The sequence below is a fragment of the Apium graveolens genome, chromosome 5, assembly GCF_009905375.1.
Source record: "Apium graveolens cultivar Ventura chromosome 5, ASM990537v1, whole genome shotgun sequence".
Taxonomy (NCBI): Eukaryota; Viridiplantae; Streptophyta; class Magnoliopsida; order Apiales; family Apiaceae; genus Apium; species Apium graveolens.
In genome coordinates this window covers 125416311-125488399 of record NC_133651.1, presented here as the reverse complement: position 1 = coordinate 125488399, position 72089 = coordinate 125416311, and the positions used below count along the sequence as shown (strand labels likewise).

The following is a 72089-nucleotide window of genomic DNA, read 5'->3' as shown; positions in this document are numbered from 1 at the left end:
AACTAAAGCTTAGTTCTAAACTATTTTTTAAACAAGAATATCTAAATACAAGTGTAAAATTAAAGAAATTGTAAAATGAATGGAAATACAAAATAAAGAAAAAGAACTTTTCAACCAAAATTACAAATAAATAGTGGTACTAACATGGGTTTTTTACTCAACAGATTAATCAAAATGGATGGGGTACGTGAATATATATACGACCTGAATTCAAATTTTTGTATAATCTAAACACAAAAGGAAAATATATTTGTGACAATTCATGCACCATCTCATGCATGCTCTTTTCTTTTGGTAATTTGTTGAGGTCAAACGGGTGCATGTTCAAATCCAGTGGTGGTTTATGCTCTTTTTGTGTATCCTTGAAAGTATCCATAAATCTCTACTCTTGATTATCATCATCATGTAGTAAAAAAGAACATACACTAGGTATGTATATAGATGGCATAATTATTAGTTTTTCACAAATAGCTTTACCTGTAGAATTGTTTTTAGCTTCAATGGACATTCATTCTCTTCTCCGTCACAGTTATTCCTCCTTGCACTCATGGAGTTTTTATAAATAAAAATATATGTATATGTATGTATAGTATTTCTCCTCTCCTAATAGTCCTACATAAAGACTAAGGGTTATTGATAGTAATAAATCACCCAGACTTTTCACTTTTCTATGTTTATTGAAAATAGTATAAGCAGTAAATAAGGGTAGTAGTGGTAAAATATTATACAAATGTCCTTCAAAAGAGAGAACGTCATATATTTGTAAACAAGAAAGAAAACCTAAAACATCATATAAGAAAATAGAGAGAGTAGTTCTGAAGCTAGAAGAGTTCTTTTGCTTGCCGGTAGTTCTGAAGCTAGCAGAGTTCTTTTGCTTGCCAGTAGTAGTTCTGATAGTCATGCCCAAGTGACCCCTCTTAGATGAGTTTATACTTATGAGCTTTCATAGCGATGAATCCCTTTAAGAGCTTGGCCCGCTCATTTTCTACCATTACGAAGCACCCTCTTAAAAGCTTCGCCTGCGAGTCTCCATATTACTAGCCTCTCTAAGAAACCCTTCTGTATCACCCTCTCAAAAATTACTAGTATCTCCATATTACTAGCCTCTCCATATGCGATACTTAAGGACCTTGGTACGTGCAGCGATCTTATAGTCATGCCCAGGTGACCCTCTCTAAGAAACCCTTCTAAAAAATGAGAGAGAGAGCGCTCCGTCTCTCTCTCTTTTTCAAATCCAAGCTAAGGTCGCTTGCATTCCCTTCTGTATCACCCTTCCTTGAAACTCATCTTTCATTTATTCTAGTAGTAGTTTTTGTGATCCCATCAGACAAGTCAATCGAAGTGGTTACGGCCTTATGGGCCCATTCCCCTTTTTGCGCTCATAGCCTGATTATTGTTGAATCTTCGTCTCCGCTACTGACTTCTTCCACAATCCCTTCAGCTTAACTTGTAGACCAAAATTTTCAAAGTACCCTTCCGGGAGTTTTTCTTTGGAGATAATGTTTACAAGCCCTTTTCATTTTTTGGTTCCCTCTTCATCTTCCATTTCAACTTCAGTAATCTCGGGGCCGTGATTTTAGAAGGCCGCCCTCAAGGCTTTGTTGTAGTAGTCTCTAGAATCGTAAGGGAGTCCCTTGATATACCCTACCTCCTGAGGAGTCAGAAATTTCATAGTGAGGGCATGAATTGAAGTCACTATTCGGAACGTTCTCAGGATTGGTCTACCAATAATGGCGTTGTATGCACATGGCTCATCCACGACCGTGAACTCTGAAATATAAGTAACGACACACGACTCCTCTCCAAGAGTTAAGGGAAATTTAATTAGGACTTTTACATTAATTGAGTCCCCAGTTAAGCCATAGAGATGCCCCGTAGGCGGTGCGAGATTAGTGTCCAAAAAACCCATTTTCTTGTACACATCATAAGTGAGCACATTGGATGGCTGCCATTATCGACGAGGACCCTGTATATATATTTTGTTCCAATATTTACCTTTATCACCAGGGCATCAATGTGAGGATGATGAACCCCCAATCTGATATATAGGATAGCAGCGTCTTCTCCCTGAAAGTGTTGAGGGGGACGCTTATCCAAATTAAAAACATTAGTCAAAGGTAGACCCTTAGCTTATTGTGCATATTTCTCCATAGTCTTATTGTTGCTACCCCCAATGTGGGGTCCTCTAATAATAACATGTATGCTTCCCCCTCTTGTTTCCCTTGTAGGGTTGCATCGCTCATTGGCGCAGGACTTCATGATACCCGCCGTCGCCCGTCTTATACTTTTTTATTTCGCGGACAACCCATTATATTAACTTGCCCCAAAGAATAAGGTTTTCCATTTTCTCTTTCAACTATCGGCAGTCAGCCGTCTCATGTCCTATTTGCTCATGGAACTTATAATATTTTGAATTGTCCCTTCGTCTTGTGTGATTTAGAGCCGCTGGTTTTTTTGAAGAGGCTCTTATCACTAATCTCACAGATGTCCTCCACATATGCAATGAGGGGGTATAGTTAAAATCACTCTTATCACGTCCTTAATATCTTGGGGGAGAGCACCCTCTGGGAATGCGATCATGTCTAGGACTAGGTGAGTGATCCCTCTTGTTGTTATTTTTATTCTTTGCACTCAATTTCTTCAAACCTTGCATTGATTTTTCTAGCCATTAAAATGGCTCCGCCATGGCATAGAACTCGTTGATATTTGTGGGAGGCTTTTGAGCTTGCAAGTACTTTCAGAACTTTGTACCCTCTCTCAAGCCCACAATTAAAAAAATTTTAACGGCTTCGCTGTTTGCACCCTTCACCTTCGGGACTTCAGAGTTGAACCTGATGAAATATTCTTAGAGAGTCTCTCCCTCCATCTGTCTGATGTTTTCTAGTGTGGCCACCGGGGGCGCATAGAGCATGAAAGATTGAAACTGTTTGATGAATATATCTGCGAACTGTTCCCATGAGCATGAGCTAATGATGACATGCGCTCCCAATTTTGAGAACCACTATTGTGCGCTCCCCCTTAAAGACGCAACGAACAACCTATACATTGCCTTCAACGAAATGGATGAGGTATGCAGCAGGATCAGTGCCCTACTGAAAGTTAGGTAAGAGTTGCTTCTGAAACTGGGAGCAATAGGGTCGTCCTGATTAGAGCTTTTCGCGAACAAGCTCGAGCTCAGCTCGTTAAGGGCTCGGTTCGTTAAGGGCTCGAGCTCGAACACAAAAATGTGTTCGTTAAGGAAATGAGCTCGAGCCGAGATTTTGGCATGTTCGGCTCGAGCTCGGTCGAGCTCGGCTCGGCTCGGCTCGGTTCGAAAAAAAATTTAAAAAAATTATTTTTTATATATTTAATTATTATGAATTTTATTCATATTTTTTATAAATATTTTTAAATTATTGAATTATAGGAATGTCAAACTATATTTTGAAAAAATTCAGATATTAAAAATAATTTTTTTTTAATTTGATATTTTAATAATTAACAAGTGATTTAACTACTACTTGTAACTAGTATTTATCTCCTGATTGATGTTTCAATTTTTTATATATTTATGAACGATCCAACCGTACGGATGTTAATATATATATATTTTAGTGACATGATAAAAAATTTAGAAAAAATTAAATTTATTTTGTTTGTTATTTTGACAATCAACCAATTGTTTGAACACTACTTGTAACTAGTGTTTAGTCTCATATTAATGTTTTAATTTTTTAAAAAATATTCATGAATGATCCAACCGTACGGATGTTAATATCTATATATTTTAGTGACATGATAAAAATTTTAGAAAAAAAATAAATTTATTTTGTTTGTTATTTTGACAATCAACCAATTGTTTGAACACTACTTGTAACTAGTGTTTAATCTCATATTAATGTTTCAATTTTTAAAAAAAATATTTATGAATGATCCAACCATACGGATGTTAATATCTATATATTTTAGTGACATGATAAAATTTTTAGAAGAAAATAAATTTATTTTGTTTGTTATTTTGACAATCAACCAATTGTTTGGACACTACTTGCAACTAGTGTTTAGTCTCATATTAATGTTTCAATTTTTTTAAAAAAATTTATGAATGATCCAACCGTACGGATGTTAATATCTATATATTTTAGTGACATGATAAAAATTTTAGAAAAAAAATAAATTTATTTTGTTTATTATTTTTACAATCAACCAATTGTTTGAACACTACTTGTAACTAGTGTTTAGTCTCATATTAATGTTTCAATTTTTAAAAAAACTTTTATGAATAATCCACCGTACAGATGTTATATATATATATATTTCAGTGACATGAAATTGTTTTTAGAAAAAAATAAATATATATGATTTGTTATTTTAACAGTCAACCGGTGTTTTGACATATACTTGTAACTGGTGTTTAGTCTCGTATTCATGTTTTGATTTTATTAAAAATATTTATAGATGATTCAACCGTACAGATGTTAAAATCTATATATTTTAGTGATATGACAAAAAATTTAGAAAAAAATAAATGTATTTGATTTGTTATTTTAACAGTCAATCGGTGTTTTGACCTGTACTTGTAACTAGTGTTTAGTATCATATTAATGTTTTGATTTTTTTAAAAATATTTATGAATGATCCAACCGTACGGATGTTAAGATCAATATATTTTAGTGATATGACAAAAATTTTAGAAAAAAATAAAAGTATTTGGTTCGTTATTTTAACAGTCAACCGGTGTTTTGACCAGATTTTTTTAATTCAGCTCGGCTCGGCTCGGTTCGGATCGACTTGGCTCGTTTTGATGGAAAAAACTCGTGTTCGGCTCGGCTCAATTTTGTTCGATAAAATCTCGTGTTCAGCTCCTTCGTTAACGAGCTCGAGCTCGAACATGGGTTTTTGTTCATTAAAAAAGCTCAGCTCGGCTCGTCAGAAAAAAATGAAAGCTCAGGTCGGTTCGATCAAAACTCGGCTCGGCTCGGTTCGTGAACAGCTCTAGTCCTGATCGTGTGAGTGAACGGGGAGAAGGTGCTTATGGAACTGAGGGAATTTCTATCTTTATCAATCTTGTTAAGTAACTTCCTGAGGTATGAGATGTTCATATCTCCCACCTTAATAAATTTCTCTCCAGTTTGTGGCTCGTGTGGCTGAGTTGGGGCCGCGCTTGAATATTTGCCCTCATTTTGAGTTTGGGTCAGCTTTTTCTTTGAGGTGTTCCATGTTTTCCCTTCCCTGCTTTTCTATGTTAATTTGGTCCAGCTCCAGCCTTAGGTTATGGTGACTGAACTTATTTCACTTTCCGTAGAACACACTCACTGACCGAGCCTCAGAGGAGGCCTGCTTTTGTGACCCTTCCTGATTTTGGGGCTAGAGTGTTTCCTGAGTCTCCCCATCGGCTTCCCTGTCGAAATCTCCATTCATCTGTTTCTTCATGACATTACTTTTTGTGTATTTGGTAAGCCTCATTTTCCTATTCTTTTTTCTTTTGGAGTCGCCGTATCTCTACATCTCCATACGCTTTTCCATTTCTTCCAAGTGTGCCCCTTTACTCTCCAGGTAGCTCAAGACATTTTCCTCCCCTGTTGGAGGAGCATGGGGTGTCTCACCTTTTGATTCTTCTAAGTTTGCGGGACTTTTGAAGAATTGGGTACCGGAGGCCCCGTGATCTGAAGTACCTGGAAAAAAGAAGTTTTCGCGCCGCGGTTTTTCCTTGTAAGAGGCATTTGAAGCCCTCTTGCTGGATGTCCTTCTGGTAGGATTATTTCATCCAAAATTGTGCCTTTCTTTAAGTGCTTATTGTTGGTCATATTTCTCCTAATTAAATACATATCCCCTCCTTCTACTGCCAGTTGTAATATGAAGAATTTGGTATAATTTTTTTTTTGAATTTGATGTAATGCAAATTATTTAGATTGCCGTATATTCTCTCTAATGCAAACTGTTTCTCAACTCAAAAAAAGAGGCATATGTACCCTATTTATAAGGGTTCAAGCCACACATATTTCTTGAAGGACAAGTTATCTCTAAATGGGCTAGGGTTTTTTCTAGATGATAAGTGGAATTTATATCCACTTAGAATGCTTCGTAAATGCTCGAATTAGTGTTTTGTACTCAAGATGTTTGTGTTTTTGATGTATTTTCGTAGTGTTTTGCATTTCAGGGCATATTCGAAAGAAGGAATGGATATTACATATTTTATGCTTAAAATATTGTTAGGATGGAACCTCGGTCGATTGCGCACAAGAAACCAGCACGAGAAGGTCAAGAAAGCAGAAAAATTCAGATTTTCCAGAAGGTCAGGGCGACCGCGCTAGTCTTGGGAGCGGGCACGCCCATTTGTCAGAAACAGGGCGGTCGCGCTGGATTTAAGGGCGGTCCTGCTATGTCGAATTTCAGGAATCCTGATTGCAATATAATAATGATTTTTCAGACTCCAGATTGTATTGGGCTTATATATAAAGCCTTTTGAAGACATTTTTGATAACAAAGAGAAGAAGGAGAGAGTAGTAAAAAGACCTAATAGCATAATATAACAAAGGAGAAGAAGATCTTGTTTTTACTTGTGATTTCTTGCTTAAGTTGTAACGTTGGATGCTTGTTTTCTTATTCGTTTGAACCTTACGCTCTTGTTAACGTACTTTTTGAAAGGCATATGTCATAGCCTATTTGTTTATTCAAGAATTTAACTCAACTCAAATAAGAATGTAACAAGTAAATAGTGGATCTACCTTCAAAGAGATCTCACAAAGTAACATCTGTCAAAGGATTCAGAAACAATATTCATCTACAGACTTGAGGAATTAATTCACTGGAAGAAGCTCAAGAAATTGATCAAGCCTCAGTGATACAAATCAAGATTGTGGATTTAATCAAGTGACAGAGATCTCGTCAGGGTATCAGATAATTACAAGGATTTTATCTGAAGAAAATCAAGTTGTCAAAGTCAAGACATGAAGAAATGTCACGGAAGTTAGTCACTCATGAATCAGACAGTACATCGAGTGTCAACATTGAAGTAGTGGAATTGATTCATAATTCTCGGTGATTTTCAGAAGAATGGTTGCTGCTCAAGATTAGTATTAATTCTCTATTAATTAATTAAGTCATATAATTTAATTAAGAAAATAAATTATATCTGCAAAGATTAATTTATTGATTAATTAAATTAATTGATTAATTAATTCTGAATTAATATTAAGGATTTTCAGAATTTTAATTGGATTAAAATATGTTTTAAATCAGCAAGACAATTGAAAATGAACTAGCATGACAATCTGGATTGTCATGCCATGCCATTTTCAATAGTCTCACCGAAAGTTACACTGGGAGGAGGATTGTCTTGCCAGTTCATTCTGATAGTCTTGCTAGTTCATTCAATTGTCTCACCGAAAGTCTTGCTAGCTCAATGGATTGTCTTGCTAGCTCAATAGATTGTCTTGCTAGCTCAATGGATTGTCTTGCCAGCTCAATGGATTGTCTTGCCAGTTCAAGTAGGTCTATTAATTGAATTATAAAGATAGGAGAAGCAGAAGTCATTCTTTATCATCCAACAACTCAAGAACAAAAGAAAAGCAGCCGCAGAAAACATTTTGTTTTTCATCTGCCATATTCAAGATCACATTTCTAGTTATTAAAGTTAAATCCAAACAACTAGAAATCATTCTCTTGTTCTTATGTAACTATCTAGCGGATCAAAATCCCTAGAACTTAATCTCAAATTGCATTTAGCATTTGAATCTTTTTATTGCAAAAATAGAAAAAGTTCATGTCGAATTTATTGTAGATTTGTGATAATTAATTTGAGATTAATCCCTTGTAATCGATACCGTAATTGTAACACCTTTCAAGTTTAATAATATTTTTATTTAACTTGAATTTTGTTTCAATTTTTTATTCCGCACTAAATTCGATTATTCGGTATTGTTTGTATTCAACCCCCCCTTCTACAAACACATTGGGACCTAACAATTGGTATCAGAGCCTTCTGATTAACGAACAAATCAAGATCCTAGACTTTTGTGATTTTTCAACTCCTTGAATTTTTATTTATTCAAAAATTCATAATGACTTCACAAAAAGTTGGAACCATTAAAATTCCACTATTTGATAAAGAAAATTATATCATGTGGAAGAAGAAGATGCTCTTGTTTTTACAAGTTGCAAATCCCAAATATCTGAACATGTTAAAGAAGGGTCCAAAAACTCCGATGGTTATTGAACCAGAGGTGATAGTAGATGATGTTGTGATTACCAAAGCTAGAACCTATCCAAAAGAGCCTGAGGATTTTTCTCCTGCTGAAAAAGAAGAAGCCTCCTTGGATGCCAGCCTTCAGTTAATTTTAGTTGATTCCCTCGATCCCTTGATGAACAGACATGTGATGAACTGTAAAAATTCCAAACACATCTGGGAAACTATTGAGGTGATTAATGAAGGTACAGAGGAAGTTAGGGAGAACAAGTTGGAGATCCTAACCTCTGAGTATGAACATTTTAAATCCAATCCAGGAGAAGGAATTACTGAAGTGTTTGAGAGGTACAATGCATTGATCAACAACCTGAACATAAATGGAAAATATTATTCAATCAGGGAGGTCAACAAAAAGTTCCTTTTAACACTGCCAACTCATCTTGAACATAGAATCACTGCCATAAGAAAAGCTAGAGATCTGAGTGAGATTTCTTTGGATAGACTCTATGGTGTGTTAAAAACCTATGAGTTGGAGCAGATTCAGCAGAAGGAAGTCTACGGGAAAGATAGAATGGTCAGCACATCTACTGCTCTTGTAGCTGAAGGTCAACAACAACAACAATCTCAACAGTCAGAGAGAATGGTACAGTTTTCCAAGGCTGAGGAAAATGTGATAGTAGTAGAATATGATCCTCCTACTACAAATCAATCCAGTGATGATTTTTATTCCTTGGAAGAGCTGGAGCAATTGGAAGATGAGTCAATAGCCCAAATTGTCAAGAGATTCTCCAATGTCAGATTCAAGAGAAATCCCAAGTTCAAGTATAAGTCCAACTAAACAGATTCCAGACAGGTGGCTCTTCATCCTCTAACACCAGTAGTGGTGGATACAAAACAGGGATGGTTGATCGGAGCACCATTAGATGCTATAAATGCAATGAGTTGGGACACTTTGCCACAAAATGTAGGAAGCCAAAGCAAGTAAGGAAGAACTCTTATGATTCAAATCAGAAGAGTAACTATGAAAGGGCTTACCTGGCAAAGGGAAGAAGCTAGGATGATACTGATAGTGAAGATGAAGAAGATGAGAATCTTTCTCTTATGGCTATTGATAGAAAAGCTTCATCATCAAGAAAAGATGTAAAATTTACTGATGCTGAATTAGTTTATCATCTAGAAGGTTCCTTAGATTGTGCTCGTCGTGATAATGAACTGTTAAGTCAGCAGATCAAAGACCTTGAGAAAGAGGTCAATGAATTAAGACTTGTGCACATTAATCAAGACAAGTTAAAAGAACAAGTATCTTTTCTAGAGAATAGAGTTGACTGTTATAGACAACTCGAAACTATTCTCAAAGACAAGATCACCGGTCTTGAGACTAAGGTTAGAGCCTACTTTAATTCTTGTTCGAAGGCTAAAGAGTTCTACAGTAAGCAAGCTGTTAATCAAACATCTGGAATAGGTTATGATTACAATACTGCTATTGGAGAATTAGGCATAAACTCCCCTCCTCATGTCTGTGCTAAAGGTAGGGAAGTACCACATGTGCTTAAGGGTGTTGATGAACCCCTCTATAAAAGATCAATTACTGAACCATTTGATACGACCTCCTCTATTATTCAAGAAGAAATGTGTGTTGAAGATCTTGCTAATGAGAAGGTTATTTCCAAGTCAAGTGTGTCGAAAGTTCCAGTCAAAGTTGTGAAAGCAACTGAGACTAACTCAGACACACATGAGTTGGATAACAAAACTGCCATGTCTACCATGCATAATTTGCCTGTTGTTAATCTCTCTCATAAAGCATGTGGTGTTTCTAATTGTATGTCTTGTGCTTTTAATCTGATGTATGCTTATTTTAATGGTAAGCATGTTTCTAGTGATAAGCCTACTCCTCGTCAGCATGTGAGTAATAAGAAGCATGATAGGTTTAAGACTGCTAGCCCGTCTAAGGCTAGAAAGGAGACATTTGTGCCTAAGCCTAAACAGAAATTTGTTAAGGCTGTTTACAAGGTCAAATGTTCAGTCATTGAGGAAGTTGAGACCATTAAAGTTAAGAATGTTGTTTTTCCTGACAAAGGTCAGTTTTACAAGTATGTCGGGCCCAACCAAGTTTGGGTTCCGAAGAAGGTCTAATCCATTTGTAGTGCATGGCATTAAACAGGTGGAACCGGTAGTGTGGATTCTTGACAGTGGATCGTCAAGACATATGATCGGAGATAGAGCCCTGCTATCAAATGTGGTTGAGAAAGCTGGCCCACTGGTTACCTTTGGAGATAACAGCAAAGGTTTATCTGAGGGATATGGCTGTTTGTAAGCTGGTAATGTTATCATTGAACTCAAACTTCTTTCTACATTAGTGATTTCTTATTTCATGTAAAATCCTTTGAAATCACTATTGTACATCATTTCTCTCAAAAGATTAAATGTATAATTTTCATTCATTATATATCTTAAGTACATTTTATCTCTCTATTGCCATATGTTATGTGATACATGTTCAGTCTCCAATGACTTTCTTTCATTGACAGTCATAAGGTTGAAAACCCACAACTTCTATCCCAGACTGTAAAGACAAACACAGAAACAGAACCAACCAACACTCTCTTACCACTAAAATGAAGTATGAATGAGCGTGAGGGAGATAGTGCCTTAGTGCACCATATAAGGAAGGTTCTAAAGTCAACCCAGCAGCTCTGTCTCCTACATAGTTGAGTAGTATTTAAACCGAGACAACTGCTAGCCCCCATGCATCTTCTCAAAAAGATGTAATGGCTGAAAAGGCACAAAATAGTTACTAGATTCATTCTCTCAACAGGGTGCGTCTATTGAAATTTGCCTGTCGGCCAGGGTATCCGTTGTAGTGTCACCACCTCAAACATAAACAATTCTTGATGCACAAGGAAAGGTCACACACACAAAGGATGAGTTGACGGAAACAAGAGTTTTGACCATTTTAAGGTCAGATTCGATTGTTCAAGGTTCGTTAATGGACCAATTGCCTTTACAGGTGTTAGGAGAGGATACTGATCCAAAAGCCATATGTCATTGGTCAGTGTCTACCTCCCCAGGCTTAAATCCCCTGGATGCATCTGCGGATAGTGGATCTGACATAGGCGCAGATCGGCAACTTGTTGACAATGATTCAGATATTACCTGATGAGTCACAAGGAAATGTCTTCACAGACATTAGAAGGGAACTTTGATCTTTATGCTAAATTCTTTGGATCATTGTTTACCTTCCCAGAATTCAAATCTGGAACCCTAAAAGGGAAACTAGCAACTTGTAGATTATGACTCAGATTCATCTGACGATTTTAACAAGGATGGGGATTTGCGAACTCCCATTGCACCACCTGTGACCTCCTTAAGGATGGCTAAGGTGATTTTCCTTGCAGGTACAGCTGAATTTGGAGCTATGAGAGGAGTGATACACATGTGAGAATGAGTGTAAACAATAGTGGAGAGAAGAGTGAAACACATGTGAGGTACACTAAACAGAATCACACACTCACAGTGAGGAAGAAAGGGAAACTACTTGTTATTTCTTTTCCAACCAAGTGAAATATGAGAACTCCTTCAGTCAATGGCATACATTCCTTTTTTAAGGGGGAGATAAAAGCTTTAGTAATAGTTTGGAGGATTCCTCAACTAAGGGGGAGAAATAGCAGGGAGGAAGAAAAAGATCCTACATATGTACACTACACCACACCATTGTTGTTTGTAACTACGGATCCTATTGTACGGGAGAGGTGGTAAGCACAAGGTGATTTCCTAGTAAGAAGCTGTTTTCCAAAAGGGGAGTACCATTGGTTTTTATGTGCGGATCCTATTATACGGGAGATGTGGTAAACGAAGGTGATCTTCTTTAAGCAGTTGATTCTCATAGGGGGAGAAGCAAGAGAGATATGCGCTTCTCAACAGGAAATGTGGTTGTACAAAAGAAGATGAAACTACTTGAAGATATGTTCAGTCTAGAGGAACATCTATTTGAAATTTGGAAAATGTTAAATGTTATCCAGAACTTTTCTGCTATTTACTTTGCATTTCTGTTTATATCTTTTTCTTATTTGTTAGTTGAGTTATCCTCTAGGTATTTGTTGTTATTGTCTAACAAACAAATAGGGGGAGATTGAAAGACATATGTCATAGCCTATTTGTTTATTCGAGGATTTAACTCAACTCAAATAAGAATGTAACAAGTAAATAGTGGATCTACCGTCAAAGAGATCTCACAAAGTAACATCTGTCAAAGGATTCAGAAATAATGTTCATCTACAGACTTGAGGAATTAATTCACTGGAAGAAGCTCAAGAAATTGATCAAGCCTCAGTGATACAAATCAAGATTTTAAATTTAATCAAGTGACAGAGATCTCGTCAGGGTATCAGATAATTACAAGGATTTAATCTGAAGAAAATCAAGTTGTCAAAGTCAAGACATGAAGAAATGTCACGGAAGTTAGTCACTCATGAATCAGACAGTACATCGAGTGTCAACATTGAAGTGGTAGAATTGATTCATAATTCTAAGTGATTTTCAGAAGATTTTTAGAAGAATGGTTGCTGCTCAAGATTAGGATTAATTTTCTATTAATTAATTAAGTCATATAATTTAATTAAGAAAATAAATTATATCTGCAAAGATTAATTTATTGCTTAATTAAATTAATTGATTAATTAATTCTGAATTAATATTAAGGATTTTCAGAATTTTAATTGGATTAAAATATGTTTTAAATCAGCAAGACAATTGAAAATGAACTAGCATGACAATCTGGATTGTCATACCGATTGTCATGCTAGGCCATTTTCAATAGTCTCACCGAAAGTTACACTCGGAGGAGGATTGTCTTGCCAGTTCATTCTGATAGTCTTGCTAGTTCATTCAATTGTCTCACCGAAAGTCTTGCTAGCTCAATGGATTGTCTTGCTAGCTCAATGGATTGTCTTGCCAGTTCAAGTAGGTCTGTTAATTGAATTATAAAGATAGGAGCAGCAGAAGTCATTCTTTATCATCCAACAACTCAAGAACAAAAGAAAAGCAGCTGTAGAAAACATTTTATTTTTCATCTGCCAAATTCAAGATCACATTTCTAGTTATTAAAGTTAAATCCAAACAACTAGAAATCATTCTCTTGTTCTTGTGTAACTATCTAGCGGATCAAAATCCCTAGAACTTAATCTCAAATTGCATTTAGCATTTGAATCTTTTTATTGCAAAAATAGAAAAAGTTCATGTCAAATTTATTGTAGATTTGTGATAATTAATTTGAGATTAATCCCTTGTAATCGATACCGTTATTGTAACACCTTTCAAGTTTAATAATATTTTTATTTAACTTGAACTTTGTTTCAATTTTTTATTCCGCACTAAATTCGATTATTCGGTATTGTTTGTATTCAACCCCCCTTCTACAAACACATTGGGACCTAACAATAGCAGGGAGGAAGAAAAAGATCCTACATATGTACACTACACCACACCATTATTGTTTGTAACTATGGATCCTATTGTATGGGAGAGGTGGTAAGCACAAGGTGATTTCCTAGTAAGAAGCTGTTTTCCAAAAGGGGAGTACCATTGGTTTTTATCTGCGGATCCTATTGTACGGGAGATGTGGTAAATAAAGGTGATCTTCTTTAAGCAGTTGATTCTCATAGGGGGAGAAGCAAGAGAGATATGCGCTTCTCAACAGGAAATGTGGTTGTACAAAGGAAGATGAAACTACTTGAAGATATGTTCAGTCTAGAGGAACATCTATTTGGAATCTGGAAAATGTTAAATGTTATCCAAAACTTTTCTGCTATTTACTTTGCATTTCTGTTTATATCTTTTTCTTATTTGTTAGTTGAGTTATCCTCTAGGTATTTGTTGTTATTGTCTAACAAACAAATAGGGGGAGATTGAAAGGCATATGTCATAGCCTATTTGTTTATTCAAGGATTTAACTCAACTCAAATAAGAATATAACAAGTAAATAGTGGATCTACCGTCAAAGAGATCTCATAAAGTAACATCTGTCAAAGGATTCAGAAACAATGTTCATCTACAGACTTGAGGAATTAATTCACTGGAAGAAGCTCAAGAAATTGATCAAGCCTCAGTGATACAAATCAAGATTATGGATTTAATCAAGTGACAGAGATCTCGTCAGGGTATCAGATAATTACAAGGATTTAATCTGAAGAAAATCAAGTTGTCAAAGTCAAAACATGAAGAAATGTCACGGAAGTTAGTCACTCATGAATCAGACAGTACATCGAGTGTCAACATTGAAGTGGTGGAATTGATTCATAATTCTCAGTGATTTTCAGAAGATTTTCAGAAGAATTGTTGTTTCTCAAGATTAGTATTAATTCTCTATTAATTAATTAAGTCATATAATTTAATTAAGAAAATAAATTATATCTGCAAAGATTAATTTATTGATTAATTAAATTAATTGATTAATTAATTCTGAATTAATATTAAGGATTTTCAGAATTTTAATTAGATTAAAATATGTTTTAAATCAGCAAGACAATTGAAAATGAACTAGCATGACAATCTGGATTGTCATACCGATTGTCATGCCAGGCCATTTTCAATAGTCTCACCGAAAGTTATACTGGGAGGAGGATTGTCTTGCCAGTTCATTCTGATAGTCTTGCTAGTTCATTCAATTGTCTCACCGAAAGTCTTGCTAGCTCAATGGATTGTCTTGCTAGCTCAATGGATTGTCTTGCCAGTTCAAGGAGGTCTGTTAATTCAATTATAAAGACAGGAGCAGCAGAAGTCATTCTTTATCATCCAACAACTAAAGAACAAAAGAAAAGCAGCCGCAGAAAACATTTTATTTTTCATCTGCCAAATTCAAGATCACATTTCTAGTTATTAAAGTTAAATCCAAACAACTAGAAATCATTCTCTTGTTCTTGTGTAACTATCTAGCGGTTCAAAATCCCTAGAACTTAATCTCAAATTGCATTTAGCATTTGAATCTTTTTATTGCAAAAATAGAAAAAGTTCATGTCGAATTTATTATAAATTTGTGACAATTAATTTGAGATTAATCCCTTGTAATCGATACCGTTATTGTAACACCTTTCAAGTTTAATAATATTTTTATTTAACTTGAATTTTGTTTCAATTTTTTATTCCGCACTAAATTCGATTATTCGGTATTGTTTGTATTCAACCCCCCTTCTACAAACACATTGGGACCTAACACTTTTGATTATTATTCAGTTTATAAAGATCTAGTTGTTATACTATACTTTCATTGGAACCCATGGTGACGATGAGTTAAGTTAAGAACTAATCGTTATCGTGGGGTTCTAACGGATTTACTTATGGATTTCTATAGGTAATTTTTTCAATATCTTGGTGTGTGGTGATTGATTGATTACCTAGTATTGGTTTTGCTTATTCGTCTTATGTGTAGCTAACATATAAGATATCGTGTTAATCTCTATTGAAGCGACATTTAATATAGATGTTCAGAACTTGCCATGCTAGTATAGTTTCATGTATAATTGTTATGCATGATTCATAGGTAATTTTAATCATCTTACTTGCCCTATGTAATCACGATAGATAACTTGTTCATTAAACCTTTATGTTGTCAAATTCTATAGAGATATAGGGTCTCAACATAATTGGTGTCTACTTAGCTTCTATCACTTTTTTAGATGTCTAGTAGTAGAGTATTCATGTAATGAAAGTTGGCGTTTACTAGTTCTGTGTCATCTGATTAGCTGTCATCACCATTGCATGCTAAGGTTAAGAAAAATGACTTTGAATGAAGTAGTAATGAAGTTGGAATCCCATGTTTGTCTCATATAGTTAAGTCAATCACTTTTATTCTTAGTTAATTGCATGTTAGTTTAATCTTAATTATAAACATCTCAACATGTTATTGTCTTAGCATTGAGCGATAGCCATACCATTGTTGCATAGGTGCATAATCTTAAATTAAATAAAAAGAGTCTTTGTGGGTACGAATCTGATTTATATCTTATACTACTTGTAAACGCGTATACTTGCATATAATTTTAGCGCGTGTTTTCGCCCTAACAAGTTTTTGGCGCTGTAATACCCCCAAATCCGGGGTCGGGGATCCGGGTTGTCACGAGTTCCATTTCCCTTAATAACACTCAATCTTAATAAATAATCAACTACTCTGTACTGTGACCCCACAATAAACACACACACCACAAGTTATAGTCTCAGAGATGAATATCCAAAAATAATCACAAGTCGTTTTATTCCACAATTATAAGTCATTACACCTCAAAAGGGGTTTCTGAATACATTTACATATTCTTTGCCATTATTACAATTCATAATATACATAAGTCTGGTACATCATTAGTTGAAAACTTAGCCTATTGGTAATTTCTACCCCGGCTACAGCGGCCTCAACGCTTCCAGAAAGCTGCGGAACGTTTCCTATCCGCTTGCGAATTGGGCGCTTGGTCCTGTTCATCTTATCTATCTGATGTTGTGTGATGAAAGAAGAAAGCAAGGGTGAGAAACAAGCCCACCGAAATAATATGTATAATAATTTACAATATATGAGCATTCTCATAGTACTCAAGAAAGTCTTGGTCAAAAGAAATGAACCAAGTTTGATATCTTAATGCGATGAAGTCACAAAATATTCAGTATATATACATATATACTTTTCAAAATCTTGGAAGTCCTCTTCCATGCATAATACACACAGAGTTCCAGTTTATAACTGTATAAAAAAATATCGTTGTAAGGTGATCTCATATATCTAACCTTGTCTCAACGTTTTTCTGAAAATCTTTGTCATGCATAAGATAATCATTTACTAGATATAAGTTTAAAAGATGAAGTTACAAGATACTCCAATATACTTATATCTTTTCCGAATACTACTTGAACTACCACCGTTCAAGTTATAATTAGTTCATCCCATAGATTAAGCTACAAGACAAAACTTGTATGGAATCAATCTTTAAAATATCATCAAAATAAAATGAAGTTACGAGATACTTCATTTGATGCAAACATCATTTTGAAAACTCGACCCTGCCAACATTGAACAATCGCCCAACCGTAGCCTTTCTATCGAAGTGCTCTGGGTAGTGTTGCAGAAATATCCAATTGGATGATGAACTCATTACGGGAGTTTGCCGCGCCAGGAAGACCACTTACGATGATCAGTCGTAGTAGTGCAACCCCACCATTTTCTACATATAGAGGAGAACCTGTCGGATTTACTTGTCAACCGAAGACTGGACTCCTAAGGAATGTACCTTCTTAGCGGAACTTCCGGGCCATTTGGGCCAATATAATAAGGCTGGGCCGATGCCACTCGACCACTTACGCCACTCCTAGTTCAGATGAAATTCATGACTCTGAAACGTAAAGCTCGTTCCCCCTTTCCCCAAGTAGAAACTTGTTGATACGGCTCCACCAAGAAGTCGTATCTAGTTGGAAAGGAGAACTCACCGATATTTCCCAGGCGATGCCTGTTAATGGATTAACTTGTTCCAAGAATTTTACTTCCCGAGTGTTGGGTAAGTAATCAATTCATTTATCAAAACAGCAACCTTGTTGCGAATATAAAATACACCACAGAGCCGGATCCCTTAGATTTTTGAGCGAGTATTCAAGTCCCCTTCAAAAAGGAAGATCTTAAATTTGAAAACAAGTTTTGGGATCCGCTCTAAGCTTTAAAAATCATTTTGAAGACTCGAAAACACTTTAAAGAGTGTTTGGAGTAATGCTGATTTAATAAAGTAAATCAGTCCCGATATATTAGAAAATATCTGAATATTATTATTTAAATAATATTCTCATAAAGATAATCCTTATAAAAATATTCGAAGTAGAAGTTGTAAAACTTATATTTGAAATGAGTATTAAATAACCAAAGATATACTCATAGGAAAGTACTATCTTTATTTGAATAATCAAAAATAAGTTTGATTATCGACACCTTATTCTTTAATAAAATAAAGAATATATTTCAGTAAATAATCGGAGTCATAGGTCCTCAAATGAATATTCAAATAATATTCAATAAATAATATAAACAGAGTCATAAGTCCTCGAATGAATATTCAAATAATATTCATTAATTAATATAAAGTTATCGAATAAACCTTATTCGATCAATAGTTTTGAAAACTATATCCATATATATATATATATACTCGGGAACATCGACTCCCGGTTTAGAAAATGTTTTCACCTTTGGGTCCCTATACTAAGGGTATATGCAAATTATCGCTATTCTCTAGCATAGGTAATATGCAACTTTATAAGCAATTGAACCAACAGATATATAAATCAAGAATATGAAACAGGCATGCATATATACCATATCACATGCTACAATATATCACAAGAATTTGCTAATAACAAATATGCATTTATCGCAAGATCATGCATATACACATATACATCACAACAACAGTATAACGGTTAGAAAACTTGTCTGAGTGCTCCCGGATAGACTTAAGCTTAGAGTGGGTCCGATAACCTATGAATAACAATAAAAGTCGGAATTAGACCCCGGTCGCTTAAGAAACTAGACTTTAACCATTTAGAGTCCTAATGTTCACTTTCGCGCTTAACGATTCACTTAAGTCGCTCGAGTACCCTCGGCTCCACCATTTTTAATAAATTAACCATTAAGGGTTTTAAGGCGATTCTTTCGCGAGTACCTTACCAACTTCCTAATCCACTTTAAATAAATGTTTCATACTTCAATTAGTCCTTTAAGGTCTTTAACCTATGTTTCAAAGTAAGGCGAGGGGTAATGATTCGTTCGCTAAACGTCGTTACTTAAAATGGCCGTTTCTCCTAAACCGTACATCGGAATCAAACGAACCACATATCAAAACGAAGCTCGTAACATGAACTATCTAAACATGGCAATGTTCAAAACCTAACAGTGAGTTCAAGGGTTCTGATGTTAAGAGCAAAAACAGTCTAAAGTAAATCGGACATTACGACGGCTATGTTTACGCGATTTCCCAAATTTTTACCATTCCAAATCATATCAATCCAACTACCAATCAACAACAACTCAAGATACACATCAATGCTACTGATTTCAGTCATAATAAGCTCAAGGGTCTCAATCCAATCATATATAATAAAATCTCCAAATTCAACTAAACTACTTAACAATTAAGCTCGAATCATGCTTATCATTCAAATTACTACTCATCCATCCAAACCATCTCCAAACTTCAACATTCAAACTTATTACTAAAGGGTGTGAAGATTTGTACCTTTCTTGGAGGGTGGAAAGTTACTAGGAAGCCTTATGGAGCCTCCTACAAGCTTGATTTTTCCAAAGAAATCAAGAACACAAAGTTAGGCTTTAAAGTTTCTAAAAGTCCGATTGAAAGAACTGTAAAAATGAGGGTCTTACCATGCTTATTTGGACGATACTTGTGAACAAGAGTTGTAGGCCATCTCAATACCTTTCCAACGAGCTATAGAACACAATATTTGAGTGAGTATTGAAGGAGATATGGCAGTTTGAAATTGCTGTGTTTATTTTGGCCGAGAGCTTGATGAAGAAAAGGGAAGAGCTTTTGTACTTTTTGTGATTTGTTTTGATTTGCCTTGGTTGGTTGACTTTTGTTTTGTTTTGATTTCTTACCTTTTTACCATGGTAACTTTTGTGTGGCTCACAATCATCCAACAATTCCTTCCCTTATGTCATGCTTTTGTCATCATGTGATGTCACCCTCCCTCCTTTGTCCTCTTCTCATTGGTTGGATGACATCATCCCCTCTAATCTCTTTGATTAGCTTCTAATTACTTGGCTAATGACCGCTGATCTGTTATACGGTTCGCTTAACTTTCGTTCTCGTTTCTCATTTGAGGGATCATACCCGGGATCTTATTACTTGGGTTTCCTTAACCTTTCTCAATACATTATATTTCTTTTATGATCCTCTCTTATAATCCTTTAATTTAAATCCTTTTTATCATGTTACCTTATACTCAATTCTTTCCGTATCTGGTGGATTTCCGGGAAAAATCAAAGTGTTCGGAATTGGATTCTGACGATCTTTACATACACTTATATGTCATATAGAGTGCCAATAAAATCTCAGAATATCCATAAAAGAACCCCTACCTAGTGTGGCGTGAAAAGTTTTCTTATTCAGCAAAAACACTATTCATAAGGTTTTCAAAAATTTTCCAAAAATTGGGGTTATTACAGTCTCCCCTCCTTAAAAGGATTCTGTCCCGGAATCAGATAGAAAATGAATAGGGATACTCTCTTAGCATTGCACTTTCTAACTCTCGAGTAAATTTTCCCACATTATGGTTCTACCAACAAACTCTGCCTAGTTTAATAACCCTTCTCCTAAGCACTTGTTCCTTTTTACTCTATAACCCTTCCTGGTTGCTCCATATAGGTTACGTCGGGTTGCGCGTCTATGCGCTCGTATGCCCCTATTTATCTGGCATCCGAATTATACTTCCTTAACATTGATACGTGGAATACGTTATGACTTGCTACATGTTCGGGGGTAGGGCTAGCTCATATGCTAACTTCCCAAAATGTCTTAATATATCCAAGGGTCCAACAAATTGTAGACTTAGCTTTCCTTTCTTTTCGAACCTCATCAATCCTTTCCAAGGGATACCTATAAAATTACTAGGTCCCCTATTTCATACTCTTTGTCCTTTTGAGTCAAATCAGCATACCTCTTATGTCCATCTTGGGTTACTACCAGCCGTCCTCTGATTAGATCTATTATATCCCTGGTCCTTTGGACTACTGCGGGTCCGAGCATCTTGCGCTCTACAACTTCATCCTAACATAAGGGAGATCGACATTGTCTTCCCTCAAGGATCTCATAAGGCGATACCTCGATACTGACATACGATCGATTATCATGAGATAACTTAATCCGCGTTAAGTGATCATTCCAAATTCTTTCAAGTCTATTGCACCGGCTCTCATCATAGCTTCTAGCATTATAGCTTTTGCTTCTCACTACCCATTCTTTTCCAGTTCGTAATCTCTACTACCTTCCGTTCCTAATATTATACTGGTTATACTTTTGCTCGTTAGCGTTCTATAACCTTTTAATAACCACGTCAACCTTAGTATCACGAATGTGTTTCCATTCCGAATACCACCACAACTTTATTACTCCTTTTTCAGCTATTTCTATTTCCCAATGTTTGATCAATCATATAGAAGTAAAGGAATTTGTTGAGAGATCACTATGATCATGAACACTTGTTCTATTGCATAGTTAGTACAAAAGGTGGCCAGCCTTTAGTACTTGACAAGCAATTAAACAACATGTGGTATCCTACTAGGCTTCTATCACACAGATAGATAGTCATTCGGCAATACCTCCCCTTCTGGAAGGGTTGTTCTTCTCAGCTTATACAAAATGAAAAGAAAAGAACGAATTGAAGAGAATTGTATATATGAAAAAAACATACTGCCATAAAATATCTGGCTTGGAGTCTACCTCTGAACTATAGAGGTTTGTCATAGGAGAACAAAACATATGTGTATATATATCAACACCAAGTATTATCGCATCGCATTTCGTATGCTTAAATATTTTGCTAATCCGTCCATCGTTCTATGGACCCATGCTCTTCCTCGAGCTTATACTCAATCACCTTTGAAACTCCCTCGACATCGAAAATCGAATCTGGAATCTCATTTTATACATCATCATTACTAGAATTCTATGCTTGCACCGAAACCTTCCTCGTATAGTAATACGACTCTCTATTGATAAGAAGGAATAAGTATTCAATAGGTAGATAATCTACTTAATTAGTCTATCAATTGATAACTTATACACCACCACGACCCGATTAGTGGTACTCAATCTCAACATTCATTCCAATACAACTCTCATGGTTGTAATCGACTCATTACTCGCAGAATCATTGCTGCATTACTATGGTCCACCACTGACCCACTGTCATCATTCACTTTCCATGAAATCTTAATAGCTAACCATACGGAGTCCATACATGTCTTATAGAATTCTTCTAAGGAGGTAATATAATCACCATTCATGATTCATGAAGAACATTCCAGATCCTGACGTACATACATGACATTAAGCAGAAAAAATTGTAGAAGAATTTCAATCAAAGCAACGATAGCAGGTTAACACCATTCTTAATCATATGACTTCAATAGAAGACTTAACTCAAAGGTTTGTTTAGTACTTTTTGAAACATGGTCCTGGCTTATTCTCAATATAGGACCTTCTAGGATAGATAGCCCGCTCATGGCGATTACACGAATTAAACCTTTACCAAACTACTATTACGGTTGGGTATTGCACAGTCATCAGAAGGAATGTCAATCTTCCAAACCATAATACAACCTTCACAGCTTTAACCATCATCACTGTATTCCTTTGGCACAAGCGCCTATAATTATCCTCTTACCTTTAAGGTGTCGGCCACCTCTTTGGCCTTTCCTGATAGTAAAATTTCCTTACAGTCAATGTCATTTTAACCACCTCCAAATAATTTTCTATCTCATTTCAATTACAGCTTATGTGAAGATGTTTTCTTTAAAGTCTGATGAGTAAAAATAAAAAAAAATTATCACCATTTTTCCATAAGTTATTGCCTCAGTCTTTAGAGGTTAATCACTGTCACGACTGACTTTTAATCATACTTAGAACATCTTTTTATCTTAAGTCCTAATTGCCCTGAACAATTTCGACCATTACTGGTTCGATCCATACTTTCTCGTGGTTTAACACGTGCCCCACTTGGCATCATTATAATTACGTCATATTTCCTTTATCAACATTTCTATTCTTTGAGAATTTTGAGTATTACCTTTCTCCTTGTAAAACCTCTAAGGTTATCCTTGAATCGTTCCTCCTGTATTCCCTAGATACAGGGCATATCGAAATACCCTTTACTAATACTAGAACCATTGTCTATATGCTTCTGAAAATTTCTCCACTGATTCTTAAAGGTTGTTATTACCTTAATCCTTTCCAATTCATACTGTCAAAACCCATACTATCCCTATTAAGGGTGAAATGCCAACCTTTATGCATTCCCCTAGGATTCATTTTAAGTTACCGATGTTCTATCCTTAATTCCACCTTTTAAAAAAAATACATGCATCCTTCCATGGATAAATCAAGTCATATATCCCTGATAAGGGTGTCTTATTCAATCATTCCCACCTCGATAGTATATGCCTAATTTCACAATAACATCTGTATACAAAATGAGGTCAATCAATATGGCCTCCAAAAGATAACAACGGTTATCCGCTTTTCTTGCCTAATTTGGTAACGATAATAAGGATGTTCTGGAAGATATTGGTCATGTTCGACGTGAACTTCTTCTTAATAATTCCGTATTTACTTTTGTTGTTTATCTCAACAGTCATCTCAATGTTGAGATATCTTTCATACCTGGCGTCTCCCTTTCTGGGTATCAAGCCACCGGTCTTACACTTCACATTCTTGAAGGTCACTTCCTTCATCCAATTTTCCTAATTTCTTACTTCCTTGTCTCCTCAGTCTATCTGCGTCTCATTTTTTATCCTTCGAACTATCTCAAGATTTCCTCAAATCCTCCCAACTTACAGGGGATAAACTATATGTATCTCTTATGCCTTCAACCATCAATTTAACTTATGGTGAATCACCCTCATCCTGACGATTACATACTTTTCTATTTCTATTGCTACGAGTCTTTAGGGTTTCCCCATACCCAACTTCCTTATCATTCCTCAAACTCTATTGCCTTTATATTCCTTTCCACTTCAGTTTCTTTTTATTTTCCTTTCTCTTATCATTATTTCATGAACTAACACAACATAGCATTGATTTCAAACATCCCGTCATTCTGGATTCGTGTCCTCAGAACGAATCTTGATAACTTTTACAACTTAGATTCGTAATTTATCATAGTCGTCTACCTTTGTTCTGACTCTGAAGCTTTTACACTATCTCCATAACCTTGGGAATTACTTTCCCGAAAACAATTGACTGAACTTAAATCAGTTTATTCTAACCTCTGGCTCCGTGCCTTTCTTGGTCTTTCATCAGCGGGTGGTCTCTCTCTTAGGAGGGTAAGTGACAAAAACAGTCTTTTGTGATTCGTCAATCATTTAGAATCTCAAATGATTCCTATATTTCCTTTAGCCAGGCTCTTGCCTCGACTGGGTCAGCTTGTTCCTTGGAACTCTGAGAGCTTAGCGACTTAAAGGTCCTGAAAGAATTTCTCACCGCATTGTTTCCTCAAGGTGGTGGTTGGGGATAATAGTCTAAGTTGTGTTTAGGCAGGTCCATGAATTGCCCAATAGGAGTACCATCCTGATTCTCCTTATCTTGTTCAACTTCTGTTTTCTCAGTATGAAATGTTCCAACCTTCTCCCATAATCGGGGTTATCTTATACGTTAAAAATCCTTATTTTCCACTTCATTATGTTATGGGTTCCTTCTATCTTGATGTCGACCTCCCTGACTATCACGTTCAGGGTTTGCTCTAAATCTTATTCCTCAAACTAGCTTTCATCTAAGATCTCATCTTTAAGTTCTTGAACGTTTGGAACCCAAATTCTATAGGAATGCCTCATTATTCCCTTATCATCTTTCTCGGTATTAATCTCTTATCTATTTGTTGGCTTTCTGTCTTCATTCATCACTTTTTCTGGCACAATATGTTCTTTTCCAATAATTCGGGCTGTATTGCAATCTCAAACAGTTTTTCGGTACCGGCTCAGGTTACCTTCACTTCTATTTCCATTTTCTTATAACTCTCCCAAAGACATTATCATCTTGAGTCTCTCCTTTTTACTAAGGGCATCAGCCACCACATTGGCTTTTCCCGAATGATAAAGAATCTCCCAATCATAATTCTTGATTAGCTCTAACCGCCTCCTCTGGCGTATGTTGAGCTCTTTCTACATGAAAATGCACTAGAGCACTTATGGCTTGTGTAAATCTCGCACTTCTCTCCATACAAGTAGTGCCTCAAATCTTTAGGGCAAAACTATTGCCCCGAGCCCAAGCTCATGGGTGGGGACATCGAATTTTATATTCCCTTAATTGTCTTGACGCGTACGCGATTACCTTGCTGTGCTGTATGAGAAGCACCCTAATTCCTTATGCGAAGTGTCACTACACTTCACAAAATCTCATTTTCGATCCTGCAACGCCAACATAGTAGCCGTCATCAACCTTTGCTTTAGTTCTTAAAAGTTGTTCTCGCATTTCTCTGTCCATTCGAACTTCTGAGTCTTACGAGTAAGTCGTGTTAAAGGGGCTACTATCTTTACAAACTTGAACGAACCTCCGGTAGTGACCAGCCAATCCTACCTCTGGTAATTCCCCTAACCATGGTCATCAATTCCTCAGTGGTCCTTTATTCATTCTTGTCAGGACCCTCCACGGGATTATTCTCAGCAACAATCCCTTCTAGGACAACATCCTCAACCGCTACATCCTCAATATGAACATCATCCGGTCCCGCGTTAGGACGCTCTATCGGATCCACAATCCGATCTCCAATTAGTAATAAAACATCATCGCGTTGTTGCTCCTCAACCTCAGGGTTCGGAGTCCCGCTACCATATACTATAGCGAACTACGCTCCTATCACGATATTTATAAGGGTTCCCATGAGGGTTTTAACTGTCAGTACTACATTAGGTAGTCCGACTATGAACTTGGAAAGAGTTCTTATTATCTTAGTGAACTTATTATTTTAACGTCATATCATCTCTGAGGTTTATAAGGCTTAGCTCTGATACCATTTCTGTAACACCCCCAAATCCGGGGTCGGGAATCCGGGTTGTCACGAGTTCCATTTCCCTTAATAACACCCAATCTTAATAAATAATCAACTACTCTGTACTGTGACCCCACAATAAATACACACACCACAAGTTATAGTCTCAGAGATGAATATCCAAAAATAATCACAAGTCGTTTTATTCCACAATTATAAGTCATTACACCTCAAAAGGGGTTTCTGAATACATTTATATATTCTTTGCCATTATTACAATTCATAATATACATAAGTCTGGTACATCATTAGTTGAAAACTTAGCCTATTGGTAATTTCTACCTCAGCTACAGCGGCCTCAACGCTTCCAGAAAGCTGCGAAACGTTTCCTATCCGCTTGCGAATTGGGAGCTTGGTCCTGTTCATCTTATCTATCTGATGTTGTGTGATGAAAGAAGAAAGTAAGGGTGAGCAACAAGCCCACCGAAATAATATGTATAATAATTTACAATATATGAGCATTCTCATAGTACTCAAGAAAGTCTTGGTCAAAAGAAATGAACCAAGTTTGATGTCTTAATGCGATGAAGTCGCAAAATATTCAGTATATATACATATATACTTTTCAAAATCTTGGAAGTCCTCTTCCATGCATAATATACACAGAGTTCCAGTTTATAACTGTATAAAAAAATATCGTTGTAAGGTGATCTCAGATATCTAACCTTGTCTCAACGTTTTTCTGAAAATCTTTGTCATGCATAAGATAATCATTTACTAGATATAAGTTTAAAAGATGAAGTTACAAGATACTCCAATATATTTATATCTTTTCCGAATACTACTTGAACTACCATCGTTCAAGTTATAATTAGTTCATCCCATAGATTAAGCTACAAGACAAAACTTGTATGGAATCAATCTTTAAAATATCATCAAAATAAAATGAAGTTACGAGATACTTCATTTGATGCAAACATCATTTTGAAAAATCGACCCTGCCAACACTCAACAATCGCCCAACCGTAGCCTTTCTATCGAAGTGCTCTGGGTAGTGTTGCAGAAATATCCAATTGGATGATGAACTCATTACGGGAGTTTGCCGCGCCAGGAAGACCATTTACGATGATCAGTCGTAGTAGTGCAACCCCACCATTTTCTACATGTAGAGGAGAACCTGTCGGATTTACTTATCAACCGAACACTGGACTCCTAAGGAATGTACCTTCTTAGCGGAACTTCCGGGCCATTTGGGCCAATATAATAAGGCTGGGCCGGCGCCATTCGACCACTTATGCCACTCCTAGTTCAGATGAAATCCATGACTCTGAAACGTAAAGCTCGTTCCCCCTTTCCCCAAGTAGAAACTTGTTGATACGGCTCCACCAAGAAGTCGTATCTAGTTGAAAAGGAGAACTCACCGATATTTCCCAGGCGATGCCTGTTAATGGATTAACTTGTTCCAAGAATTTTACTTCCCGAGTGTTGGGTAAGTAATCAATTCATTTATCAATACAGCAACCTTGTTGCGAATAAAAAATACACCACAGAGCCGGATCCCTTAGATTTTTGAGCGAGTATTCAAGTCCCCTTCAAAAAGGAAGATCTTAAATTTGAAAATAAGTTTTGGGATCCGCTCTAACCTTTAAAAATCATTTTGAAGACTCGAAAACACTTTAAAGAGGGTTTGGAGTAATGCTGATTTAATAAAGTAAATCAGTCCCGATATATTAGAAAATATCTGAATATTATTATTTAAATAATATTCTCATAAAGATAATCCTTATAAAAATATTCGAAGTAGAAGTTGTAAAACTTATACTTGAAATGAGTATTAAATAACCAAAGATATACTCATACGAAAGTACTATCTTTATTTGAATAATAAAAAATAAGTTTGATTATCGACACCTTATTCTTTAATAAAATAAAGAATATATTTCAGTAAATAATCGGAGTCATAGGTCCTCAAATGAATATTCAAATAATATTCAATAAATAATATAAACAGAGTCATAAGTCCTCGAATGAATATTCAAATAATATTCATTAATTAATATAAAGTTATCGAATAAACCTTATTCGATCAATAGTTTTGAAAACTATATCCATATATATATATAAATATATATATATATATATATATATATATATATACTCGGGAACATCGACTCCCGGTTTAGAAAATGTTTTCACCTTTGGGTCCCTATACTAAGGGTATATGCAAATTACCGCTATTCTCTAGCATAGGTAATATGCAACTTTATAAGCAATTGAACCAACAGATATATAAATCAAGAATATGAAATATGCATGCATATATACCATATCACATGCTACAATATATCACAAGAATTTGCTAATAACAAATATGCATTTATCGCAAGATCATGCATATACACATATACATCACAACAACAGTATAACGGTTAGAAAACTTGCCTGAGTGCTCCCGGATAGACTTAAGCTTAGAGTGGGTCCGATAACCTATGAATAACAACATAAGTCGGAATTAGACCCCGGTCGCTTAAGAAACTAGACTTTAACCATTTAGAGTCATAATGTTCGCTTTCGCGCTTAACGATTCACTTAAGTCGCTCGAGTACCCTCGGCTCCACCATTTTTAATAAATTAACCATTAAGGGTTTTAAGGCGATTCTTTCGCGAGTACCTTACCAACTGCCTAATACACTTTAAATAAATGTTTCATACTTCAATTAGTCCTTTAAGGTCTTTAACCTATGTTTCAAAGTAAGGCGAGGGGTAATGATTCGTTCGCGAAACGTCGTTACTTAAAACGGCCGTTTCTCCTAAACCGTACATCGGAATCAAACGAACCACATATCAAAAAGAAGCTCGTAACATGAACTATATAAATATGGCAATTTTCAAAACCTAAGAGTGAGTTCAAGGGTTCTGATGTTAAGAGTAAAAACAGTCTAAAGTAAATCGGACATTACGACGGCTATGTTTACGCGATTTCCCAAATTTTTACCATTCCAAATCATATCAATCCAACTACCAATCAACAACAACTCAAGATACACATCAATGCTACTGATTTCAGTCATAATAAGCTCAAGGATCTCAATCCAATCATATATTATAAAATCTCCAAATTCAACTAAACTACTTAACAATTAAGCTCGAATCATGCTTATCATTCAAATTACTACTCATCCATCCAAACCATCTCCAAAATTCAACATTCAAACTTATTACTAAAGGGTGTGAAGATTTATACCTTTATTGGAGGGTGGAAAGTTACTAGGAAGCCTTATGGAGCCTCCTACAAGCTTGATCTTTCCAAAGAAATCAAGAACATAAAGTTAGGCTTTAAAGTTTCTAAAAGTCCGATTGATAGAACTGTAAAATTGAGGGTCTTACCATGCTTATTTGGACGATACTTGTGAACAAGAGTTGTAGGCCATCTCAATACTTTTCCAACGAGCTATAGAACACAATATTTGAGTGAGTATTGAAGGAGATATGGCAGTTTGAAATTGCTGTGTTTATTTTGGCCGAGAGCTTGACGAAGAAAAGGGAAGAGCTTTTGTGCTTTTTGTGATTTGTTTTGATTTGCCTTGGTTGGTTGACTTTTGTTTTGTTTTGATTTCTTACCTTTTTACCATGGTAACTTTTGTGTGGCTCACAATCATCCAACAATTCCCTCCCTTATGTCATGCTTTTGTCATCATGTGATGTCACCCTCCCTCCTTTGTCCTCTTCTCATTGGTTGGATGACATCATCCCCTCTAATCTCTTTGATTAGCTTCTAATTACTTGGCTAATGACCGCTGATCTGTTATACGGTTCGCTTAACTTTCGTTCTCGTTTCTCGTTTGAGGGATCATACCCGGGATCTTATTACTTGGGTTTCCTTAACCTTTCTCAATACATTATATTCCTTTTATGATTCTCTCTTATAATTCTTTAATTTAAATCCTTTTTATCCTGTTACCTTATACTCAATTCTTTCCGTATCTAGTGGATTTCCGGGAAAAATCAAAGTATTCGGAATTGGATTCTGACGATCTTTACATACACTTATATGTCATATAGAGTGCCAATAAAATCTCAGAATATCCATAAAAGATCCCTACCTAGTGTGGCGTGAAAAGTTTTCTTATTCAGCAAAAATACTATTCATAAGGGTTTCAAAATTTTTTCAAAAATTGGGGTTATTACAGGCGCCGCTGCCGGGGACTCGGTGTTTAATTTTAAAGTTCACTGACTCGGATTATTTTCTTCCTAGGTTTATTTAGTCATGTGTTTCAGGTACTCTAATTTTTATTGCAATGGGAGAACCAACAGCGGACACGAAAGCTTTGATGGATTATTATCAACCGAAAATTAATGACATTCAGTCTTGCATTGTCAGACTAGCCATTGCTGCTAATACCTTTGAAATCAAGTCTAGCACGATTCAATCGGTACAAAATTCAGTCCAGTTTGGGGGTTCTCCAAAGGAAGATCCCAATATGCACATCAGGGATTTCATAGAGATCTTCAACACCTTCAGGTTCAATGGTGTGTCTGAGGATGCGGTGAAACTGAGACTGTTTCCATTCTCTCTGAGGGATAAGGCTAAGAGCTGGTTACACTCTCTACCAGCTAGTTCGATTTCTACTTGGGAAGGTCTTACTCAAAAGTTTCTCACTAAATTCTTCCATATGGAGAAGACAGCTGCAATCAGGAATGCTCTTACTCAATTTGCGCAGCAATAGGGAGAATCTCTATGTGAAGCTTGAGAGCACTACAAGGAGATACTTAGAAAGTGTCCTCATCATGGAATGCCTGATTGGATGATCATCAATTACTTTTATAATGGTCTGGGAGCACAGTCAAGACCCATGCTCGATGCAACATCAGGTGGAGCATTATGGGCAAATAACTATGAGGAAACTTATGATCTAATTGAACTGATGGCTGCTAATGAATATCAGTATCCAACCCAGAGATTGCCACAGGGCAAGGTAGCAGGAGTTTTTGATATGGATACAGCTACATATATCACTGCTCAACTAAAGGCATTGTCTATGAAGATCAATTCTCTGGCTAACTATGATGTTAATCAGATAACCAGTGTGTGTGAGCTGTGTGCAGGAGCAATGCCCTATATCTAGTGAATCAGCTCAGTTTGTGAGCAACTTTCAGAGATCGCAGCAACTAGTTCCAGACACTTATCATCCTAACAACTGGAATCATCCTAACTTCAACTGAGCAATAATCAGAATGCGATGCAACAGCCGTTCTAACAGTTTGGAAACAAGCAATTCAATCCTCCTGGTTTTCAGCAACAATTTGCACCAAGACAATAGTTTCAGCCAATGGGAATGCAACAACAAACTCATTGAGGTGCAGGTCAATCTTCGAATGAAAAATCTGAATTGAAGGAGTTGAGGCTAATGTGCATAAACCAGGCTCTTATATGCAAAAGCTAGGTTATTTCTATCAAGACTCTGGAGAACCAACTAGAGCAAATTGCTAACTCCTTATTGAATCAACCACCAGGAACGCTTCCTAGTGATACAGAAGCCAATTCAGGCAAGAGGGAAGTTAAAGAACAGGTGAACGCCATCACCTTGAGGTCTGGGAAGGTTGCGAGCCCCCAAATTCAGCAAGACGAAGAGTCTGAAAATTTTGTCCAGAATGCATGTGCGTCTGCACCCTTGCCAATTCCAGAAAATGAGATTGTAGCTGAAAAAGTTATGCAGAAGGATGCCGAGGTGGAACCAAAAAAGAAAGCTGTTGCAAACAATCCTCTTGAGGGTAAAACAAGGGATACCCAAGTCTATCCACCTCCGCCATTTCCTAAAAGGCTTCAAAAGCATAAGTTCGACAAGCAATTTGCCAAGTTTTTGGAGGTTTTCAAGAAGCTGCATATCAACATACCTTTTGCTAAAACTCTAAAACAGATGTCGAGCTATGCTAAGTTCATGAAGGGTATTCTATCTCGGAAGTAGAAGCTTGAGGAGTTGGAAATCGTTGCTCTAACGGAAGAGTGCAGTGCTGTGCTGCAACATAAATTGCCTCCGAAGCTTAAAAATAGCTTCACTATTCCTTGCACTATTGGAAATATGTCATTCGACAAGTGTTTATGTGACTTGGGAGCTAGCATCAATCTGATGCCCTTATCTATCTTCAAGAAACTTGGTTTTCCTGAGCCAAAACCGACATACATGTCTTTGCAACTGGCTGACCGTTTCATCACTTATCCATGAGGTATAGTGGAGGATGTATTGGTCAAGGTGGATAAACTCATCTTCCCTGCTGATTTTGTAATTCTGGACTTTGAGGAAGATGAGAAGATTCCCATCATCTTGGGAAGACCATTCTTGGCTACAGGACGAACTATGATCGATGTGCAAAAAGGAGATATAACGACTTATGTATTTTTGAATGATTTAAATATGTAATTATGGAAATTATTAAATAAATAAAATATGTGTATTGGTTTTGACCGCTATGTGTTGTTTGATTATTGATGTGTGATTTATAGTGTACCGGGTTGTCCGCGTGGTTAATTATGGAATTGTATCAATTTTTTTCAATTTCAAAAGTGGATTTAGTGCAAATTTAATTGCATAAATATTTGGAATGTCTTTAAAATTGTTTTTATGGTTTTATAATTACAATAATTATTTATGGGATTTTATAAAATTTAACAATCAATATTTCATTAATTATTTAGCCTTGTATGATTTCCTGATTATATTTATTTGTAAAATCTGTATTTAATTCCATATTTCTTCAAAAAATATGAAACTCATATTTATTTAAGTCTGGAATATTTCAAGAATTTTAAAACTATTTTGAAAATTTTCGCGATTAATTTCACCGGCGTGTCGATTCTTTTAATTGCTAAAAGCGGGTATAAAGTGTGTTTTAGAAATTGTTTTAAAATTTTGAAATTTATGTTTTTATAAACTTCGGGATATTTATAACATTTTAAGACTATTTTTGTGATTTTCTGAATTTGTTTCAAGTGCGGCTCAGTTCGTTAATTATGAAATACGGGTACGAGTTGCGTCTCAAAAATGATTTAAAAATCATAGAAATTTTATTTTTAATAACTTTGAATTATTTAACATTTGAAGGTTATTTTGGTAATTTCCGGAAGTTTTTTTTATGCACAGCGTGGTCCGTAAATTACGAGTTTGTACGGAACGAGGGCACGTAATTACAGTCTGGATAAAAATGACACGTATCACAATTGTTGATACGTGCTAGCAGTCTAACAATCGGGGCATTTCTTTTATTTTTTTTATTCGCTCGACCCTGTCTCTTTCTCTCTCGAACAATCTTGTCTTCTCTCTCTGTTTCTCTCGTGAATCATCTCTCTCTTGTTTTCTTTCTTCTCCCTCATGTTCTTCCGCCTCTCGCGGTTGCTCGCTGTTGTTTTCCGACCGTCCTTTTTCCGGTTGGTCTGTGCCTCTTAGTTCAGTTCCGTGTGTATATATATATATGTTGTGTGTGTAATGGTGTGTGTGAGTAAGTGTGTGCTGTGTGCGTGCGTTGGTGTGTTGGTGTGTGCGGCGCGACCGTGTTTTTGGCCGTGTTTCGGCCGTGTTTGTGGTCGTGCTTCGTTTCTGTCTTCCCTGTTCTTTGTTGGGCTGTGATGTGAGGCCCGTTATTGGGCTTGGCAGTTGGGCCTTTAGTATTGAGGTTGATTATTGTGTAGTTGATTTTTGATGTGATTTATTTGATTTTCTTTGCAGGAATTTTGTTGACTGATTTCGTGAAATCAATTATTCGTGCAGGAAAAACGATTTCAATAATCGGCAGAATTCGCGTTGGAAATCCAAATTTCATCGGATACCCGTGAATTTTTCTGCCGTCGACGATGAGCTTCGGCGAGTCGATGGTGGACTGTGATAAATTAATTCTAAGTCCTAAAATTTTAAAAGATTAATTTAGTTCATGAAGCTATTTTCAAAATGAAATGTACTTAGCGGGTATATAAAGATTGTATCAAAATTTTGGTTACGTAATTGATTGTGGTTGGAACTTGTGAAATGGAATGTGATTGTTGTTGAATTGATTGTTTGGATTGGTTGATTGTGGTGATTGACGTCAGCTTGCTTCGACGAGTTAGCCGATAAATAAAGGAAGTGCTGCCCGATTTCCAGGAAGTCGAACTACGGAAATACGGGAGCATGTCTGGTAAATATTAGGACGTCGAACGAGTATAAGTAAATATATACTTATATTTTATGCGAAACCTGATTGTATGTTGTGATGAAACATTTTACCAAAACCAATAACCCTAATTTCATACAAGGATGAGTATATGTGTTTTCCGAAAATGAACATTAAAGCGAGATTTAAGTATATGAATCATGTATGTTACGTGTACTATAGTAATGTATATAAGTACGAGTCAGGATTGTTATCGTTTGGGTAGGATTGGTATCGAGGATATGTCAAGCATAATTGAGTGTCTAACATAGAGTATTTCGCCCCTGTAGGTTCTAGTCGGGAAACTGAAAGTGGACATTGGACTAAAGATGACCTAGTAGTCATTCGACGAGCTCAGTAGAGTTTCAACAGGAAAACCTGAGTGTCGAAGTCGAATCTAATGTGATCTAGTGGTTGGACGTTAAAGCCTGAGCGGCAGAGTCGGCTCAGAGTTGATCAGTAATAGTTGTAAAGCCCTGTAAGGCAAGTACTTCTAAACCTTTTTCGAGATATAATGCAAATATTTCTAAATTTTCTCGTAACATATTGTTAAGTATTCAAAATAGCTTTGTTTTATATTGAAAGTACTTTGAATCCTTCAGCCTTGAACCTGAGCCACATCATTTAATCTTTGAGCCGTAAATCTCATTCTTTGTGAAGCATTTCTTGTTGGTTTACCAGATACTAAACCACACAACTACGATACTAATCCACAAATATATACATCCATCATATTCCAAACACTGGAACAAAATTGTTTGAACCTACATAAACTTTTATACTCAACCATACCTTGTGACATCAAAGAACTAAACCTTATAAAATCATTGTTCCTCTAATACCCGATTCTCCTATAGGCTGGAGGCCATTTCTTTTATATACTTTGACATACCCTCATGGTACCCATGAATTTTCACATGCTCTTATACAAATGTTTTATTGTTGTTAATTATGATCTTATTTTATTGAGTTATATTGTTTATCCTATTGAACTGCTTTAGAATTGGATAGTTTTCTTTATGTGGACCAGATTCGTGGTCAGACCAGATTCGTGGTCGAATTAGGCCAATGTGTACCTTGGATCCAGTTCATAGAGCAGAGTTGTGTGCCTTGCTCGGGGTTAGTGCGTGACTGATCAGCAGCCTAACCTTGGTTTTAAAAATTAAAATGAATATCCAATTCTAATGATGAGCTAATAAGAAACTTGATTCCTTCGAATCATCTCGTTTGATCATTGTTTAACCTCAGTTATTGTTATTGTGACTTGCTGAGCTAGTTAGCTCACTCTTGCGAATCTTTTTATATATTTTACAGTTAAAAAAGATATGGATGATACTGAAGTTCCTCAGTCCAAAGTGCGAGCTAGGATTCCAGTTTGAGTTGGATCGAGCTAGAAGGAGCTTACTACGGTAGTGAGATAGTAAGATTGTAAGAATAATTTCATTATCAGTTGTAAGTTAAATTAGTTGGGATTTGGTATGTTGTAATAAAAGTTAAGGTTGTGGCTTGTTTTCATACTTTAACCTGTCGCGATCCATGGTTGTGTAAAGTAGGGTCATTACAAATAATATTTCTTATACAGGTTTATATATTGTGCATGTGTTGTGGACCCCAAACTTTTGACCCGGGTTTGGAGGGCGCCACATGAGAGCTTACGATGAAGGTTCAAGATCAGAAGGTCACTTTTAATGTGTTCAAGGTAATAAAGTTACCCACAGATAAAGAGGAGTGCTTTAAAGTTGAGAGGGTCAACTCTATCGTGAATTCGGAGCTTGAGCAATTGCCAAAGTCAGATGCCTTGGAGACATCCTTAATAGGGGAATCAGTTATTGAAGATGAAGAAGGAGCAGAGCAACTACGGGTTTTGAATGCACCTCCGTGGAAGAGGAAGTTGGATATACCATTCAATTCTCTTGGGTTAGCAGAGCTGAAAATTTATCAGGAGCGTCTCGAGCCATCAATTGAAGAAGCTCCCATACTTGGGCTCAAACCGTTGTCAGATCACTTGAGTTATGCATTCTTAGGTGCACCCCCTGAAAAGGGGTTGGAATATATCTATGATCATCTAAAGGGTGACTGGCCGTTTCCTCCCGTTCTTACAGAGGGTCCCTCTCACGCACCACAGACAGTTAATAGGTTTGGTCTTGGTGATGCGCAATATAGAAGGTTGATTCGGCGTATTGAGACCATGCATGGCATCCACCGACGTTTTGATGAAGATGTGACACACACTCTTGGTACTATTTTCCGAGACATTGGTGTCGAGGTTGATTGGCCACCTGATCCTCCACCCGAAGAGGGTGATCCTCCCGCGAACTAGGTATGCCTGAAATCCTTATTAATACCTTCAATTAGGACAATGAAAATTTTAAGTTTGGGGGTAATAATGTAAGGATTAGTTTGTGTGTGTCCATATAGATTCATATAGATTCATAGTGCATGCTTAGTATATTTTATTTATATTTTTGCATGATTGTTCATATATGACATTTTTATTTGTGTTTTTATGTAAGTTCATATAGTTGCATGTGCATGCTTATATCATGATCCCTTAGGTTGCTTTTTCGATTAATTTGTGATGTTGATTTGAGTGTAGTGATGTCGTATAGAGGAATGTTAAGTCCTAACAAATTGATTTGTATGCTGGAAGCAAGAAAATTTTTACTAAGTCTAATAGGTTACTTGAGTTCTAGATCATGATCATGACTTGTTTGTTTGTCGAGGTTTAATCACTTGTTTATGTCTAGAATTTATGTTATTCTTTTAGTGACAAAATAACATGGATTTTTAAATTGGAGAAAAACATTGGATATCAATGCTAGTTTTGGCTAGGCGTCAAATGGCTAGTAGCCGGCTCATATTTCTATGAGTAGTCTAGGTTGAGCGAGATGAAGCGAAACACACTCGTTCTGAACATGAAAGAAAAAAGAAAAAGAAAAAGAAAAAAATATGTGTTATGTATAATTGATCACGAGTGAACTCTTTAATACTCGAATTATTAATTTCTAGGGGACTTTGTGCCTAGTGACATAAGGCTTTTATAGTTTGGGATCCGCTAACCTAACGCTCTCTATATATGGGTATTATTGCATAAGTCTTTTGTGGACCTCGCTCATTACACAATAAAATAAACATGTTTGTATTTTTTATGTGTAATCAATAAAAGCATGAATCCTTGTATAACTCTGATGAAATTGAAGTATTGTCAATCATTTTGTGTTTATCGTTTATTTTGTTTATAACCTTGTGATTGTCTTGACGAGAGGTAAGTTATGATTATTGATCTAGTTTCGCAAGTATATATGTTAAGCAATTGCACACATACACACACACACACGTTTCTGGCTTGTGAGTTGATTTGTGAGATTTTATTGAACTTTGTGCGAATAATTGCATTCATTGAGATGTTGCTTATTGATTGGTTTAGTTATTTTGAGGGGATCATTGCATTCGTGTAGTTGCATTCATGCATTTTTGTTTTGTTCTTCGAGTCTGTTTATGCTTGAGGACAAGCATCGATTCAAGTTTGAGGGTGTGATAAGTGGAATTTATATCCACTTAGAACGCTTCGTAAAGGCTCGAATTGGTGTTTTGTACTCAAGAAATTTGTGTTTTTGATGTGTTTTCGTACTGTTTTGTATTTCAGGGCATATTCAAAAGAAGGAATGGATATTGCATGTTTTATTCTTAAAAGAGTGTTAGGATGGAACCTCGGTCGATTGCACACAAGAAATCAGCACGAGAAGGTCAAGAAAGCAGAAAAATTTAGATTTTCCAGAAGGTTAGGGCAGCCGCGCTAGTCTTGGGAGCGGGCGCGCCCATTTGTCAGAAACCCAGGGCGACCGCGCTGGATTTAGGGCGGTCGCGCTATGTCGAATTTAAGGAATCCTGATTGTAATATAATAATAATTTTTCAGGCTCCATATCTTATTGGGCTTATATATAAAACCTTTTGAAGATGTTTTTGATAACAAAGAAAAGAAGGAGAGAGTAGTAAGAAGACCTAATAGCACAATACAATGAAGAAGAAGAAGATCTTATTTTTACTTGTGATTCTTTGCTTAAGTTGTAACATTGGATGCTTGTTTTCTTATTCGTTTGAACCTTACACTCTTGTTAATGTACTTTTAATTATTATTCAGTTTATAAAGATCTAGTTGTTATACCATGCTTTCATTGGAACCCATGGTGACAATGCATTCAGTTATGAACTAATCGTTATCGTGGGGTTCTAACAGATTTACTTATGGATTTCTATAGTTAATTTGTTCAATATCTTGGTGTGTGGTGATTGATTGATATCCTAGTATTGGTTGTGCTTATTCGTCTTATGTGCATAGCTAACATATAAGATAGCGTGTTAATCTCTATTGAAGCGACAGTGAATATAGATGTTCAGAACTTGCCATGCTAGCATAGGTTCATATATAATTGTTATGCATGATTCGTAGGTAATAATAACCATCTTACTTGCCCTATGTAATCACGATAGATAACTTGTTCATTAAACCTGTTAGATATATTTGAGATTTCATGTCTAATATGTTTCATGTTTAGTTTTTAGATCTTAACAAACAGGAAATATCAGTTGTTACTGGAATCAATACTTACTGGAAGTCAGAACTTAAGGATATCAGGACTTACATTATCAGAAGATAAATATCGGAAGATGGATATCAGAACATAAGTACGGGAGTACTAATAGTTTGGGAAGGAAGCTGATTTACAGGAAAGAAGATCGAGACTAATATAAAAGAAGATATGCATGGAAAGAGTTAGAGGACTTAAAGAATTGTATAAGATATCTGATTGATATATTTTAGGAGACAGAATTATATTCCATATCAATTAGAAGTTATCTTGTAACTATGTACTATATAAACACAAACATAGGTTTACACTTTATATGTTATCATTATCGAGAAGATCATACATTGTAACCTAGTAGCTCTCATGATATTTGTTCATCACTGAGAGAGAACAGTTCCATTGTAACAGAGTTTATTATATCGAATATATCTGTTTACTGTTACTTGTGTTCGAAATTGATTTGATTGTATTCTACACTGTATTCAACCCCCTTCTATAGTGTTGTGTGACCTAACAATTGGTATCAGAGCCTATCTGTTAACACACATACAGTAAAGATCCGAACAATCATGTCTGAAGAAGCAAAAAATCCAACCAAGCCCACCAAAATTGAAGAAACTAAAAATACTCAAATCCACAGTCGATATGAGACTATTAGGGTTCCCATACTGAGACCTTCTGAGTATCCCATATGGAAAGTGAAGATGGCTATATTTCTGGAAGCTACTGATCCAGAATACCTTGATAGAATTAATGAAGGACCGCATCAACCAAGCTCTCTGTTATAGTTGTAGATCAGCCAGCAAAGACCATACCAAAGGAGAAAAGTGAGTATACAGCTGAAGATATCTCATCCATTGCCAAGGATGCAAAGGTAAGGCATTTGCTGCATAGTGCCATTGATAATGTCATGTCAAACAGGGTAATTCATTGCAAGACTGCAAAGGAGATATGGGATTCTTTGGAGACAAGATGCCAGGGAACTGATGCAATCAAGAAGAACAAGAGGACTATACTCACTCAAGAGTATGAGCACTTTGACTCAAAAGCTGATGAGTCATTAACTGACTTATATGATAGGTTTGTCAAACTCTTGAATGATCTGTCACCGGTGGACAAGGAATATGATCGTGAAGATTCAAATCTAAAATTCCTTTTAGCTCTTCCTGAAAGTTGGGATTTGAAGGCTACTACTATAAGAGACAACTATGCTTTTGATGAAACTACTCTTGATGAAATTTATGGTATGCTCAAGACTTATGAACTTGAGATGGATCAAAGAAGCAAGAGATATGGGAGAAAGTCAAGGATATTTGCTCTTAAGGATGAGGAGGAATTCCCCAAAGTGGCTGTCTCAAAGAAAGGTAAAGGAAAAGCTCTCATCACAAAGTCTGATTCAGAATCATCAAGTTCTGATGATGATGATTCAGAAACTGAAAGTTTACCTGAAATAGATGCTGATGAAGAAATGATAAAATTGTGTGCTCTTATGGTGAAGGGTATCACAAAGATAGCCTACAGGAAATTCAGAAGGGGAAAGAAGTTTTTCAAGAAAGGTGGAAGTACTGATAAGAAAGGTTTCAGAAAGTATGAAGGCGAAAGTGCAAAGTCTGACAGAGGAGACAACTCAAATGTCAAATGCTACAATTGTGGTGAAAGAGGCCACATATCTCCTGACTGCAAGAAAGGAAAGAATGACAAAGGCAAGGCACTTGTCACAAAGAAGAAAAGCTGGACAGACTCTTCAGATTCTGAAGATGAGGTGATTCATGCTTTAATGGAAAATGCTGATGGCAACCCTGAAACTGCTGAATTAAAGGTACCTCAAACAACTTATGCCTTTCATACTGATGATATTACTGAGTTGAGATTATATCTTAAAACCATGTTTATTAGCTAAAGATATCAAACTTTAACATATGAAAGATTAACTTCTGAAAATCTTGCTTATAAGAAAAGGAATGATTATTTAGAAAAAGAGTTAGTTATGTTCCATCAAACTCAGAAAGAGAGAGATGATACTTTTTCTGTTAGAGATGAATTGCTAAAATTGAATAAATCTCTCAAAACTGAGTTAGAAAAAGAAAAAGAGATTATCAGGACTTGGACTAACTCTGGCAGAACAACTCAGAATTTATTAAGTAGTGGAAGCTGGAATTAGCACAAAAGACTCTCTCATTTAAATTTTAACAACATAAATGAGCTTGTAAAGAAAGATCTTGTGAGAGGATTGCCAAAATCAGTATTTGCTCCTAATTGCCTTTGTGATTCATGTCAAAAGGCAAAACAAAGAAATCTTCTTTCAAGAGCAAAACTGAGTCATCGATTCTTGAGCCTTATCACCTACTGCATGTTGATCTATTTGGTCCAGTCAATGTCATATCTATTGCAAAGAAGAAATATGTCGTGGTTATAGTGGATGAGTTCACAAGGTACACTTGGGTGTACTTCTTGCACAAGAAGAATGAAACTACATTTACTCTAACTGATCATGTCAGACAGCTGAATAAGTTGGTCAAAGATTCTGTTAACATTATAAGAAGTGATAATGGCACTGAGTTCAAGAATTCAATCATGGAAGAGTTCTGCAAAGAGCATGGAATCAAACATGAATTTTCTGCACCTGGAACTCCACAGCAAAATGGAGTTGTAGAAAGAAAGAACATGACTCTCATTGAAGCTGCACGAACTATGCTTGATGAAGCAAAGCTGCCAACCTACTTTTGGGCTAAAGCTGTGCAGACTGCTTATTTTACACAGAATGCAACACTCATAAACAAGCATGGAAAAATACCATATGAGATGGTGAAGAAAAAGAAGCCAAATCTGAAATACTTTCATGTATTTGGATGTAAGTGTTTTATTCTTAAGACTCATCCTGAGCATATGTCAAAATTTGATCTAAAAGCTGATGAATGAATCTTTGTTGGATATCCACTTTCCACAAAAGCCTTAAGAGTCTACAATTTAAGAACAAGGGTTGTCATAGAATCTATCAATGTATCTTTTGATGATAAGAAGATCACTGAACTTGAAGATTTCAATGATCACGATCAGCTGAGATTTGAAAATGAAGACTTAAATTCTGATTCTGTAAATTCTGATGACTTAAACTCTGATCCTGTAAGTACTGATGTCATTGAATCTGTGGTAGTAACTCCAAAGGGAAATGCACCTGTCCAGGGGGAGCAAGCTGAGGATCCTACCACATCTCAAGACTCTCAAGAAGCATCAGAACTTGGCACTAGCTCTTCAAATTTTGATTCATCTAGTTCTGTTGAGCCAAATTTTGATAATTCTGGAAGCTCTGATACTTCAAATCCTGAAGGATCCAAGTCAAATTCTGAAGTCTCAGAGAGCATAACTACAGGGGGAGCATCAGAAAATGCTGATGGAAATAACATGGATCATGGGGGAGGATCCAATTCTAGAAGTCAACTTCAATCTGCAAGGAAGTAGACCAAGTCACATACACCTGACTTAATTATTGGAGATCCTGAAGCAGGTGTCAGAACTAGAACTGCAACATCAAATGAATTTCTCTATCATTCTTTTCTATCTCAGACTGAACCAAAGAAAGTGGAAGAAGCTCTTCAAGATGCTGATTGGGTGCAAGCAATGCAGGAAGAGTTAAATGAATTTGAAAGAAATAAAGTCTGGACCCTACTGCTAAGACCAAAGAACAGATCAGTTGTTGGCATAAAATGGGTGTTCAGAAACAAAACTGACAGTGATGGCATAATTATAAGGAATAAAGTAAGGATGGTTGTTAAAGGCTACTCTCAACAGGAGGGTATTGATTATGATGAAACATTTGCACCAGTTGCTAGATTAGAAGCCATGATAATCTTTTTGGCTTCAAATGGATGTGAAAAGTGTTTTTCTTAATGGAGAATTGGAAGAAGAGGTCTATGTTGAACAACCTCCAGGCTTTGTAGATTCAAAATTTCCAAATCATGTCTACAGGCTTGACAAAACACTTTATGGCCTTAAACAAGCTCCTAGAGCATGGTATGAGACTTTAGCTCAATTCCTTCTGGAAAGTGGGTTTCACAGAGGTACAATTGATAAAATACCGTTCTACCTCATCTATGGAAATGACTTACTTTTGGTACAAACATATGTTGATGATATCATATTTGGTTCTACAAATGCCAAACTCTGTGAGAGGTTTGCAAAGCTAATGCAGTCAAGATATCAAATGAGTATGATGGGATAACTCAGATATTTTCTGGGGCTTCAAGTCAAGCAAAATGAAGAAGGTACTTTTATTTGTCAATCCAAGTACACCAGAAATTTACTGAAGAAGCTTGGAATGCAAGATAGTCCAACAACATCCACTCTCATGGCCACTACAACCAAGTTAGATAAAGATACTGGTTTATTAGTAGATATTACTAACTACAGAGGTATGAATGGCTCTTTACTCTATTTAACTGCAAGTAGACCTGATATCATGTATGCTACCTGTCTTTGTGTAAGATTTCAGGCTGATCCAAGAGAACCTCACTTAATAGCCGTGAAAAGAATTTTCAAGTACCTTAAGGGTACAACTGATCTGGGATTGTGGTATCTTAGAGAATCAGATTTTAAGCTAATAGGTTACTCAGATGCAGATTTTGCAGGATGCAAAATAGACAGGAAAAGCACTAGTGGAAGCTGCCAATTTCTTGGAGGCAGATTGGTTTCTTGGTTTAGCAAGAAACAGAAGTCAATTTCCACATCAACTGCAGAAGCAGAATATATTGCTGCAGGAAGTTATTGTGCACAGATTCTTTGAATGAAGAATCAGTTACTGGATTATGGGTTAGAATTTTCTAAAATCCCTATTTATTGTGATAATCAAAGTGTTGTTGCTATGACAGGTAATCCAGTTCAACACTCAATGACAAAGCACATCAGCATTAGGTACCATTTCATAAGGGAACATGTGATGGAAGGTACAGTGGAATTGCATTTTGTTCCAACAGATCAACAACTAGCAGATATCTTCACAAAACCACTACGTGAGGCTACTTTTACAAGACTGGTAAATGAACATGGAATGGTTTCAGGTTCTTTCTCTAAATCTTCTTAGTTTTTATTCTCATGCATCAAACTTTATGATCAGTGTTTACAGATTGTCTTATCTTCATGAAATCTGTTCTTTAATTGAAATTCATTAAATACTAATTGTTATCTGATGTGGATCTTTAAACTCTGATAGTGTTTTGAATGTTCTGTGACTATTCAATCCAATGAGGATAACTGTGCTAGATGTTGACCTAGTAGTCTTTAACATACTAGAAATCCCATGTATGAATTAGTTGTTTATGTGGAAACTCATTAACACAAGCAAATTCTGATTTGAGCTTAGTCAAGTTTACTTTGTGTATCTTATTACTAAGTCTCAAACTAGATTCTTGCTTCTTATCTGTTAGATTCTGATGTCAGTAAATCTTAAGGATGAACTAAATGCTGATAAACCTCACTTATCAAAAGAAAAGAAAAGAAGAGAAAATGAAATAAAAGTCAGGTACTCCTTTGAGATCTAGAGTAAATATGTGGAAGGGAAGACCCAAGTGCATTGCTGGTATTAAGTAAGATGCATTAGAAAAGCAAATAAATTTTCTTGGTGACTTTTTACATTCTCTGATTACTGGAGAAATACTCTGACAACAACATAAATTCTGATAAGCAGTCGTGACTCACTTACACTGAGAAGCCACTGTAAAAAGGAATTTCAAAAGATGCATAAAATGAGCACAAACAGTTGAGGTGGACTCTTGCATAAATTTGTTCTATAGTAGACTTCATGATTGATGACAGATTTTAAGCACTTTTCTTAGTTATGCCTTATTTCTAAGATATACTGAAGTTTATCAGACTTTAATCTTTATATGATATTTTGCTGAATGCACACACTTTCACTCCATATGAAGGATGAAAATTACTGTGGTGATTAAATTGTTTTTGACAAACAGTTAAGTGTCATTTGCATAAATTCTGAGGACAAGTTCTGATGGAAGTTTTGATGATTAAACTCTAAAGGAAACAAGTTAGTATTTGTCTAAAGAATCACAGAAAAAGATATTCACTTTTTGAGTTCAGAAGCCATATTCTGATGACTGTTAAAATATGTTATAAGTTTAAGTTCTGATATTAAATCCTGATGGAATCCTTGATGCTTATGTGACATTATTTTTACTTGACTTATTTGTGGTAACACTGAAACAATCATATTTAAATCAGAATATATTTGGGTAAGATAACTCGTCTATTCTTAACAAGGCTGAAGCTCCATCGGAACTTCACTTTATTCAGGATTTCCTTACTAATTCTGATATTGGGTATGCTTTGACCCAACCTGAAGAATTCTCTGGAACCCAAGTGCTGGAGTTTTGGAGAAGTGGAATCTATGATGATGGTGGTGCTCAAGGGTCCCCAAGTATTATCTTTACAATAGGGGAAGATGAGCATGTCGTGACTTTGGCTACAGTTCGCCAAGTATTGGAGTTGCCTAAGAACTGTGCTCATACAACTGTTGAGGAGCCAGTTCTTCAAAATATGATGGTCAGTCTGGGGTATGAAAAGATATTGGCAAAGCTGGGTCAATTGAAGAGATCTAACATAAGAAGGCAATGGAGTTTCTTCTTTGGCTGCATTACAAAGACCTTTGCCAATAAATGTTCTAATTTCGATGCAATCCCCATACTCAGTCAACAAATCAGGTATGCTCTCATTAATCAAACTGATTTTGATTATGCAAGTGCTGTTTTAGGCTTTATTGGGTATAAGATGACGAAAGATAGGAACACTGTTTATTTTGCTAGATTCTGTTAGCTTATTTATAGTTTTTGTTGTGCTGATAAGCCCCAATTAGCTAGTGAATTACTTCCATCATTTAAACTAGCTAAAAGAGCTTTTAATGACTTATTCTCTACTGATAATAAGGAGGCTGTGTTGAGACCCCTACAAATACCTTTATCTGTCAAACAAGCCTTAATAATCTATGATCCAGTTACATACACTGCACTATATCCTGATGTCCAACCATCTGAACCTCAACCATCAGCACCTACCACCACTACCCAAACACCTCAAACTTCTCAACCACAACCAAAATCTACCATCAGGACATCTGTCAAACCATCACCTCAATCATTTCAACCTAAATCATCAGTACATACCATCATATCTTCATCTTCCCGGCCAAAGAGGACAAAATTTGTTCCTCAACCTCCACAAAAGAGAAGGAAGATGATTCACAGAGATGAATCTGATAGTGATGAAGAGGAAACAGTTGAAGCACGGGTTCATGCATCAGAACCTGTGATATTTGGAGCTGAGAATGTTACTTCTTAGAAAGAAACTGCAGCTCAAAGTTCTGATACTTTGAAGAAGAAATCTGTAAGTTCTGAAGCTGCTAAAGCAACTCCTTCATTGGCAAGGAGATTGAAGAAAATGAAGGCTAGGAGGTATTTGGCTAAGGCTCCATCAGACAATACTGAAGAAGCTGAGGAAGGGGATCAGGAATCTCTGATCTCACAAGAACCGATTATCATTGAAGCCCTTCCAGCTCAAGCCAAAGACACTGTTACTGATATAGTTGTAACCCCTCCTGTCTCTCCAATTAAAGCTATAGATGATGCTAAAGAAAAAACTGAAAATTCTGAAATAGATATTCATAATTTGAATATACCAAATTTTCTTTATCTGGAAGCTCCATCTACAGAAGCTCAGCAATCTCCAACTCATTTTCCAATTTTAAATGCTGAGATACCATCTACATCAACCACACCAGCTCTGGAGATAAATTCTGATGTTCAGAATTTAAATAATGCTGTTTCTGAATCTCCAATTGCTTCACACACTGTTGTACTGTCAGAACATAATGAGTCTTCTTCAAGTTCCGAAGATAATGTTTCTGTTGAGACTCCAGTTCCCATTCTGGGAAAGGAAGAATTGGTGAAGAAATTTATTGAACAGGAAGCACCTATTCCTTTGGAGGATACTCACAGAGGTGTGGAGTGCACCAAGAAGTGGAATGACACTGATTTCATTCCAAGTTCTAACGTTTTGACAGAGCATATTGCTAAAGCTGATGAATTGCTCATAAATGCTAATTTAAAGTCACAACTCAAGATCACTGCTCTTTTTACCAAACATCTTCAAGGTCTACATTCTTCTACTCATGAAAAGGTTGATACACTAAAGGAACATGCTGATAAGCTAGATCTACAGCTTAAGCTTGACAATAATAGATATATCAGACCTACTCTTGAGAAAATGGAAGCCATTGAGAAGATTCAAGAGAAGCATTATGCCCAAATTGCTGAGGTCTTGGCTAAACAAGTTTCTCAGAAAGCTCAATTGGATGAAATCCAATCTTCAGTTGAACTTCTTCTTTCTCTCTTACTTCCTGATGATGCCAAAAAGGGGGAGAAGGTAGTTAAGTCCAAATGCTCACCTACTGAATTACTGAAGAAAAAGGATGATAAAAGTGATGACCAGGGAAACTCTGATAAGAGTAGAGGTCAAGGAAAAGTTCAAGGAAAATCTTCTACACAGAACAAGTCAAGTTCTGATGTTGTGAATGCTAAAAGTCTGAAGTCAAGTTCTGATAAACAAAGTATGATGTCAAGTTCTGATATTCTGATTCAGTCAGAATCTAAAGACTCTCAGAAGTTTTTACAAACTCTGAAGCTAAAGGGGAAGCAGACTACTGTTTATTACAAAAATCCTAAAATCCAGACACTTGATGAGGAGATAGCTAGAAGATTGTTTTTGAAACAAAATCCAGGAATGGATTTAGAAATTCTGAAGAAGGAAGAAGCTAGATTTTCTGTTGGGAAGACAAATCTTAAGTCTAAAGCTTCTGATGCAAAAAAACCTCCAAGGCCTAAGAAAAAAGGCATTGTGATCCGGGAAAAGTCAAATTCTGAGACTTCAAAGTTCAAGACTAGATCACAAACTGAGATTGATCCTAAATCAAAAGGAAAAGAAAAGGTTGGTGAACCTTTAAAGATTGAGAAAAAGATAAGTTCTTCCATTCCAGTCTATCAAACTACAATGCATGATGATGATTTGATAGAAGATGAAACTGTTCAAATTCCGAAGAGAAGAAAGATAATTGAAGAATCTAAAATAACCTCTGACACTGCTCAAGTTGTTCAGAATAAAGAACAACAAGCTACAGAAGAAATAGCAAATTCTGATCAAGTTAATTTGGAAAAGATGACAATTGTTGATAAGATGAAGCTGTTATGGAAGAAATCTACTTCAGTTGAACTAAAATCCAATCTCTTAATGAATCAACTTGCAACATTTGGGTTGAGATCCAAGCAACCTAGAGATAAAGCTGGATTAGGTTCTGATGAAGAGAAGATACAAACAGGAGTAGAAGTTACCCTAAGAGATCCTTTGATGTTGACAGACAAACCATATGAACAAATCAAACAAAAGCACCTTGACAAAGTGCCGTCTGCTCAAATCGTGATAAATGCTCATAATATGGAAAATCTAAAGGAGAAATTGATTTTATTTCTCTATGATGGATTAACTTACAGACTAGTTGATATATTGATGTGCTAAAGAAGTCTGTCAGAGAACTTCAACATATTCACTATCTTCTGGAAGTAAAGTTTGATGTTACAAGAAGATGGCCATAATACATCTTGAAGGCTATAAGAGATCTATTTAGAATCTCTGGTACAAAGACTTCTCAGTATATACCAATGATTACTGAAGATGATGGAAGAGAAATTCCTATGCTGAAGAATTCTGCTAAGGTGGAAGTTATTCTGAAAGGAAGATGCTTATGTTATAATGAAAACTCTTCACATTCTAGAGTTATCAGACTTGGTGATGGACTTGAAAGAACATCAATTAAAGCTCTCAAAATAACCATTTATTAAATTGGTGATAGTAAAGATGAAGAACTGATGCAGGACAAAGCACAGTTAGTTGAATTTCTGAGGAAAGCTGAAGACAAGCTGGTAAGAGATTTTGTTAAGAATCATTATGGATTCAGATTGATCCAGTGAAGTTGGTAAAGCTACAAGGACTGTAAGTTATAATTAATAGTCTTATTAAACTCTTATTGCATTTGAACTTAAATGTTTTTGACATCACCAAATTTATTAACTTGTATATTTTACACAATTTACAAGTTGAGGGAGATTGTTAGATATATTTGAGATGTCATGTCTAATATGTTTCATGTTTAGTTTTCAGATCTTAACAAACAGGAAATATCAGTACTTACGGGAATCAGTACTTACTGGAAGTCAGAACTTAAGGATATCAGGACTTAGATTATCAGAAGATAAATATCAGAAGATGGATATCAGAACTTAAGTACGGGAGGACTAATAGTTAAGGAAGGAAGCTGATTTACAGGAAAGAAGATCGAGACTAATACAAAAGAAGATATGCATGGAAAGAGTTAAAGGACTTAAGGAATTGTATAAGATATCTGATTGATATATTTTAGGAGATAGAATTATATTCCATATCAATTAGAAGTTATCTTGTAACTGTGTACTATATAAACACAGACATAGATTTACACTATATGTGTTATCATTATCGAAAAGATCATACGTTGTAACCTAGCAGCTCTCGTGATATTTGTTCATCACTGAGAGAGAACATTTCCATTGTAACAGAGTTTATTATATCGAATATATCTGTTTACTGTTACTTGTGTTTGAAATAGATTTGATTGTATTCAACACTGTATTCAACCCCCTTCTACAGTGTTGTGTGACCTAACAAAACCTTTATGTTGTCAAATTTTATAGACATATAGGGTCTCAACATAATTGGTGTCTACTTAGCTTCTTCTCTTTTGTGGATGTCTAGTAGTAAGGTATTCATGCAAAGAAAGTTGCCGTGTACTAGTTCCGTGTTATCTGATTAGTTGTCATCACCATTGCATGGTAAGCTTACGAACAATGACTTTGAATGAAGTAGTAATGAAGTTAGAATCCCATGTTTGTCTCATATAGTTAAGTCAATCACTTTTATTCTTAGTTAATTGCATGTTAGTTTAATCTTAGTTATAAACATCTCAACTTGTTATTGTCTTAGCATTGAGTGATAGTCATACCATTGTTGCATAGGTGAATAATCTTAAGTTAACTAAAAAGAGTCTTTGTGGGTATGAATCTGATTTATATCTTATACTACTTGTGAACGCGTATACTTGCGTGTAATTTTAGCGCGTGTTTTCGCCCTAACACTAGCCCATCAAGATTCAAGCTCATAAACAAAAGTTTGAGCCCAGTTGGCATCATCAATGTCAGGGTCGCGGGGTAAGTTCCTTTTGGCTCCGCATATGCGAACCTTATTGGCATGTATAACGATCTGACAGTGATGCCTAGGTGACCCCTCCTATAGGAGTCTATACTTATGAATTTTCATAGCGATGCGCCCCTTTAAGAGCTTGGTTTGTTGATCTTCCATATTTGCGAGGCACCCTCTTAAGAGCTTTCCCTGCGAGTCTCCATATTACCAGCAAAGGAACAATATGTCCCTGAAATTAGGTTCACTATTAGTGGTAGTAGCGACCCCTTTTAGTGGGTATATTACTTTTGAGGGTCGCGAGAGCGTCCCCTGTCAACAAATTTTGTATGACCCTTAATGGGGCCCATATCTACCACCATGATCAGGCCCATTTCTACTTAGATTCATAATCTAAAGTTTATTGGGCCTGTTTAGCATCCATGCCAAAAAGCGGGCATAACAAACTTCAACGATGGCACGATCTTGCAAGAAGATATAATGATAAGAAGGGTTTAACTCGAAATATGAAAAAACTAATAGGGGTGTATTCAATTGGTATTTTAAAAGAGTTTTTTGGATTTTGAAAATTTTAGGGTGTTCAATTTAGATTCTAATAAATCCTTTAAAATATGATGATATTTAATAGGGATTGAAAAAAGTCTTTTAAAATCTGAGGGTATTCAATTTAGATTTTAAAAAGTCCATTAAAATATGATGATATTCAATTTGGATATCTATTAAAATCTGGTGGTTCTCAAAAGTCCATGGATTTCTATGTAATTTATAAAATTGTAGATTTTGATGGATTTACTAGTGTATTTTATATTTTCAGAAATTTTAGTAAAATCCAAGAGATTTTGATGGATTTGTAGAAATCACTACTCCAATCAGCAAGACTCTACAAGATTTATACAACAACTCCGCTAAAATTCGCGTATAATTAAAATCAACAACTCCGCTAAAATTCGTGTATAATTAAAATATGTCAAAATCATCAACAATCATTTAAAATCAATGAATTGTTATAAATCTTTTAAAATCTGAATTGAATATACCCCTAAATGTTAAAGAAATAGAAAATTATATATATATATATATATATATATATATATATATATATGAGAATGATCAAATACTAACTAAAATTAAAATAGAAACTAGGAACCAATCTAAGCTATTAGATCTACCTAATCTAATGGTCCCCCCTAAATCACCCCACCCAACTACTCTGCACCCTCCCACACCCAATTTTAGCTTTTCCCCTCTGTTTTTAATTTGATTTTTCCCGTCAAACCATAAGTTTTTTTTAAAATCCGATTTCACTGTATTTTCTACATCTCTCAACGATCGATTTGCATACCATATGTGTTATATTTCAAATTAATTTAAAAAAAAAATTATTTGGTTTCTAGTTTCTATTCTAAATTGGTTTCTATTGGAGTAGCCCCTATATATATATTATGATGATTTCTGATCAACCTGCATTCAAATATGTAGCACATTGCTTCTATCACTGTTCAATTGTTCAGATTTAAAAGAATTTATTTATCTTTAAGTTTTTTCAAGAAAAATTTGCACTTGGTAATATTTTAGTCAATGATGATATCAATTTTGATAGCAGAGGAACTAATATTAAATAAATTTCATTAGCTCCTTGAGCAACAGATTGTTATGCAAGAGTTGAGGGTATATAGCAACAAACTGAGGGTATTTCTACCTAATTCCCGTATAGTATGCAGTGAAAAGTAGCAATAAAACATACTCCTCTTATTTTTAAATATAGATGTTATTTGAATCTTATTGTAGAATTGCGTATTGATATGGAAGCATGTCATTGCTTAGGCGATAGTAAATTAGCAATTAAAACATCACAAACATCGTTTTGCAAGCGCCCAACCTAGGTGGAGGCATCGAGCGGAGCCATGGGAGTTATCACTTTGTTTAGAGTGTCATCATTATCAGGGACGGAACCAGAAATTTAGGATGGGGCGGGCTTGACAAGTCTTCACCGAAGCTTTACGCGATGATCACCCATTTTATCAAATTCATCAATCATCGCTTCTATATCAACTTTTTTAGCATATTCTCTCTCTCTCTCTCTCTCTCTATATATATATATATATATATATATATAACCATAATATTTCCCAAAAATGCATCATCCATCTTGCTACGAAGATCAGTCTTGAGAATTTTCATAGCAGAAAATGCTCTTTCAGTCGATGCCGTAGAAACATGAAGAGTTAAGATAAGACGGATCAACCTATCAATCATAACAAACGATTTTGACTTTATGGTCTTGACCAGCATGTGACATAGCTCGGAAATAGTTGATATATTGTTAAATTCAGCACTGCCAACAACATCAAGCTCATAGTGCTCTAATTCATTTCTTAACCCATCCACATCATTTCCTGTAAAAACTTAAGGATATAATGTCTCTGCAAGATGACAAATTTTATCAATATCAAACGATTTGAAATGATTGTGAGGATCCAATGCTGAAGTGAGAGTAAGGAGCTCAATTGTTTCATCATTAAATCTAATTTTTAACTCCTTAACTTGATATTTAATCACCTTGACAAATACATCAAAGTGATAATGATGTTCAAGAGTAACATCATCTCTTTGAGAGCAAGATATTCCACTACCAATGGTGTAAGGAAGACTTAAATCTGGCATGAGAATATCCTGTTTGGTAAAAAATGATAACACTTCCGTAACAAAATCATCCCAACCTTCTGCTCTAAATTTCTCCAGGAGTGTCTTTATAGTTGATACCAAACTCATAGCATTTATAATATCCTGAGGCTTCTCTTGCAAAGCTTTGCATAACATATTGGTGATTCCCATTGTTTTTTGCATTAAATGTAATAGAAATATAAAATCGAAAGACCTCATGTGAATGTATTCTCTAGTAGCTCCACCCCGAATAGCATTTGTAGACCCATTAGTGCTGAGATCTAAAATAAATTTACCTACTGCAGTATACATTGCAATCATGCTACGAACCGAAAAAAATGAGAACTCCACCTTGTTGTTCCACCTCTTTGTAAAGTAACCATCTGATTGGCGCCTTTGCTGGTGACAACTTCTCCACTAGCAATCATCTTTTCTAGTTCAAACTTGTGCAGATCTTCTACTTCAGTCTTACGTTTCGGAGAAGCATTTACAAAATTAACTATGGAAGTTAACTTTGAAAAAAATAGCCAAACTCCATGAACATCATTAGAAGCAGCAACTAAAGCTAGTTGTAAACGATATGCAAAGCAATGCACATAATATGCTTGTGGACATTCTTTTAAAATCAAAGCTTGTAGAACATTCTAAGCACCGCGCATATTGGATGCTCCATCGTACCCCTGACCTCACAAATTAGAAGTGTTAATATCAAAATAAGCCAAGGCATCAAATATAGCCTTCTTTAATGTAGGTGCATTGGTATTCTGAACTCCTAAAATTGCAAAGAAACGTTCCTGAACAAGACCACCTTCATCAACAAATCTAATAATAATCCCCATTTGTTCTTGAGTGGAACTATCTTAAGCTTAATCAACGAGAATACAAAATTTTGAATTTTCAATTTCTTTACGAATTTGCTTCCTGACACTATTGGCCAGAAGATGTAAAGCTTGCTTTTGAATGAGGGGACTAGTATAAGTGGTGTAAGAACCCTGATTTTTGTAATATTTTAAAACTTCTGTGAATAGTAACTTGAGCTGATTAAGTAATACGTACGGGGATCATCATAAAATGAATAGTGGAATTTTGAGAATCCGAGATCATATTCTTGTTTATCGAGGAAAATAAGTGAATGTAAAAGCCGACGGAATTCGAAGATTCACGATTATACTACGTATTTTCGTATCCGTAAAGAATGGCGTAGAACCGGGAATACTACATGAAATAAATAATATATCAAGGTGTTTCTATGATCAAGAGAAGGAATATAATTGGTTATAGGATTATAAGCGATAAAAGAAATCGCTACGGAACAAGTCATTATACGTGGAAGCTATCAGAATGGAACGACGATTGCGTTTACGATAAATAAACGAATGAGAAATTAAATCCCATGAAAGTTGGCCATGCATAACCAAGTCCTAACTAGTAGTTAGGAGTGTAACTAGATGATTAGAAGCTAACTAGAATAGTTAGTGGAATAGTGTTGAATAGTGATGGGAGACAAACAAGTACACAAGCCATACTTCTCCCTTTTCTCACTTCACCACACAATCAAACCAACCCATACCTTTACCAAATTATTGTCAAATCTGCTGCATACATCCCATATATTCATTATACACTCCCACACTTTAGCCACAAAAGAAAACAACCCCTTTTCCCTCACTTAAAGCTCTCCCATTTTTCATTCCAGCAGTTCGGATTTTCTGAGAAAGGGAGAAAGACAAATTCATAACTCAAAATATACTCATTCAAATATCATGAAATTTTTACAATAGCTTTTCTATATCATGGGTAAGCTTCGTACAAAATTTCAGCCTCAAATTATTTTTTTTCAATTTTATAAAAATGTTTGAATGAGGTGCTGAAAGGTAACTCCGAAATTCTAACTTGTTTCTTGGTTTTGTTTCTTAAGGATCTAGCCTTCTAAGTGTTTTCTAAGCAAACCAAGCCTTAATCATCCTAGCACTAACCTTCCTAGTGTCCAAGAAGGTATAACTTTCAACCCTTTAAGGTTTTATGGTTGGATTTAAGAGTTATGTTTGTTGTAGTGTTAAGATCCAAAGGATTGTGTTTGTTTGAGTTTGTATTGATTATGTTCTTGCAAAAGGCTTGAGATGTTGAGTTGTAATCCATGTATGTGGTACTGGATAGAGCATATAAGGTGTATGTGTGTGGATCTTGAGAATTACTTATGTTTATGATGGTTATAGGTAGTGATTGTGTTAAGATCAAGTAGTAGAAATTGAGTTTGGGCATTCTTGCACTTGATCTATTTTCTGCAGGACATTCGGTCATGAAAATGGTTAAAATTTGAAAACCAATGGCCATGAATAGATAGATCTTTTTTTTTTCTATACATGTGTAGATCATCATGAGGAGATTTACGGTTTAGGAGTTATGGTCGTTTTAGTGTAAAACATTTCTGCGATTAACCAACTGCACTTAAGTCCATTTGCATGGTGATTTTGAAGGACTTAAAATAATTTTGAGATTCTGGAAAAATTATAAAAAATGGATATGACAGTATAGAAGACTGTCCAAAAAGAATTTTGAGAAAATATTAATTTTTCGATTTTATAAAAATGTTTTGGTAAAGCGAGCGCAAGCGAGAAACGCATAAAAAATCTAGTTTTGACGCGCGTTTTCTCACGTTCGAGCTTAAAACTCGAAATGGACTTTTAAAGCGAACGATCGATTTCAAAAATCGACCATTTTTTAAAGTGAGAATATAAGTGTTGAGAATGTGACGATCGGAGATTCGTTATACTCGAGTAGTTGCGAAAGTTGCTTAATAAAAGCGAGACGTTAATCACGTACTAACTTAGACCGTTGGTTCTTGTTTATAGATCACCAACCAAACACCAGAGACCATACCACTTCGATTACTCGAGGCAAGTTTTCGAAACCCTATCTCATACTATCCATGCTATATATATACTGTTGTGATATTGATGCCATGATTTACAGTTCAAATATATATGCTTGTCTATGATATCAATGCATATGAATTATGCGATTATTTACGAAAACAAATTTCGTTTTACACGAGTATGAGAAATTGAAACGTATTTCAAATATAATATATGATAATGGGAGTCGGAGATATTTTAATAACGATTTAATTTCGGAGAGAGCCGAACGCGAAAGATTTCTATTTCGATAAACAAAGTACGTTCGCGTAATATATATATCAAGCGAACGATTGAGATTTTGACTTAAACTTCGAGAAATATTGGTTTATTCATTTAAGGGACACCCTTACTTGATTGATTATTTTATAAAGCGATACTTAAGGGATTATTAAATATCCAGAAATTATTTAAAAATATACAGAATAGTTTATAAATCATTTCACGTTATTTAATAAAGATTTAACTATTCAAAGAGCAATATTAGAATACCAAATCCGGTTTTGATTATTTGATTAAGGTGTCTCCATTCGTTGGACCTTATTCAGAAATATTTTGTATTTAAGGTTTTTATTAATTCATTGAACCTTATACAGAGATGTTTTATTTATGAGATTTTATCAATTCATTGACCTTAGATATTTAGTATCTTCGGACTTCTAAAAACTTATTTAAAAATAGACATAGTTCCCAAAGGTACTTTCTAAATTATTCAAAACTCTTGAAAGAGATTAATAATTTGAAACGTATCAAAACCTTAGGGAACTTAGTCTAGAAGCATAAGAGTTTTGCTTCCTCGTTCAATAAAGAACAAGTGAGTAATATATGTGTCACCCTACTACAGATAGAGATTTGAAAATGATTTTAAATTCAACACTCCGACAACTCCCAAAGATCAACTGAGTTAAAAGTGATGAATAAATCATCTTATTTACTGGTCAACTTTAAATGACCTATTCCTTCGAAAAAGGATTTTGAATTCAAAGTGATGAATAAATCATCTGATTTAAAGGTCAACTTTTAACGACCTATTCCCTCGAAAAAGGATTTTGAGCAAAAGATATAATTGTTTTGGGACTGGAATGTGGCCTGCCCGGCACGGAGTGGTATCGGGCAGTGACCAGGCGCGGAGTGGTGCATTATGCAAGCGCGGAGTGGCGCATTATACGGTTATATGGTCTATGTGACCATTGACTTTCGGACTTGCACGACAATGGGAAACCACCGTGTAGTGTCTTGATGAGCCCAAAGGCGGCTAGGTTTGTATTCCTTCTACTAGTAGAGAAAATTTTGTATTCGGCTGATCACCGATACGTGGTTTATTCCAGTATAGTCCCTTTCTTCCATTTTGGAAAAAAAACTGTTGTGAAATATACAACAAAGAGCCGATAAGGCTGAGTTTTAAACAATGATATTGATGAATATATATCAAATCCATTTGAGAAATTTGCCGATAAGGCTGAGTTTAAATAAGGATGTTGATGATTATATATCAAATCCATTTGAGAAATCTGCCGATAAGGCTGAGTTTTAAATTTGGATGTTGACGAATATATATCACACCCATTTGAGAATCTTGGTTCGAGTAACATCTTGAGATTTTGAAATAAAATGAGTACGAGTATAAAATGATTTTGAGAAAGAGATGAATACAAGTATTCAGTGGATATACGATTGTAGTTGATTTTGAGAATACTATAAATTTGAAAAGCATATAAACTTTCAGAACGCTTTGGAGATACAAAATATAATTATTGGTTTTATTTATCCTTACATACTTAATTATGGGGATATATACCTTGCTGAGCTATAATGCTCACCCTTGCTTTTATATATCATATCACAACAGACTACCAGCATGGATCAGACCAGGACTGCTGTCCGTAGGCGGGTAAGGAACGCTCGTGAGTTCCGTAGGTTTTTTGTGCGCCAGTCCCGTCAGGTAGATAAGTGGGGATGATTTATTTGATACTGTTTCCAAGCATATAACCTGTGTGTGTGTGAGTTTGAATAAAAGGTCGAGTAATATTGTGAAAAGAGAATTATTTAATTGATAAGTGATCGTAACGACCCGAATTCACGACCTTGGATTTGGGGGTGTTACAAGTGGCATTCCCTGGAGCATTTTCCATGATAGCCAAGCCAATATTTTCATTTAACTCTCCCATAAACTTAAGTAATTCAATAAAATTCCCATAATTTTCTGAGTCAGGAGATTCATCATTCCCCCTGAAGGCACATCCTTGTAATGCGAGCCATCAGACACATTTCATTGTTGCCTCAACACGTAAACGGTTTTTTAAAATTTCTTATTGAGATCGTACTCAAAGTACATTATCAATTCGTTGAGAAGGCTTTATCAAATTTTCACAGGAGCTCACAGAAATATTATGTTGTGAGCAAGGAACTCCTTTATGTTGCGAAAAAGAACATTCTCTTGTATTTGATATTCTCTTCCAATTTTTAAACCCTTTCACTGTATATGTCTCACTTTTTGGCGGATATTTTTCAAATAAAAAATATGGTAAATAATAAGCCCGGTCTTTTGCAGGAGAATATTCAAGCCACTTGAATCTTTCATACCACGAAGGATTAAATCTTTGATTTTGTTTATCTCCTTCCCTCTTGTTAATGGATAGTCATCGCGCTTAAGACTCCATCGATATGGCCCCATCTTGAGATACTCTCGACGAATTTCATTCCATTGTTCTTTTGGATATTCATGTATTTGACGACGCAAACCCGGATCACGCTCAAAATTAACAACAATTTCAGGTTTCTCCACTACTATTTTATGTACTAATTGAGATTCCATCTGCTGCACTTGCACGACTTCAGGCACAACATGTTCATCATTATTTATTTTTTTCTGAACTTTTTTCAGATGAAAAAACATGGAAATCTTTTGCGAAGATGACCCATTACGTTTAGACATTGAAACCTAATCCCCAAATAAGATACAAAAACTTTAAATTTTGAATTACTCAATTACCTATAAAATCCCCAATTCAATACACAAATAAGAGCTCTACTTTATCCTAAAATTAGGAAACAATTCATAAATACAATGAATAGAAGAAAGAAAATTTGTACCTGAAAAGTGAGAAAAAGGATGAATGAGTGAAATATTTAGAAATCAGAATTACGGCTCCTTCTTCTTTAGCTTAGAGAGTTACAGGGACTTAAAAATACACACAGTGACAAAGGTCATGATTAACTGTTACTTCATTTTTTTTATTTTGACTTTTCATATAGACTACTCCTAGTTTTATAAAATTTTGAGTGTAAAAATTGAATGGGCTAAACAAAAATATTTTGGACCGGACTCTATATACATGTAAGTACTAATTTGTTTTTTAAAAATTTCATCCTTGGCGCCCAGGTAAGCCCAGTAATACCTCCGTCCCCCATCATTATACCACTTTGCAAAGTGGTATGCAAAAAAGCAATCATGATGACTTTTCTGCTTGTAGGAATAGTGTGATTCCATTTTAGGCGGTCTTAAGATCCCTTTGTTAAATTGAATTAGCATGCAACTCAAACAAGAGTACGTGTCTTTAGTTAAATACTCCCTCCGTCCCAATGAATTTTTAACATTTGAAATAGAGTGATCAACACGTATTTTAAGGCTCTTATCTATTATAATTATATAAATTATTTTAATTTTTTTTTCGTTTGAATAAAAATTAAATGTTCAATTTTTTATTCAAAAAAAGAAAATCTCAAAAATAAATTATGGAACTATACTAGATAAAAGTCTTAAATGATAAGAAACTACCGGGAAGGAGGTAGTAACTGACAACACCCCTTAGGTTCTATAACACCAACCCCAAATTTTATTTTTGATGTATAATTTCTGAGTTTGTGAATGACATATTATTTTATTTTTGCAATTTATTCCTGAGTAGGGTTGTTCACGAACCGAGCTGTGCACGAACAAGGTCGAGCTCGGCTCGGTAACAGCTCGGTTCGACTCGGTTCGTTAAGAAAACGAGCTCGAGCTCGAACACAAAATTGTGTTTGTTAAGAAAACGAGTTCGAGCCGAGCTTTTTGTATGTTCGGCTCGAACTCGACTCGAACTCGTTCGACTCGAACTCGGCTCGTTAAAGCTCGAAATAAATGTAATATTTTCAAAATATTTTAACAATACATAACCCAAGTTATACATATATACGGAAAGATGGAAAGGTGAAGAGACACAGGCTGTGTCACACAACGATGGAGAGAAACGAGGATGCAGTCATACAGGTACTGAGCCATTCCCCCATATCGCAACTAAATTGTATTGCTTCAAATCAATTGATACAAACATGAATAACACTCCAGATTACTTCCCGTTCTTCATGTAACACCGCACATGATTGACACAATTGTGTGTAATTGGTGTTTAAGTATGTGTGTTCAAACTATTTATGCCGGAGATGTGTCTAATTGTATGTGTTTTTGTTTGTGTTTAATTGAATCCAAGTATTTGGTTAGGAAGAAGAAGCAGCGACAGCAAATATGAGAGGCGGTGAGAGATAAGAAAAGGAAGTAGGTGATTTCTAGGTTAATATTCTTGGATAATGGACTGGGCTTGAATTTGGGCTGGGCCAATAAAGTTGATAATTATTATTTGTTAACGAGTTGTTCGTTAAAAGCTCGAACTCGGCCCGGTTCGAATTTGTTCGCGAACGAGCTCGTGTTCGGCTCGTTAGTTAACGAGCTCGAGCTCGAACACGCTTTTTGTTCGATAAGAAAGCTCGGCTCGGCTCGGTTCGTCAGAAAAAAAAGAGAGCTCGGCTCGTTTATATCAAAACTCGGTTCGACTCGGTTCGTGAACAGCCCTATTCCTGAGTACTCCAGAGTACTCCAGAAGAGCAATGTGATAATGGAAGTCAAGCTTAGATCAACTGTTTAGCATCAATTTCATTAAATATAAAATTGAATTTAACTGTATATTTTGCTGAGTTTATTTTGAGGCAATCTATACATAGTTAATGTACTCATAGTTAAGCTTATACGATGCATAAATGCATTTTTAAACTTTAGTGGAGCCTTATTAATAACTGAGGGATATGGGAATAAGATTAGATATTTAGGCAACGAAGCAGGCGACAATTGTATATAACATTAAAAGTGATTATACATATAACATAATATGAATACAACAAGTATATTAATAACTGAGGGATATGGGAACAAGATTAGATATTTAGGCAACGAAGCAGGCGACAATTGTATATAACATTAAAAGTGATTATACATATAACATAATATGAATACAACAAGTACTTTGGTGTAGTATTTTGCTTATTTAGCTGCAGGCCTTGTTATTTGCAATAAATATATCAATTTTAGAACAGCCTGATTCTTGTACGAGAATGTCAGTCACCATTATACACCAGCTGCTTTCCCAAGCCTCTTTCTCAGGATTTTTGTGCCCATGTACCTATAATTGTGCATACAAGAGGAAAATCAATTCAAAATGTATCATTTATAGTGTGTGCGCTTTTGTGTGTTTGTAGACGCAAAATGAACGGTCGTACTAGGTATAGTTGATTACCTTCCTAACATCATAAGAGTGGCTTGAGGATTAGTTCCAGGGGACTGCACAAACGTTGAACCATCAATAACACGAAGGCCACGGGCTCCAATAACCTCATAACTAGGCTTTATAACCTTGCCTTTGTGGCATCCACCATGGTAGTGCCAGAATGTGAGCAGAGTTTGTCTGCAGTATTTCTCCAAAGACGTTGTAACATCCGCAGTTTTCTGGATAAGATTAAAAGTTTCGCTTGCTGTCAAGTTGAGCAGCTTTGGGAAGGTATCATTGCCAGGCTGCATGAACTCTGCTATGTATTTTGTATTGACAAGCTTCTCAACAATGTGATAACCATTGACACATTGCTGTAAATCTTGAGGATTGCTAAAGTAGTTAAAAGAGATATTGGGAATATCATCAGCATTAGTGTTGTTCAAACTCAGCTCTCCTGTTGACAATGGATTAAAAACCTTAAAAACTATACCACCAGCATTGTAGGCTTCATGTGGAAGCTCCTCATTTTGCTGTTAAATAAGAGCCAACAGGAAATTCTCAATGGTATCAGTCTATTACATCTCTCTCAATATACAGATATAACAACGTTTTCATATGTTAAAGAACAAACCTCCTCAACTGATGTTGAATTATCATGGGAGTAATGAATTGAGCTAGGCGATTGACCAAATCCACTGCTAGCCTCAATGTAAACACCCTCGCGTGTAATCCCAACAGTCTGAACTAATGATTGCTCCACTGGTTTATTAAAGGGAACAATTAAATTATTCTGTGGATTGTCTGCCATGCCTTTGCCAACAAACTGATTGTTAAGCACCACAGATATGTTCATTTGCTCCAACTCTGACTTTGGTCCAATCCCGCTGAGTAGCAGCAGTTGAGGGCTCCCAACTGCACCAGATGACAATATAACTTCACTCTTTTTATTATTTGACAGTGTTGCTTCATGTTGCTCCCCATTTTCATCCTTAAAAATCACCCCAACAGCCCTTGGTTTCCCTGTATTCATATACAAACATGAAATCTTAAGCAATCTTTTCATCAACAAAATTTCTGAATAATGCTTTTTCAGGCATAAACAAAGGGATGTAGCCCCGGCTCAACTCAAAATTTAATAGAGACTTCAGCTTGAAGCTCAAATTTTTAGTTAAAAGTTACTAGGAAAAAAAAATATTTAAGCCCCGCTAACATCCAAAAATTAGCAATAATTTCTTTCAGCGTTGAATGTATTGAAATTCTGGTACGGTTACTGTTCACACTAGCTCTAAGCAATATTTATTACCTGAAGAGTGGTCAAACACAATTTTCTGAGCAGTTGCATGAATTAAAACATCAAGATTTTTGGGATTTGCAGACTTAAGTAGTTCAGCAGCACCGTGACGGATGCCATCTTTGTCAAAAATGGTGCCGCTAATTTTGGTTCCGTACAAGTGTTCAAAAGTGTAACCATTGTCTGGGGTGATCCCAGCTTGTAATAAAGCATTCTTGACGGCTCTTTGCCATGGGTTTAGTACTGGCCGGTGAACAATCTGTTGCTCAATCCAGGGGTATGATTTATAAGCCAGTTTCGAGTCTAATCCTAGTTCCATCAGACTCCTGCAAAACCATTCACATTTTACTACAACTATTATAATTTATAAAATACAATCAGAATGGTAAAATAGTTTTTTTTTTTATTCCGGTGCTGAAAGATTCTTTTGCCAAGTTTTTAAGTTAAACATTGAACTGATAAAACTAATATAGTTGACTTTAGTGTATTAACATGTTACATTTACATGTATACTCCAGTCTCCAGTACTCCTAGATAATAATATGGCTGGCAGACTAACTGATATATCGTTGACTTTATATAACTATAATTTCACTTACACAAAGCCAAATTATCCAGATCTGTACTCCAGATGGTAATGTACTTGCAAACTATTAAAACTGAATTGACTAATGAAGTCATAATATATATTAAGTGTTCGTCCAGATTATGGAATTTCAACTTGTTTTAAGGGAATGTGTATTAAAATCTCATTCTCATTGATCAGGTTGAAATGTCATGATACAAACGGTACCTAGACTCTTACACAGATATCTAATCATTATTGTCCGGAGTCACGAAATAAACCTATCGGGTAAGCTAAAGACAACTGAATTTAAAGTATTTTTGCATACCTTAAACTGGGCCTGGAATAGAATCCAGCATTGATGCTACTGCCTCCACCCAAGATCCTAGGCCTCACATTAAAAACTCCTTCCACAACGAAAGACTGTGCTGGTGAATTTGGTGAAGTATCTACTAGATTTATGTGGAAGTTTTTGAGTGAAGTATTTTTGTTGCCATAAGGGACTCCACCTCTTTCTAACAGCAGAACATTGAAGTTCTGGGAAAGAGTTGCAGCCAAAGGGCATCCTGCCGTGCCACCACCAACTATTATGTAGTCATATTCTTTATTTTTAGCAGCTGATAAAAATGAGCCCGCGTTCTTTATAAATGGGTATTCCTCTTCCCATGTGTTCGTATTCTTACCTGTACCATATATTGACAACATTATTTGTGTAGAAGCGGAAAGAAACAATTAACCGGACTAAGATTCTAATACATTTTTGTACTGAAATCTCATTCCGGCAAACCTGGTTGAAATCTCATGATTCAAACAACACTTAAGTTATATAATTACGTACCTTGACAGAATGTGAACAGAGATAGAAGAAGAAAGAGCTTCATTATCATTAAAATTGCTGCATGCACTCCTTTATTGATATTTTTCCTTGCTGAGTCTATTGCTTGAGTGTGGAGACTATACAATCACAACTGTTATATAGAGAAATGTTGTATATGTATCATGTGTACTCTTTACATATTCTTAAATAACAATCATGTATACAATATTCCCACTTCCCATACGTGTATGTACGACTAAGTTATACTACATAGATGATGGATGATGCATGATGCATGATGCATGATGCATGATGCATGACGCTGTATATATGTATCATGCATGACATTATAGAAGGTTAATGTTAATACTAATAGAATACAAACAGTGTACATCCTGTTCTGCTGATAACCATTTACTACTAATATTGTTGGCCTTGTGCCTAACAACAATTTTCCAGGGTTTCGGTTTTTAAAGATATTCAATTGAGGATGTTGTGACAACACGAATGCAGTACACATAACATGAACAAAGGAATGGGAAAGATATGGTAGTGAAGCATATTAGCTAGCAGCTGCATCAGGATGGATTGTAGCTGATATGATTACAAATCTCTAGGTTTTAAGGTGTTTGAAAATACTCCCTCCGTCCCGGTGAGATGTTTACGTTACTTTTCGGCACGTTTTTCAATGCTCGTTAAAGTATAGTTTCACAATAACTTTTTCAAATTTTTTTTTTGAATAAAAGTTTTATGTTTAAACTTTTATTCAAATTTTTTTTGAAAAAACATTATGAAACTATACTTATAAAAGTCTCGAAATGCGTGCCGAATAGTAACGTAAGCATCTCAGTGGGACGGAGGAAGTAACATTTATGAAATATGTTCGGTTCACATGTTGAATTATTTTGGCAATTCATTTCTGTGGCTGTGTACTCTACAAAACGTATTATAGATATATTAAGTTTTGATTATCTGTTTAGCATCATTTCTATCAAAATACAACTAATGAATTTTGAAATTATAATCTTGTCCAGCTAAAAGATTACTATATTTTGCTGATTTTATTTTGTTGCATACAGTAAATAGTGAAAGTATCCCTTTGCTTTTAAGTAACTTGCAAAGACAGTATGTTACTAATCATCTAATGGCAACAGTTGAATATTACAACGAAACAGGTGACAATCATATATAATATACAGGACATACATATTGTGAATACAACAAGGACTTGCTGTATATTTCTTATTTGTCTGCAGGCCTGGCTATCCTTACACAGGTGATAGCAAGACATTGCAGTAATTATCAATACTAGAATAGCCTGAGTTCTTGTACGTGAAAGTCGGTCACCATTATACATTAACTGCTTTACCTAACCTCTTTCTCAGGATTTTTATGCCCATGTACCTGTACATGTGCATACAACAACAAGATTAGTAAGAAATTCATTATCTTTTGTGCGTGTGTTTCTGTGTGTTGATGTGCTTAGGAAATGAATTATTTGTAGTATGTATAGTTAATTACCTTCCTAGCATCATTACTGTGGCTTGAGGATTAGTTCCTGGGGCCTGTACAAATGTCGAACCATCAATAACACGGAGGCCATGAGCACCAAGAACCTTATAATCAGAGTTTATGACCTTGCCCTTGTGGCATCCCCCATGGTAGTGCCAGATTGTGATCACAGTTTGTCTGCAGTATTGCTCCAAGGACTTTGTAACATCAGCAGTTTTCGGGATAAGATTAATAGTTTCGGTCACAGTCAAGTTGAGCAGCTTTTGGAAGGTGTCATTGCCAGGCTGCATAAACTCTGTTAGGTATTTTGTTTTGACAAGCTTCTCAAGTAGGTGATAACCATTGACACATGTCTGTAGATCTTGAGGATTGCTAAAGTAGTTAAAAGAGATGTTAGGAATATCATCAGCATTAGTGTTGTTCAAACTCAGCTCTCCTGTTGATAATGGATCAGAAACCTTAAAAAGTAGACCACCGGCATTAAAGGCTTCATGTGGAAGCTCCTCATTTTGCTGTTAATCAAGTACCAATTTGAAATATTCTATGTTGTCAGGTCTCTTATAAACTTACACATATAACAAGATTAAAGTAACATGGTCATATTTCAAAGGCCTACCTCTTCAAGTGAACTTGAGTTATCATGAGTATAATGAATTGTACTAGGGGATTGACCAAATCCACTGATAGCCTCAACGTAAACCCCGTCTCGTGTAATGCCAACAGTCTGAATTAATGATTGTTCCACTGGTCTATTAAAGGGAACAATTAAATTATTCTGTGTATTGTCTGCCATGCCTTTGCCAACAAACTGATTGTTAAGCACCACAGATATGTTCATTTGCTCCAACTCTGACTTTGGTCCAATCCCGCTGAGTAGCAGCAGTTGAGGGCTCCCAACTGCACCAGATGACAATATAACTTCACTCTTTTTATTATTTGACAGGACTGCTTCATGTTGCTCCCCATTCTCATCCTTGAATATCACCCCAACAGCCCTTGGCTTCCCTGATTTCATATACAAATTAGAAATATTAACAATCTTTTCACAGATAGCTGTTCTAAAAATGTATCTTCCACACTAGCTAGCTTACACAAGATTCACTACCTGAAGATTGATCAAACACAATTTTCTGAGCACGTGCATGAATGAAAACATCAAGATTTTTGGGGTTCGCAGACTTGAGTAGTTCAGCAGCACTGTGACGGATGCCATCTTTGTCAAAAAGGGTGCCACTAATTTTGGTTCCAATCAAGTGTTCTAAAGTGTAACCATTGTCTGGGGTGATCCCAGCTTGTAACAAGGCATTCTTTACGGCTCTTTGCCAAGGGTTTAGTACTGGCCATTGAACAATCTGTTTCTCAATCCAGGGGTATGATTTATATGCCAGTTTTGGGTCTAATCCTATTTCCATCAGACTCCTGCAAAACCATTCACATTTTACTACAACTAGTGCAATATGTATCATATTTTACGTTTCATCAAGTTTTTAAGTTAAACATTGAACTAATAAAACTAATATAGTTGACTTTAGTATATTAACATTGATGCTCCTAGATTAATATATATAGTTGACTAACTAATTGTTGGTTTATTAATCAAATTAAGTTATCTAAATGTATACAAAAAACGTGCAACTATGAGTTCACTTGCTAAATTCAAGGAGGGACATCATGCTTCTGTGAGCTGCTCAAAGCAAGGCCAATCTGCTAGTCCTTGTAATTTGTAATCTATTAAAACTAAATTAACATAAAAGAAATCACATTTATATAATGTAACCAAATTCTGACTAAAAATCTAGCCATTTTTGTAACAATGTTTTCATGAATCCAACTATATATAAATTTATTATCCCCAGTCTGGTCAGAAAGAAAAGAGGTATTTGCTAGGCTAAGAATGAGGAATACTTAACTGTATGCAGAGCCAGTCACGAGACCAAACTCTTTATGCTAACAAATGGGGGCACCGCAAAAATTGACTTTTCGGAGACGCATTTTTCTATATACATGATGGAATGAATGCAAAAAAAATTAAAAATATAGGCATAAAATAAATTTTAGGGACACATAATGTTAATTTGTATTCTAAAAGTTCACAAAAAAAATATCTTTCTAGCTTAATTAGGCTGACATAAATCCACCGTAGATATTTGATTTCTTATACTACTTTTGATTTATTGTTTGGCAAAAGAAAAATTGCTTGGGCCTTTATAAATCTCGGGCCGGTCCTGACTATATGTTTCTGAAAACTCAACAAAATTATATCTAAAATCTTGTTCAAAAAGAATAAAAGTACTTAAACATACCTTAAACTGGGTCTGGAATAGAATCCACCGTTGATGCTACTGCCACCACCCAATATCCTGGGCCTAACATTAAAAACTCCTTCCACGACGAATAATTGTGCTGGTGAATCTGGCGAGGTATCTGCTAGATTAATGTGAAAATTTTTGAGGGAAGTGTTTTTGTTACCATAAGGAACTCCACCTCTTTCTAAAAGCAGAACATTAAAGTTTTGGGAAAGAGTTGCAGCCAAAGGGCACCCTGATGTTCCACCGCCAACTATTATGTAGTCATATTCTCTATTTTTAGCAACTGATGAAAAAGAACTTGCATTCTTTATGAATGGGTATTCTTCTTCCCATGTGTTGGTGTTCTTACCTGTACCATAAACAAACAACATTACACATATGTATTTGTAATGATACTTTCTGCTGTACATAAGTTGAAATGTTTTGGTGAATCTTCTTCCATAGTCCATAGATATCATAGAGTTTCAAAAAATTGTACATAGTCAAGTAGAATGTACATAAGTATCATTCTACAAATGTTCATATGTAAGCAAGGACGGAATCACGAATCGAAAACATCATTAGTTCAAAGTGGATAAAAATGAATACATTTAATTTTTATAATAATGTATGTACCTTGACAGAAAGTGAACAAGGATACAAGGAGAAAGAACTTCATTAGCATCATCATGCTGTAAAAATTGCTGCATGCACACTTGTTAGTTCTTTTGCTCAAGTATATGAAGAGCATGTAGTCACCCCCTTTATACAGAGAAGTACTGAATATGAATTATGATGCATAGACATATATATAAATATAAAGAAGCTGGATCTAGCAAGAATGCATAGCTTCGAACCTACTTGTTTACATACAGATGCTTTGACTTTTGCAAATTGTCAAATGTTAATGCTAATTCACTTGCTTAACTCTTATAATCGTAATTTGGTCATCTTTTAAGAAATTTATGCGGTTTCATTAACAAATTTTAATGATTCGTACGTTCTTTTAATAGAAAATATGAAGTCTTCAAAATATGATGTAGCAGAGGAAATATGAAACTAGGACTTGTATGTAACACTTTGTAAATTATTACTTTCGTTGACGAAGATTACTTATCAACATGCAGTTGTTGTTTTTGACGAAACAACATGCAGTTGTTTAATCCATTACAGTATTGGATATAAACCATTAATTCATAAGAAAAGAGATTAGCGTCAACTGGCATTGTTTAGGGTACCCATCGCGAACCAAACATTGGTTCGGTTCCGAAACACTTTTTATGCTTAATTATTTAATTTTATTTTGTTTTTATTAAACTTGCGGGGAAACGATGATTTATTTAAGGGTTCATTTGTTAATCTATGAATGATACTAAATGAACTGAATGAGCTATATATAAATAGGCTCGTTAAAATTGTCTGCTGAGTTTCTTTTTTGTTGGATGAGATCCAAATTATTCTGGACGAACACAGTCTAAAAAACTTCACTAAACCAATCACCTCTATCCAGGGCCGGGTCTCAGAATTGAGGGGGCCTAAGCGAACTCAAATTATGGGGCCCTTATAAATTAATAAATCAAGTACAAAATATATATCGAGAGCTACAAATATACTAATAAGTAGAAAAAGAAAACATTATGCAAACTAATCGTATTATATTACTTAAATATAATATGTCTTGCATTTTTTGATGCAAAAATATCAATCAAATTTATAAAATGAAGTTTTTCAACCATATCCTTTTCTATTAATAACATAGCTAAGCCACTTAACCTTTCTTAAGATATAGTTGAACGGATGTAGGATTTTATCAGCTTCAGCTTTGAAAAACTTAGTTATGCATTAGTAATAGTAACCGCTATCGTTAGAAGAATCCTATAAACAATCCAGGCATTTGGGTAGTTACTTTCCATCTCTTTGATGTATGTCAACACGTCAATAGCACTCTTTGTATCTTCTGGAAAATTTCGGCGCAACATACACAAGTCTTCATACAAATCATCACCATTAAGATCTGAATTCTCACCATAATTTGTAATGTTTGCAAGATTATCACAAAAGGTCCTCAACTTTTCAGGCTCAATGGACTTTAACTTCTCAAAATTTCATAAAATTCCAAAATTTTCTTCAAAACTTTGTAATTGTTGAAACCTAATTAGAAAAATACATAATTTAAAAATGTATGACGTTGTGACTTCTAAGACGTTGTGAGATGTTATGCCAATCATTAATGTCCTCTTCATCTAACCGACCCACCAAATTATTTTGGGCAAATAATTTACAACAAAAGCAAAATACTTTATCTAAAGCAACTGAATATATTAACCACTTTCTATCCTACTTTTCCCCATTTGACAAATCTCTAATGTAATGTCTAGAAGACAAACTCATATCAGAAATACATATATTAAAAATTCCAAAATTTTCTTCAAAACTTTATAATTGTTGAAACCTAATTAAAAAAATACATATATTAAAAATGTATGACGTTGTGACTTCTAAGACGTTGTGAGATATTATGCCAATCATTAATGCCCTCTTCATCTAACCGACCCACCAAATTATTTTGGGCAAATAATTTACAACAAAAGCAAAATACTTTATCTAAAGCAACTGAATATATTAACCACTTTATATCCTACTTTTCCCCATTTGACAAATCTCTATTGTAATGTCTAGAAGAAAAACTCATATCAGAAATATCCTTAGAAAAAGTTATATCTTTGACTCTTTTCGTACCCCTCTCAACCAAAAACTTTATCTTGTTATTTTCAATTCTACTCCAATATCCTGGATCATCAACATCAAAAGAAAAATTATCCCTCTCATTCTCATTTTCATCATTCACAAATTGATTTTCAACTATAGTAGTATTATTCACATCACTATTAATATTATGCCCAATATCCATTTCATCAACAACCACATTCTCTACTGTATTTTTTGGAAAATACTTGTCCAGAGAGCATACCTGAGCCTTTTGAAGAGTTTCTCTTCTCCTTTTCTCCTTTCTCTTCTCACCTTCACACTTGTATTTTCTTATCGGAGCCATTGATCTATTTTCCTGAGATTTGTGAATATGAAATGAGTTAAATACTCCAATATTAATACAATCTGTTGTTATAAACAAGAAATCCAAAGAAAAATTTACATATTTGCTTATTAATCCAGCCTTTAGTCGTATAAGCTTTGATTGAATGAATCTAATAGTATGCTCGCTAGGTTTTTCTCACTTGTCTCATGCAAATCAGAGTATAAGGCCCTCCGTCTCTTTGTTTTTAACTTTACCATATTAGTACTTGTTTAATAAAACAAAAATTATTAACTTACAAAATTAATTGGATGTTTAATTTGAAAGAAAAATGATATGAATTAAAGACTTAAAACAGTAAAAGTATGAATATTAAATACTAAAATAAATTGAATATTAGTCAAATAATAAGTTTAATAATTGAATATTATATACTAATTTTTTTAGTACTATAAACTAAATTAAAAATTATAAAAAATAAAATGAATAAAAAATAATTATAAAACAATAAAAACACACTTATATATACAGACCTATAAAATATTTGGGGGCCCTTGTATTTTGGAGGTCAAGACTAGTCCGTCTATAGCTAGGGCCACCCTGCCTCTATCGTCTAGTGTACCCGTATTTTTCTATTCTTTTGCAAGGTCAAATAAAAATATAATAAAATTAATTAATATTGTAATTTATTAATTATTTCTTTTAATATGTCTATATATTATTTTCATTTTTGCATGTACAAACCTCATTTAAAACTATATATTGAAATTATATAAATAATATTTAGTAACTTTGTGAGATTTTATTTTTTATTATATAGTTTAATCATTTATCAAAAACTATTTGAAAAAGGTCTAAAATACAGGCGTGGCATAATTTATTACAAAATTAAAAAATAAAATAATTGAGTGTACAAGAAATTATGTGGAATATTATTGATAGAGAATGAAATAATTTATGATTATTTAATTATTATAGAATTAATTATGCCAGTTTGGGTTATGAATTTAACCCAATTAAAAGGCCCAAAATCCTGGATATTAGTTAATTTCGTAGTTAATTAATATGGAAAAAATCAGCTGATAAGTGGAGTCCAAATAAGAATATAATTCCTTGAAGAATGGACTCCAAGAAACCTCTTGGGAAAGGGAATCAATTTCCTGCATTCTAGGACTCCAACGTCCATTCTAAATCTAAAACTTGTCCACCAAGTCTCTTAACCCCAGTCTACTTTAGGGCATCATATGCCTATATAAGGGGCTCACCTCACAAATCAGAACTACATTTTTTGACTTGATCCTTAGCACACAACAAGGCACGTAGTATCTTATGAAGGTAGATTGAGTCGCGAAACACGAGAGCAATCAAATATAACCTTGAAGCTCACGAACACTAGCAATAAATATACCCTAATTTTTTATCCATAATATTTGGCGCCGTCTGTGGGAAGAAAACAACAACCATGGTGAATATAAGAAGCAGAAGTAACGTTCTTGAAGGCACACCGGCGGACAACCCAAAAAA

At 35.3% G+C, this 72089-nt stretch overlaps 2 protein-coding genes, 1 non-coding gene and 1 pseudogene across 3 annotated transcripts; all 4 read right to left on the bottom strand.

Moving 5' to 3' along the window:
- Positions 1-30594: 30594 nt before the first annotated feature.
- LOC141663376 (small nucleolar RNA R71) lies at positions 30595-30701 on the bottom strand. The gene has a single exon (XR_012551451.1). It is a non-coding gene; the product is annotated as a small nucleolar RNA R71 (small nucleolar RNA).
- A 21668-nt stretch (positions 30702-52369) lies between these two features.
- Positions 52370-52939, bottom strand: LOC141660368 (uncharacterized). Its single transcript, XM_074467347.1, has one exon. The coding sequence runs from the start codon at positions 52937-52939 to the stop codon at positions 52370-52372; it is 570 nt and encodes a 189-aa protein (XP_074323448.1).
- A 7768-nt stretch (positions 52940-60707) lies between these two features.
- On the bottom strand, positions 60708-63850 carry LOC141661599 (protein HOTHEAD-like). The gene is made up of 6 exons (XM_074468606.1): positions 63756-63850; positions 63246-63600; positions 62365-62678; positions 61693-62081; positions 61089-61591; positions 60708-60974 (listed from the first exon to the last, which is right to left on the bottom strand). The coding sequence occupies exons 1-6, from the start codon at positions 63802-63804 to the stop codon at positions 60920-60922; spliced, it is 1665 nt and encodes a 554-aa protein (XP_074324707.1). The 5' UTR covers positions 63805-63850; the 3' UTR covers positions 60708-60919.
- Positions 63851-64906: 1056 nt separating this feature from the next.
- On the bottom strand, positions 64907-70586 carry LOC141660366 (protein HOTHEAD-like; annotated as a pseudogene).
- Between the last annotated feature and the right edge of the window lie 1503 nt (positions 70587-72089).

Bases quoted from the DNA above. Each gene is read 5' to 3' on its own strand.
- LOC141660368 (XM_074467347.1), bottom strand. From the start codon at position 52,939: ATGTATACTGCAGTAGGTAAATTTATTTTAGATCTCAGCACTAATGGG.
- LOC141661599 (XM_074468606.1), bottom strand. From the start codon at position 63,804: ATGATAATGAAGCTCTTTCTTCTTCTATCTCTGTTCACATTCTGTCAA. The intron at 63,601-63,755 runs GTACGTAATTAT...TATATGGTACAG, and splicing joins TCTGTTCACATTCTGTCAAG to GTAAGAATACGAACACATGG. The intron at 61,592-61,692 runs GTTTGTTCTTTA...CTTATTTAACAG, and splicing joins ATTCAACATCAGTTGAGGAG to CAAAATGAGGAGCTTCCACA.